The sequence below is a fragment of the Brassica napus genome, chromosome C9, assembly GCF_020379485.1.
Source record: "Brassica napus cultivar Da-Ae chromosome C9, Da-Ae, whole genome shotgun sequence".
NCBI classification, from domain to species: domain Eukaryota; kingdom Viridiplantae; phylum Streptophyta; class Magnoliopsida; order Brassicales; family Brassicaceae; genus Brassica; species Brassica napus.
This window is the reverse complement of record NC_063452.1, coordinates 21489663-21561751: the sequence shown is the minus strand read 5'-3', so window position 1 is coordinate 21561751 and position 72089 is coordinate 21489663. Positions and strand designations below refer to the sequence as shown.

Sequence of the window (72089 nt, the reverse complement as noted above, 5' to 3'; positions counted from 1 at the left end):
AACTGATTTATTATTAATATCTTTATTGATTATTATGATTTGTTATCAATGTTATATATTTATAGAAAATAATCAAATGTGTCATATAAGTAATCAGTCAAATGGTTCTACTATGAAGTGTCAATAGTAAATAAAAATAATAACTATATTTTAATAGAGTAGGTATTCTAATCAATAGTTAGTTTTTATTTATTTCTTAGGAATCATTTGGTTTTTCTATTTTATAATACTACTATAATTTAGTCCGCGTACGCAGATATTTTTGATTGATATATACACTTTTATACTTCGACTGAACTTTGTTATGATTTGAAATTTTCGTTCATTTTTTAATTTTATAAAACCATTTACATTCATCTTAACATCAAAATAGATAAATATGTAAAAGATATCACATCATGAAATGATGAGGCTTTAGATCAGGAACTTATAATTAGAAACATTCTGAATAGGAAACCTCATTTAACTAGTTTCCATTTTTATAAAAACTAGTCAGTTTAATCTTATTATTATTGAACATACTAATTACATCGATTAGTATATCATTTTAATATGAGAAATTTTAAATTTTAAATAATAGAAATTTTATATTTTGTACTAATAGGTCATATGTAGCTTACTCTTACAAAATATAAAATATTATAAAATGAGCTTAAATGAAAAGATTGGTCTATCTTAGTATTCACAAATATGTAATTTTGTGATATTTGAGTTTTATTAAATAAATGGCGAAATGTTTTTGTTGATCATGTATTAACTGAACTAGGTACAAACTAAGGATGTATAAGGCAAATGTGAATAATGATGAAAAATTTAGGGAATTTGCACTCCCTACCCAGACATTATATCATATTTAGGTGTATACCCTTTTTTCTTTTGCACCCTTTAAAGAATTGATTTGTATAAATATATCATCTAAATGTAACTATCTTTTCGGTTCCTTGTGTAGAAAGAATTCTAGAGTTACGTATATCTGAACAATTTAAATATAGAAGAGAAATTGGAAAGTAACAACCTTCATTATAGCATATATCTGAAACAAGAAAGGTTACGTATATTTGTTGGATGGTTCTTGTTACTAAAAGATGTAGTTGGTAAAATAAAAGTTAACGTGCACGTTGGATTTCACTTACTGTCTTAATTTGTTCTCAATCTCACATGAGTACCTAACCTAAATAATAAGATTTGGAAGTATTAAAACACTTACCGAGTTTTTTTATGAACATAACACAACGAACTTGTCTCATTTTTCTTGGAATCTTGTAATTGCTTTTACTTATCATGGCATCTGCATTAGATTTTTAAAAAGAAGAATTAGAAAAGGATAGTATGATTATATCTTTATGAATTGAAATAGCTTATTTTATTTGTATAAATGACTAAACTAATCTCCACTAACAAATAGTGGTTTATATTATAATTTATATTTATAAATCATTAATAATTAATATGATATCATTAATAAGAGTTTAAAAAATATTTTTTAATGATTTATTAAATGATTTATAAGACCATTTATAAGGAATAACATATCATTTGTAGGAGTTTATGAAAATATTTGTGAAGATTAATATGATTTTAAATGATTTAAAATTTAAAATCGTCAATAAATATTTAGAAAACTACTTTAGTCATCCCGGACCAATTACATAATCTTATATTTTTATTGGTTGAATAAATTTTATTTAATATTTTACGTAATTAAGAAAAATGCATAAAATTTTCACCTTCTTAATATATAGACACCAACTTTAAACATTAGATAAAATGAAATAGAGAGAATAACGAAAAAACAAGCGCTATTTATTTATATTATGAATTACAAAAATGGCATCTTAGAATGTTAATATAGAATTATAACACAGTAATTATGAGTACATGCAAATAATTATTTTAAAATTTCCTAGAGTAAAAAACAAAGGTATTTCAATTCTATTTTCATTTAAATATGTATTAAAATCAAGAATCTTATCTAAAAATATTTACAAAGTGTAATGACATCAGCAATTATATATTTAGGTTAACATGCTTAAATTTATAGCATATTATTTATGTTTTGTATTTTTTGTAAAATATGTAGAGAAATGTCAGGATGATGTGTACAAACTGAAAATATGTTTGGTAATACTAAAATTGTTTTAATTCTAAAGAATAACTAGACTTATCAAAATTCTACTTTAGCTATTTTTCTAGAAATTAAAAATGTCAATATTGTATACCTTATAAACTGATTTACTTTGAAAAGGAAATGATACATATATAACTTATTTAATGGAATTTTAAATACATAATATTATCAAATATTTTAAAGTGTTCATAATGTTATCATGTTTTTAGCACAAACATATGATAAATAATATTCACATAATTTTTAATTTGATAAAAATAGAATCTAAAATTTTATAAAATATTTACATGTGTATCCATGAAATCGCAGGCAACATAGTATATCAGTTACAGTTACTGGCACTTAAGTTTGGATGCCCTCCTAAAAATAATATGCGGGTAACCGTGACTAACATTAAGTAATTTCACGAGAAGATCATGATTAGTAGATTCCATAATTTTATGGTAGCCTAACCGTGTATTTTTGCTGGTTCCAACTGACAAAGTTTTGTGAATTTGCATAGGCTTATCATGCAAAATTGTAGACTGTAGTAGAAGTGTATTTGATCCCCCCCCCCCCCCCCCCCCCCCTCAATGTGTTCTGAAATTAGTTGTGCACTAGGGTTGTACATAGGCCTGGGCATTTCAGATATCGGTTCGGGTATTTCGGGTTTTGGGTAGTTCAGATAGCGGCTAGAGGATCCATTTAGTACTTGACCTATTTTTGGTTCGGATAGTTTCGGGTTCGGTTCAGTTCGGATAGTAAATGCAGGAACCGGAAAATATCCGGAAAAAGTTCGGTTCTCATTTGGATCCGGTTTGGGTTTGGATAGTTCGGGTAGTTCGGATAATTTGGATAAAATATCGGTTATTTAGGGTAAAATATCAAATAATTAGGATGATTTAGATAAAAAAAATTAGATATTTCGGATTACTTTGGATATTTCGGATAAAACTATCCGGATAGTTTTGAATACTTTTGGGTAGTTTGGATACTTTATAATAATTTTGTTATCCTCAACTATTTTCATATACTTTTAATAAAATTTTAAATTAAAAATATTTATTTAGTGATGTTATATGTATATATAATTAATATTTTTATATATTCGGGTACCCGTTCGGTTCTCGGTTCGGTTCCGGTTCGGTTCGGTTATTTCGGATATAAAAATATAGGAACCGTTCGGGTATTTGAAGGTATTGGTCCGGTTTCGGTTTTGGGTATTTCGGTTCGGTTCCGGTACGGTTCTTCGGTTCCGGTTATTTTGCCCAGGCCTAGTTGTACATGTGTTGTATAACAAGAATAAAAATTAGATTTAACATGATTACCAAAAAAAAAAGATTTACAATCAAATTTATAAATACACAGAAGCGCAATCATATATGTATAAATGCCAAAATTTATCCTTTATGTTATAGACGTCTAGTGTGTCGCATAGTCTTGCGCGGAGAGGGAGTATATCGTCCGAACTGATCAAAACTGTTACATCCGTCACATAGATTTGTACATGACTATTTTCTTAAATTTTCTTAAAAAGGGTATACACCTAAATATGATATAAAGTTTGGGTAGGGAGTGCAAATTCCTTTCTTTTAAATATATTCATATACAGCACCATACCACCATGTACCAAAATTGGAATATTATATTAATTAACACTACAGTTCACAAAAAAAATGATAAAAAAAATTCTGTTGTTTTTTTTTTTCAAAAAGGGCTAAATATTTTATAGTCCAGGGGAAATGTTTGATTAGCATTTCTTTTCTTTTTTTTTTTGCCAAAATGAAATGATAATAAAAATTCCCCCTGAACTATTGAAAATTTTCGTCAATATAGTTTTGTGAATTGTAGTGTTAACTAATATCTAATATGATTTTGGTATAATGCTGTTGGTCCAAAGTGTTACGGACAGGTTGGACTCCAGATTCCACTGATCTATAACATTTGTTAGATTGGTTTCGTAGGTCTCATGTGATTTTATCTAACCTTCAATTATAGTACAAATTAAAAGTAATTAAACACAATTGAGCTGTCTCATTAACTTGTAATCAAACACAATCGAATCTGTCTCACATTAAGTTGGAATATTGCTATTTGGCCAAATATACTTTCCATCACGGATAATATCACTGTACATAATAACTTAAGAAAAGTTGTTTGACTCGGATTATGTCTTGTTGCTTCCTAGCTTGTGTTTTACCGATCATAGGAATAGCACGTAAGTGATATCGGTCTTGTATGATTTTAAAATTTAGTTTCTTTAATTTTGAGTATATATCTTTTGGCTTTTTAAAAATCATTTTCATGCATGTTGTGTCTTTTTATTATTTTACGCATTTTTATAGTTTTAAGTCTATTTCGAATATTATTGGACGTACGAAAAAAGTGAAAATTTTATATGGAAAAGTGACAAGAGCAAAAGAATCAAATTTTATATTGAGAAAATTTATATCGTTTGATTGGCTAATCTGACCTGGATGAATGCCTTAATGACCATCTATAAAACTCATATTTCAACACAACATATAACATGAGTTTTTTTTAAAGGAAAGTGGCATCAAATCATTTAGTTTACAGTTATTGTTTTTGATAACTGCATTTTAATTTAGAGTTGGATTCCAAAGTTATGATTGATTTACTAAGTGCATTTCAATTAACCTTAGAAAGTAATTTTTATATTTGTAATTTATATTTTGTACTCAAAATGTTATATATTATAAATTTATACTTCAAATAATATATGAAATATATAGTTTTATAGTTAAAATGATTATTTTGCTGTCATTGATTTTTCTCCTTATTTGGTGCAGTAAATTTCTACTTTGTACAATATACATATATATATCAATAAACTCAAAACTGATTTACTTATTGTTAAGAAATCAAAATAATATACGAAGTTATATACTTTTACAGTAGAAGTCTTGTTAGAAAATAAATATATATGAAATATCTTATATATTAAAACAGAAGTCACAACCTTCATGTGTGTTTTTTTTTTTAAAAATGAACCTAATGGATCTATTCCTAGAAAGTCATATTACATTTAATATATAATCTTATCATTTAAATTTTGGGTCTACCAGAAATTTTTATTGGGCTATCAATAATTGGATTTAAACAATAGATGATATATTGGATTTATAGATAGTATAAATTAAATAGATATAATTTAATGTTGTAATACTATAACTCCACATGTTAATTATTTATATATTTGTCGATGTTAACTTTTAAAATTATAAAGATTTTACAAAAACTATATGTTTAATTATTTATTCGATAATATAAATCTATGAAGCAAAAATTTTAATTTTTTAAGAACTTTCTAAATTTGTGAAATATTACAATATTTTTGAATATGACAATAAAATAATATTTTACTAATCTTTATATATATAGTTACGATTTTAATAATAAAATAATAATCCAAAAAAAAATATATATAAATAGATACAAATACATGTGAAAGTTTGAAATAATATATTCAATGAAAAAAATATACCATAAACTTATTATGTTTTAAAAATTGATAGACACATATATATTATAATATATACCAATTTAGAATTAAAAACAAAATATTAATATAAAAATAAAATGAAAACAAAAATTCATGCGGTTGCGCGGATCGAGATCTAGTTATTTTTAAGTAAACAATATATGTGACTCTTGAATAAATATCCATTCTTTTTTTTTCTAGTAAATGCCTTCTATTTTTCATAAAATATGAATAAAATAAAAAGCACGAGGATATTGCATTTTTGTAAAAAAAAGTACAATACACTTTTTCTTTATTATGCATCATAAATTTACAAATATGCCTAAGCTACAAGAAAATGATTTATACATATCAACAAAATAAATAAAACTACAACAGCCTAATAATATATATGTAAAATAGATCAAACATTAAATAATAATAACATTGGATTTATTAGCGGATATTTAAATTTTTCCATTCAAGTTTCAAATATTATATTTTGGTAAATAATGGGATGGGTGATTTTTTACATTTGAATTGGAGAAAATAAATGGCTGGTACAAAAAGTCTTAAAATTTGTTAGGGAGAAAACATATATATACTAGTATTTAAAGGGACGAAATCATCTTCCACGTATTAGTTGAGAAGAAAAAATTCAAACCAACATTATACATTATACGGACAGTTACATTATATATGTCATTTACATCTTTTATATATTAAAACAGAAGTCAAAACTTTGATTCATGTGTGATTTTTTAAAAAATGGACTTAACGGCATATTCCTAGAAAGTCATGTTACATTTAATCTCTAATATTATTATTTAAATTTTGGACATAACAAATTTTTTTACTGGGCTATCAATAATTGGATTTAAACAATAGATGATCCATTAGATTTATAAATAGTATAAATTAAATAGATATAATTTAATGTAGTAATACTATACCTCCATATATTAATTATTTAAATATTTGTCGATGTTAACTTTTAAAATTATAAAGATTTTTTTTAATAACAAAAATCATATTATCTAACAATGATTAATATTTACTACCTTAAACCAATGAAAACAAATTTTAAACTATATAGTTTATTTTAAAAATTAAACAAAAACTAAATGTTTAATTATTTACTCGATAATATAAATCTATGAAGCGAAAAGTTTAATTTTTTAAAAACTTTCTAATTTTATGAAATGTTACAATATCTCTGAATATGACGACAAAACAATATTTTACTAATATTTATATATATAGTTACGATTTTAATAATGAAATAATAATCCGAAAATATATATATATAGAAAAGGATACAAATACATGTGAAAGTTTGAAACAATCTATTCAATGAAAAAATATATCGTAAACTTATTATGTTTTAAAAATTGATAGACACATATATATTATAATATATACCAATTTAGAATTGAAAACAAAATATTTATATGAAAATAAATGAAAATAAAAACGGGTCGAGATCTAGTTTATCTATTATGGTAATTAGTCCTATTTTTATCTAGTCAACAAGAGTTTATGTTGGACCAATTCTAGATTATTAATATGTCTTACTTGATATTTTACTTTAAACAATCAAAAATCTAATCTAGTATATAAAACATGATATTCTGAAATATATTATCCTAAATCTACTCTTCAAAATTCAAAATTGTCAAAAAGTAAACAAAATATTATTGTTTAGCTATTAAAACCCTATAAATATGGTTTGTACTTTATTTTCTTATAGATATCCAAAAGCGTTTAAAAAAATGAAAAATAGTTAAAATATATTGGTTTATTCTGCGTAACAAACTATTGAGTATAACGTGTCACGATAAAAACAAATTATTATATTAAACTAAAATTATTAACATAACAGATATTTGTCAAAAATAAATGTGGAGCTGAAACCCAAATTATCAACATACAAACTCTAATATTTGCAATATAATTTTTTCTCAATTTTGAAAATTAAAAACATATTTCGCTATTTAACGCGGGTAGTATCCTGGTCACTAATTAAATTCTGCTATTGTTTTATTACTTTAAATATGTCTCATAAATGTTGGTTAGATATCAGTATGGTAATCTTGACAACAAATTAAGACAGTAAGTAAATTCCTACTTGTTTTAGTAACAAGAACAATCAAACAAATTTTGCAAGAATATGAAACATGGTCTTCTTGTGTTTTTTCAGTCAAGTTACTAGCATTTGGTGTTTGTTATTTTGTCGGTGAGTAGAAATTCTAAGTGTTTTGCCAACTGGCCCTAAAGAATAATGTAATGTGCTAAAGGTTATATATCTAAGGGCTCACAGTTTTTAAAATAACAAGAACAATTTTGATTCCCATGTCAAAGTGGGTTTAAGTATAATGTAGTTGGTAAAAAGTTGAAAGGAGAAGTTGGACTAGATCTGAAATTCTATCCGGATCCGAAAAGCTAAACTGGAACCGATTTGAATATACATGTTGGGTTCGGGTCCGAGTCTATGCTAAAATATTTATTGGGTATTTTGAACACATGTCAGGTACGGTTCAGGTCTATGTCCTACCCGAAATCCGATCATGTACCTGAAATAACCAATTTTTGTATATTTTAGATATATTTGGTTATTTTGAATGTATTTGTGGTATTACAGATACATTTTAAGATTCAAGTTTGGGTTTTCAGATATCGTTTAAGGTTTCTCCAAAATACCCAGTAATCGGATCCATAATTCTTCCAGGAACTAGCAGTTTTGTCTCCAACAAATCTATACGTTGATCTGATCATCGAGCATATGTTACCTCAGATGTTGGGTAAGGTCTTTCACATTTTACTTGGGCTCCAGATTTACGACCCGGTGACAAATATCCTGTGTTCCGTGTAATGAAACTAAACATGTGATGAAATATCTTATCGAAGTTTGGAAGTCTCAAGCACAAAGGATAGCATAATTTTCAAAATCTCATAAACCAAAAACAGTTATTAAAATAATCAAAATATGAAATTTAGTCATAAATAACCATAATTAACCAATAATACCAAATTATTTTTTAGAAAATATCATATTAAGACATGTAACTCAATAACTTATAAATAACAGCCTTAATTAAAATAGCATAAAACAGAAATTTAAACCAAAAATAATATTGACAAAAACAAATATTATTAAATAAAATACGTTTTTCTATAAATAAACATATCTGTGCATGGACACATGTGAGCCGTCTAGTAAATAAACAATTAGTGATAATCTTATGAAAAAGATTAAAAATATGTTTTAGCCTAAGTAAAGCCTTAATTCAATTGAAATCATGAGTATATAACACTTTGTAAAAATAAATATATTAGACTTTTTATCATTTGGGTAATTTAAGAAAATAGTTTTTATATATCAACTAAATAAAAAAATATAGCAGCCAAATGATACATATGAAAAATATATTAATCATTAGGATAATCATAAAACTGGATTTATTAATGGACATCTAAATTTTTATTCGAGGTATAACGTTCAGTTATTTCCGGGTAAAGTAATGGGCTGCCGACGAGTTTTACATTTGAGTTGGTATAAATGGAATGGTGCCAAACTTTTAAATTGGTTAAGGAGAACTAACATCTCAATGGAAGAAATTGAATCTTCTACATATTAATTGACAAGTAAAAATAAAACCAGCATTCATTTTCAAACAATTACATTCTATGTATTACTGGCATTTACAACTAATTAAATTCAGTAAGTGTTTTACTACTTTTAATTTGAATTATAAAGGTTGGTTAGATACCTATGCAGTAATCTTGACAACAAATTAAGGGGCTGTTATTGGTTTGTGATTTAAAAAATAGTTTTGATGATTTTAATAAGACAGTGAAGAGTAAAATCCTACGTGCATATTAACATTTTTTCTTACCTACTACATGTTCTGGTAACAAGAACAATCAGACAAATTTGGCAGGAATATGTAACATGGTCCTCTCGCATACGGTCACCTTTACTATGTTGTTACATTAATAGCTTTTTGTGTTTGTTATCCTCAGTCAGTAAAATATTATAAGCGTTTTGGTTGGCAACTGGCCGCACAGAAGAACGCAAATCTTATCTCTTATGCATAAAAAAAAAAAAAATCTCTTATGTATCTAAGAAACAGGAAACTTTCATTTGCATACTTCTACTAGTATGGGGTTTTTGAAGCTTATTTATAATAGAAAAATAGAGTATGTATTCATCATTCAGAATTTTACATAATATTATCCCTTAGAATATATTTTCCTCTATTCAATACAGTACCTAATTTTATTGGAACGTATTATTACAACACTTATTAACAGATTGCCGAGTTTTTTTTTTTTGTTAAACACCGAGAACAATTTTGATTCTTAGGCAGAGAAGGTTTAATTAACTGTTTTAGAATACTGTCATTGGTAAAAAGTTTCAAGGACAGGTTGAACAACAGACCCTCTACTGATTTGAGACATTAATTTAATTAGTTTCATTGGTCTCATGTGTTTATCTAATGCGGGAAGTTTTCTAGTTATAATACAAATTCAATTTGCGTATTACCAACAAATGGTAATAGATTATAAAAGTTAGTTCTATCCCTTGATTCAAAATTGTTTTCTCTATTACCCCCTTCGTCTCAGATTAGTTATCGTTCTAGAGTTTAAAATCTGTTTCATAAATATATAATTAACATAGTCAAACAAAACAATATATCAATTAGAGATAAAACATGAAATTTAATGAATTTTTTTTAATTTGTGTGTAAAAATCTAGAATGACAATTAATCTGAAATGTAAGGAATATTAGTTAGAAAAATATTTGCAAGATGCTATTATTCGTCAGCATATTTAGCTAATATTGTATGACTATGTGTTATCCTGCACCATGTGCAGAAATAAAGTTTTAAAATTATATTCATAAATAATTTTTTGTTAATTTTTTGGTTTTATTATTTGCGTACAATATTTTAATTTTATGTAAAAATTAAGATAAAATAAAATTTTTATTTACATTTATATTTAATAATATATATATATACATATCTTGGAAATATTTTTATTTATTTGTTTTGGTTAGTATATATTAAATAAAATTAAGGGAAAGTTTTGTTATGTATAATTAACAAGACATAAAATTAAATAATATTTCTAAAATTTGTAAATATTAAAAAGAAATAATCTTAATATAATTAGAATTTTTTTTTTGAAAATACATAAATTTTTAAGATTTGTTTTAGTAATAAAAATTATAAAATTATTTAAATAAATTAAATAATATTTTCGAAAATTATTATATATAACTATATTTCTAACTTTATTATTTATTGTTATATTAATGATGATTTATGAGTTATGACCTTATTCTAAGAACTTATCAAAATTATAAAACAACATTAAATGTAAATGTTTATGTTACAATTAGTTAAAACCATGTCATCTATATTAGTATGTCATGTTATCATTTTGCTTTTAAAATTAACGTGGCGATGACATGTGTCAAAATCACTTTGTAAATAATGTATAGGGGATTACTAAATATTTATTTAATTAATGTGATCAATATAATATACAATACTTATTACATTATAATTATTAAAATGACTTGCTAGCAATAAATGGTTGTTAAACAAAACAAAATATATCTGGTTAAACCGCTTGTAACACTGCCGGAACCGGACTTGAGATTTGAGAACCCTATCCCAAAACAAATATTTATAGATTGGTCAATATTTTTCAAAACTTTTATAACGAGAATTCTTATTTCTCAAATCTTATTTTTTTTGCAATAAAATATTTATTGATATCCAAATGATAATAATATGATATCTACGCAATATTCCATCAACATTTCCATAAACAAAACGTCTTATCAGTTTTCTATTTTACATATCAAATATATTAGAACATGTCTATGTATATAATTTGCATGAGAACCCCATAGAAAAAATTATATGATAAACTATTTTGTGTTATTTAACAATATTGCTTTATTTTTTCTTAAAGAAAATCAACAAAGAGTTAATTTAAGATGGTTAAACCTGGCTTGAAAATAAACATAAATTTATTCACTAAGCAGTATGTACACAAAATTTTGTCTGGAAGTAAAATATACAAAATGCTTTACTAGTATAAAAATAACGTTTGTCAAAAAAAACATAATTAAATTGCTGTCTCTGACATTATTTTAAATTTTCTGATTAAATATATTTTTTTAATAAAAAAAATCCAAAATATAAGAGAATCAACCATTTTACACTACAACTAAACCACCACACTACCGATTAGTCAATATAATAGCTATAAAATGGGATTTGATTAAATGGTTATGTAATGTGTTTATACATTTTAGTTTTGAAATTATGATTTTAATTAAAATGATAGTGAGCTTCTCACGATATTCTACTCTAGACTTGGTCAAAATAACAAAAAAAAAGCTTGGTGCAAAACTTTATATCGTTTGACAAATAAAAGTTAACAACATTTGATTTTCAAGCAATTATTCCATGTAACGAAAATTTATTTTCAAATCATTGTGCATATCTCATAAATGTCCTTTTTATGCTATTTCAGTTAATAATATTCATATGTAGGTTGGAACCCAAGTTTGGACACCACGACCATATGAACACAAAAAAACGCTAGAGTACACTAAATATGATATATTTATAAAAACACTACGGTAAACAAATATAATATAAAAACTAGATATTGATCCGCATTTAAAAAACTCGGGCTTATGATGAATATTTTTCATTAACAACATTACAAATGATTTATTAATTTGTAAGAAGTTAGTCTATTTAAAATATTTTTGTATATAAATTAGTGTTTTTAAACCCGACCTGAAACTGCAATCGAACCGGTGATCTGATATGTAATACAGTAAGGATTTTAAGAAATATCTATTATTTTAAAACCTGAAAAAAACAGCAAAAAATGCTAAACCTTAAAGCAGACCGGTTGAAGACAGATAACCGATATGTAATCTAATTTGATTTAAATTGTTAATTTTAAATTTAAAAGTTAATTTTAATTTTAGCATTATATATTTAAATACTTCAAAACATATGATACAAAGGTATGGGGCCTACTTTTTATGTAAATTGTTTAGGCCTATTTTTCATTGTCATTACTTATTAATTATATCAATTTGTTATGTGTATATTGTCGATAAGAGAAGAAAGGGCTGGGAGTTATTAAATACGAGTGGTTTAAAAGGAAAAAATTATGACGACAACAAAAAAGGAAAATAGCTGATTAAGAATATATTAGTTTCTAGGTTAAATATTTTTTTCTTCACAAACATTCGATTTCTTCACTGCTTCATCAGGTACCAAAGTCTCAAATTTTGATTTTAGTTCTAACTTTGTTCTTAATTTCTTGTCATCAACATCACAGATGAAAAGTCACAATAGTTTTGTTTAGTTAATGTGTTTCTATGTTTTCCAGTTTTAGAACAATGAAGTCAAAATATGAAAGTGGAGCTAAGAAGCGGGAGAAATAAAAAAAATAGAAGAATTGACAAAATCTCAATCAGGTGCAATGTTGAGGTATTTTAAAAAACCAAAATCTTCTAGTACTGATCAGGATAGTGGAATTGATAAAGATGTTAGAATAGAAGATGAACACCGTGAGACTTCTAAAAAGGAGAAGACTTTGAGAAATTATATTTGAAGATATCAAGAAGAGTCCTGAGGTACTAAATTTTTTGAGAAGGTACAAGAAGGGTTATCCAAATATATGGATTGCCTACTTAGTAATGTTTACTATCCCGGTTTCACTTGACTTAGCCGAAAGAAGCTTTTCGAATCTGAAGTTGATAAAGTCTTATTTACGGTCAACTATATCACAAGAAAAATTAAATGGTTAGGCTATGTTGTCGATTGAAAAGGATATGATCAAGAACCTTGATTACGAAAGTTTGATGGATGATTTTGCAGGAAAAAATGCAAGAAGATCTATATTTAAGAACTGATAATTTTTATTAGTTTTGAGGATATTGTAATTTTCTTATCATAAACTTGAGTTTTTTATCGACAGGTTTTTAATATATTATCTAAGGGCCTCAATTTTGTATTTCGTATTGGACCATGAATATCTCAGGACCGACACTGATTATACTTTAATTATGTCATAATTCTAACATATTACACAAATTTGTTTAAAATATTCCTTTTTATATTTTCTATATGATATGGAAAAATAAAGAAACTATATTTTAAAATTTACTATATTTTTCTAAATATGATTTTTTCTTGTATTTCAATTTAGATATATAATTATATAGTAAAATTAAAAATAACAAAATGTTCCGGTGATACGTTCGTGCTTTGCAGGAATTATTGTTTTTTTTTTGTTATTTGTGGTTTTATACAAAAAATGATGGAGAAAAGTGAATCTTCACTTGATTATTAATTTTTTGGAAGAATAGCTTACATCTTTTGTCTCCTTTCATTTTTATCCTATGTATGGAAGCGCTCGGTAGTCTTCTTAATCATGCAGAGAACCAAGAGAAGATAACAGGGATGCGCGTCACACGCGCGTGTCCATCGGTATCCCACCTTCTTTTTGCTGATGATAGTCTTTTCTTCTGTAAGGCGGAGCCCCATGAATGTGAAGAAGTAATGAAAGTAGTCAGGAAATATGGCAAAGCGTCTGGACAATGTATTAATTTTGATAAATCATCCTTGCTCTTTGGTAAGCGGATTAGTGCGATTACTAGACAAGAGCTTAAAGATGTGCTTGGAATACAAAACGAAGGAGGAATGGGAACTTATCTTGGTATCACAGAAGACATAAGTGGGTCCAAGTGCAAACTCTTTGCATTTCTGAAAGATAAGTTAATGCACAGAGTGAATGGATGGACAGGAAGATGGCTCTCAAAAGGTGGGAAGGAAGTGTTGATTAAATCTATTCTGCTCGCTCTACCGACATACGTTATGTCTACTTTTCTGCTCCCTTTGGAGATTTGTGAAAACCTTGCCAGTGCCATTGCACAGTTCTGGTGGAGTTCAAATCCACCTAAAAGAGGTATACACTGGGCGAAGTGGGAAAAAGTTTGTTTACCAAGAGAGGAGGGTGGGATCGGTTTTCGTATGATCCATGAATTCAATCTGGCCCTATTGGGGAAACAACTATGGAGGCTACTTCAATTCCCTGATTCTCTGGTTGCACGGGTCTTGAAGGGAAGATACAATAGATTGAGTTCTCCACTAAGAGTGAATAATGCTACCAGCCCATCCTATGTGTGGACAAGCATTACTTCCGCAAGGAAGTTGCTATTACTAGGGATCATACAAAAGATACATTCAGGGTACGAAGTCAAGGTGTGGGAAGACCCGTGGATTCCAACGACCCATGCGAGACCAGCTATCCACATAGCGCCAACTATGCACCCTAATATGAGAGTCAGCGATCTCGCTGATCAGGTATCGAAGGAGTGGGATGTTGGTTTATTGGAGAATTATGTCACTCTTGAGGAGATACCTCTCATAAGGAGTTTAGCCATAAGTTCAACTCATCGTCGGGATTCTTTCTGCTGCAGCTACACAAGGAATGACCAATACACGGTTAAATCTGGATATTGGGTGGCACAAAATGTATTAAAACCAGCGGTAAAGAAGGAAGTAGTAGAGCCAAGCATGACAAAGCTCCAAGCCTTTGCTTAGAAGGTACAGGCGCCGAAGAAGATATGTCATCTTATATGGCAACTGTTAACTGGTCATGTGGCAGTAACGAGGAACTTAACAAGACGTAATATGAGGTGTGACAATTACTGTCCAAGATGAGGGGAATTAGAGGAAACTGTGACCCATGCATTTTTTGAATGTCCGCCAGCTCTTCACGTCTGGTCATTATCATCGACTCCAACAAGTCCAGATATATTTCCGGTATCACAAATATGGATTATTTGTTTTTGAGGAAGAAGAGTATCATCGAGCCGGAACAAGACAGAGATCCTTATCCCTGGATATTATGGTATATTTGGAAGGCTATGAATGACAAACTCTTCAGAGGTATAGATAGAGATCCCTTGGAGCTAGTTCAACATGCAGAGAGTGAATGTCGGGCCTGGTTTGATGCTAACGACGTGGTACAACCTGTGGTACAAGATAATATTCCTGAGGTATCCCAAGTCATAAGCTTGGGTAATATTTGCTTGTTAGATGGATCTTGGACATTTCCTGCCCACTTTAGTGGATGCGGCTAGGTATGGATGGACAGTGCTGGGAACATTCAACTTATGGGAACAAAGAATTTCACTCGACTCGAATCAGCCTTGCATTCGGAAGTAGAAGCACTGCGGTGGGCAATAGAGAATATGCTGCAACACTCAACATGTCAGAGCTTCGGGACAGACTGCAAGGAGCTGATTGCAATGATAAAGGACCCACAGGCGTGGCCAAGCTTTGCGACAGAATTGGAGAGGATAGAGACGTTACAGATATGCTTCCCGGACTTCAACATCATTCATGTTTCACGGGCGCGCAATAAGATTTCAGATTTTTTAGCTAATACTGCAAGATCCTTCCATAAGGAGTTATTTTTTATTGGTTGTTCTATTCCGGTTTGATTACCCAAACCACCTCAAGTTTGAGTAATAGAATGGCCTTTCGACGTAAAAAAAAAAAAAAACTGCTTAAAGGCAATATAAATACAATTCACTATCGTGTACTTAGTTACCCACTAGCCCTTCAGAAGAGACAGAAGCAATTGTCATTGCTTACTTTTTTCTATTTTGTGTCTCCAACATCTATCCTCTAAGCCATCCACCCACCAACCACCCTAGACATCCACTAAATATATACGCCAGATGGCAACGTCGACTTCGTCAAACCCAGTACACCAGCCGCCACAACACAAAGTGTTTTTAAATTTCCGGGGAGCTGATCTACGCCTTAATTTCATAAGCCATCTAGTAGGTGCCCTTCAAATGGAAGGAATCAACTATTTCATAGACGAAGATGAGATGAGGGGAGAAAAGCTAGAGAAACTCTTCAAGACGATTGAGGAGTCGAGCATCGCGATTGTTGTTATTTCAAGTAAGTACACGGAGTCAGAATGGTGCTTGAACGAGCTGGCGAAGATTAAAGAGTGTGTGGAGGAAGAGAGAATGAGGGTATTCCCGGTGTTCTACAAAGTGACAGTCGCTAGCGTGAAGGACAAAAAAGGAAACTTTAGGGATTATTTGACAAAACTTAGTTCTGATAGAAAAGAAACATGGGAGAACGCTCTCGACTTTGTGACCTCGAGGTTAGGCCAGACAGTGGACGAAAAGAGGTATATACATAGTTTTCTTTGTTTTTCTATGCTTAATTCTGAAATGAAAATTGTACGCAGCAAAACGTTAAATTTTTTGTTAGACATAATAATCTAAAACTTAGCTTTGATTAAGCTAGTAAAAAGTTTATTTTGGAAATTTTGGCAGCGATTCGTTTCCAACATGATACTTAAAGTCACTGAAATAAACCCAAAATTTCCGGACAAAAGTTTAGGGAAAATTTCATAAAAATATTTAAACTAAATTAACTAAATTTCATTATAATTTTTAATACTTAAAACTTTTTTTATACTCCCTTTAATACATCAACAGATTATTTTATTTATTTAATACACCAATTTTTAAAATGTGCTCATTTTAATATTTAAATTATATTTATTTAATCAAAATATTAATAAGTTTAAAAAAAAAACTTAAAATCTACAAAATTCAAAAATAAATCTTACGATTTCTAATTTTATTTTAAGATTTTAGGAATAAATAAATTAAATTGTGGATAACCTTTACAAATTTTAATTTTAACATCCCATTATAAAGAAGATGATTTTATTTCCATCCCTTGAAAAAAATTAATATATCTTTGTACTATATTAATTTTTGTCAAATTTGTATCCATTTCAAATGTGTCGTTTAACACCACAATCATGGAATCTATATTTGTATTCCATGCTTCAATTTGTATTCCATGTTTTAATTTAATAAATATATGTTTATATTATATTTAAAATAAAATTTTCAACCAATCTTAGAAATATTTTTGATGATTTCATAAAAAATAAAAAAATTCAAAATTAAATCTAAAATAGGGAAACGAAAATCAGATTTTATTGTTAACAAAAATTATATTTCACTTTAAAAGAAAAAGTTAAAATATCATATTTATTTTACATAACAAATCCACCTTATATTAACAAAATAAATATATTTAGTCAATTTTGTAGAATACATATTTATAGAACTATTTTTTGAAAATCAATGAAAAATATGTTAAATGACGGACTATTCTATTTTGATTATCACATTTTATTGTTTTATATAAACTGGAGCTAAAAACATATATTTTGTTACAGATATAAAACACATTTTTATAAAATAAAATATATATATAATTTTTAAAAAATTCATTAAATACAATTTTGTTAACAAAAAAATACCTATCTTTTGAAATGCGGGTCAATACCAACACTATAAAAAACATTTTAAAAAATAACCGATCATAAAATTTGACAAATAAAAATAAAACGAAACTTGCACGGTTGCGCGGATCAAATTCTAGTTCTAACTTAAAAATTAAGTAAATTTAATATTTGATGAATCACTCAGTTTGAGAAATTATTCACACTTTTACCAAAGCAGTTTCCAACATATGAAAATTCAAAGGAAGTTCTCCAATGTAAATTTATTTTCTTACTACGAACCTGATGCAGCGGAAATTACAATAAATACAATGATTATTATTTAGTTTAAGAATACTCAATGATCAATGTTTTCCTCGATCTGTTGATTTTAAGAGTATCCGAAAACTAGAATTTGAAAATACTCTTATGAGTGTCTTAGAAACCTCTCTAATTTTTTTTTTATTAATCAAATCGTAAATTAAATACAAATTTAAGCCTAGGCGGCTGGCTATATATAAGAAAACTGTAAAATTATAAAATAAGAAAAATAATTATCTAAATAACTAATAAAATAATAAATAAATATTTGTAGACTTGGAGTTATGGACGCCTTCATGCACGACGATGTCTTGCAGTACTTTATATTTGATGAATGTGTGCATAGTCATCATCATAAGTATCGTAAACAGGATCTTCAATAATTTCTATGTAAATTTTTTCTTCACTTTCCATGATTATAGAATCGAATTTTGACTAGAAATTAAAACACTAGTTCTGATACCACTTGATGGAGCGGAATCTACTATAAATACAATGATCTTTATTTAGTCGAAGAATACCTAAAAATCAATGTTTTCCTGGATCCGTTGATCCTAAAAAATACCCGGAAACTAGAGTTTGAGAATACTCTTCTTAATGGTTTATAGACATCATTTTAGGAAAATTCATTTTATTAATCAAATCATAAATTGAATACAAACTTAAGCCTAAATAAAGAAAACAGTAAAACCCTAAAATAATAAAGATAATTATATAAATAAATAATAAATATTAGAAAATATCCCAAATTTTTATCTGCATCAGAACCCATTATAAAATTAATTTTACATTAAGAAAACCAGTTATTAAAAAATAGATTGACTATTTTAATGAATAAGAGATAATATTTGATTAAGTATATTCAGTTCAGGTTGTTGGAATTTCTGGGGTTTTTTTAGTAAAACTGAATATTTTACATTCGTCATCAGTTTTATATCAATTTGGTTATACACAATTTGTTTAGGTTATGTTCTCCAGTGATATTGTAGTTCGAGTTTGCACACAAAATTCTAACAAAAATGAAAATTAGTAAAATCTAAATATAGTTTAATACTATAATACATAGTTAACTAAAATTGTAAAAACATATTCTTGCCAATTAGTTAATCTATTCAATTTTAGAAAATGGAAGTTTGATTTGGGTTCGATTCTGGAAATTTGGTATAATTTTTTTTGGGGTTAACCTTCTCTTTCTTTTGGTGTCAATCATAATTTTTCTCAGTCCTAGACATATGTGAAATTTGAAAATTACATTAAGCACATTAAGGCTTTTACTCAAACATTGTTAACTGAAAACTGTATCGTTAACAATAAATATTAAAATGGAGAAATTCAATACTATTTTAAATAATTTAATTTATATTATCACAATTGAATAACATATGGAAATAATTAAGGCTGGTAAAATAACCAGAATCCAAAAAATTTTGACCTGAATCAAATCCGATAAAAAAGAATCTGAATCGATCTGAATCCGACGTAAATACCAAATGGATCATGTTTTAAGATATTTCGGATTATGGATTTATTTGAACCGAACCTGAACCCAAAAAAAAAAAAAAACCAAAATTTCAAAATCTCAAAAAGAACTTGTACTAAACCCTATCTCAATCCCAAATACATATCAAAAAAAAAAACAATTAATTATTACATGAATAATTAACTCAATATTTTTTCTAATATATAGTTTTTATTAGGTTAATATTAATGTTCTTATGTTTTAACAATTGCATTTAAAATTCAAATATGAAGAAGTTTGATTTTGAAATTTAACAACTTACACTTTTTTAATAAAACTGCTCAGAATATCTCTTTAAAAGGTTTTATTTATTATATATAATAATTAAAGTTTTAAACATAATTGTTAACATGTTAGTTAAACACTTAACTATAAACATTGTAATTATATAGTGATATATATATATATACATATAACGAAAGTTAAATATTAACATTAAAATACAAAACTAATACCAAAATTAAAAACACACAAAATTGTTTAAATAGTGTAATATAGTACTGTTTATATAAAATATTATTTTTATGGGGTTATGTAATTTGATGTAATAAATGTTTTATTTTAATAAAATTCAAGTTTAGTTTAAAAATTAAAATCAGTGAGGTAATTTTAAATCATTTCAAATAAAAAGAGTTATTAATAATATACAAGAAATTAAAAATTGAGTATAGTAAGAAGATAAATTGTTTTAAATACCACAAGTTAGCTACCAATTTTAAAGATACATTCAAAATACTCTAAAATTTTGGTTTAAGGTTTGTTGATTATTGTTTTGGGTTTAGTATTTAAGGGTAGGTTGAGTTTATAACCTTTTATAAATGTTATATAATGATTTAAAATGTTTATAAATAATTTAGAAGGGTTAGTTTAAGCTTCTTTTTTATCACAAACGTAATTATATATAAAAATGGTTGTTCTTTACGGATAGTTTTGAAAAGTGATATCAAATTTGGGATAAAATTGAAATTTTTCTCATTAAGAATTGGGATGTGGGGAATGAGGGAAACCACTAGAGATGATTTTAAACACAGACATAAACTTTCTGTTAAAAATTAGTGTGTGTGATATTTGAGTTTAGATTTAGTGATTTTTATGGTTTAGTATTTACGAGGTGAAGTTGGGTTTATAAACTTCTAAAAATATTCGTAAATATTTATAAATTATTTATAAGGATTAGTTTAGTCTTTTTTATCACAAACTTAAAGTATTATGAAAATGATTATTTTAAAGGTAAAAATGAAAAATGCTATCAAATTTGTAGTAAAATTGAAATTTTCCTTTTAAAGTATCCTAAAATTTCTTCTAATCAATAAAATTTACACAAAATGTCTTTAAATTCTCTTAATATTTTCTTACAACACTATCTTAATATCCAAATAAATTCAAATCATTGATCCAAATTGAAATGTTAACAACCTTTTCATATTCAAGAATTATTTTGCATCATATGTTTTTTCGGATTCCCTTTTTTGTGTCTTGTGTGGTAAGACTATAAAACTGCAGGAATAATATGTTTTTGTTTGTAACTTGTTTAGTTGCGAGGGAACTGCGATTAAAGCAATCGTAAAGGCAGTAATGAGACTGCTAGATGACATTTCAACAAAGCGAGCAGATGGTCGAGGAGGGACACAGAAGAAATTGCTGACAGAAAAAGGAGCAGAAGACAGGACTTGTTCAGACACATCTTCTTTGTATGGAATGGAGACACGCACAAAGCAATTGGAAGATAAGTTAGAACTTCAACCGAAAGTCACTCGCATTGTTGGTGTTGTTGGGATGCCAGGTATAGGTAAGACCACTCTTGCCAAGAAAGTTTTAGAGAAGCAGAGACAGAGATGCAAATTCATGTACACGGTGTATCTGGGTGAGATCTGCAAGAAATCAAAGTTGCTTCCCCTCAACAGACTGCATGAAGACCTCCTCCTTGAATTATATAATTGGAAAAACAATGGGAATGAGAAACAACAGATGAATTCCAATTTCTCACTAGACAAATTTAAGGCTGGCTTAAGCAAGAAAAAAATATTTGTTGTTCTTGACGATGTGAGTGACAAGAAGCAGTTAGATGCGATTCTTGAGAATAGGGAGTGGATATGCGAAGGAAGCAAAATTGTCATTATAACAAGGAGCGAATCCGCTGTAAAGGGAATAGTCAATGATACTTTTTTCGTCCCGGGGCTGAGCCACATTGATGCGTTAAAGCTCTTCAACTACCACGCATTTTCTAGTGCAGACTATTGCGGCGACCCAGGTCTTAGGAAGCTTGCAGAAGAGTTTGTGGATTACACACGAGGACATCCATTAGCTCTCAAGGTACTTGGGGGTGAGCTTCATCTGAAGGATAAGGCATACTGGGAATCAAAGCGAGCAATGTTGACTCAAGGCCTGAGCAACATAATTCAAGATGGCTTGAGAGTACCTTATGACGACCTTAGCGAGCACCACAAGAACGTGTTCCTCGACATCGCCTGTTTCTTTAGGTTCGGTGATGAGAATCATGTGAAGAGTTTGTTGGATTCTTCGCTACATGATGATGATATTAAAGTTCTCGCAGATAAGTTCTTGATCAACATTTGTGCTGGTCGACTGGAGATGAATGATATGTTTTATACTTTAGCGATGGGACTCCTTTCACAAGCATCCGCTGAAAACACAAAAAGCGGTTGTAGGCTCTTCAACCATGGGGATATTGTTGGTGTCCTAAATACCAAAGCGGTAAGATCTCATTTCTATATTATTTAAGCTGACACATTTCATGTATCATTCTTTGACCAATTCTAAATTTCTCATTCTATTTACCAGCAAGCAACCAAGGTCAGAGGAATATTCTTCGATGTGTCTCAAGTCACGAAGAACGTGATGTTAGATAGTGACACATTTGCAAGCATGGGTGATCTCAGATACTTGAAATTCTACAATTCTCGTTGCCCTAAAGTATGTGAATCTGAATGCACAGTCAACTTCCCTGACGGAGTTGAGTTCACATTGCAAGAGATTCGGTATCTCCACTGGCTGAAATTTCCATCCGAGAAGTTTCCACAAGAATTTGACCCCAGGAATCTTATAGACCTCAAGCTGCCATACAGCAAGATGGAGCAGATTTGGGACGGAGACAAGGTACGTTGAGCCTTTATTTTATTGGAGTCAAATGCCAAATTTTAACTAAATTTTTTAGTAGTTTTTGAAAAAAATACACTAAATTTTTTTTCCCCTAATTTACTGGGGTCAGTTGACTATGTACCTATATATATTATTTAATATCTAATAGTTCCTGAAAGATATATTTTTAGACTTTTTTTGTTCTATTTTTTTTTTTCCTGAAAGATGACAAAAAAAAAAGACTTTTTTTGTTCTATAAAAATAGATTTTTAGTATCTTTAAATACTTGCCTTAATTAATATTTCCTAAACTGTAGATGTTTGGATTGAATAGATGTTAATGGAAATAAAATAGCATAAAATACTCTAAATAATTTTTTTAAAATAGCATGTACTGATATTTAAAATAATTTTTTTTAAATACTTTTTTTTTTAAAATAAAATACTAATTATTTTTACTTTTATTATTATACACTAACTTTGAAAAATATACTGATTTTTACACCCAAACTATATTGATCTTAATCAAAAATATTTATAAGTTTCAAATTTTCTTAAGAAATCTTCAACTTAACAAAAAATCTTTAAAATTCTAGTTTTATTTTAAAGTTTAGGGCTGAAAGTACTGAAATTGTGAATAACATTTAATTTAAAAAAAAAATTTGGAATGAAAAAATTAAATTAGTTTCAAATAGCCAAAAAAAAACAAATTAATTTTAAAATTGAGACTAAAACTTTTAGTCTACAATTTAAGATTATCCACAGTATAATTAATTCACTCTTAAATTTTAAAACATAATTAGAATGTTTAAGAATTTTTCAAAATTTTAAAGATAATTAATTTTTGTTAAAAACTTATCTATATTTTGATTAAAATAAACATATTTTAATTATTGAAACCCCTTATATATTATTTAAGAAACATTACAACATTTGATCTGTGACACCTGTCACTACTATAATGATTTTAAGAATTCTTAGAAAAATAGGTTGATTCATCTAAATATATAATATGATTTTAATTAAACTAATCATGTAACTTATTATGAATGTATAAAAATATTCTTCCTTATATCCTTAAATAAAAGCCAGAGAATTATCTAATAATATTAAAATATATATGACAGTTAATGATTTTGAATAACAAAGGTTTGATAATAATATGTATATCCTCTTTCATTTCTATTTAATTTTACACTATTAAAATAAATTAAATAATCACATTAACTATATAATAAATTTTTTTCATATATGTTATATTTTCAGTTTTTTAAGACGGCTATAGATTAATAAAACCATTAAAAGTCTCATATTACAAAATTGTTATCAATGGTTTCTATTTTTTGTTAAAAAAATACAAATGATCATAAAATTATATGTGTAGAAAAATTCATTTAATAAATAGTCATGTTGAAAATATTATATATATATGTTAATATCAATTAAATTAAATTATATATCATGTAAACTATATAAAACTGATTTTTTAGATTTATTTGCCATAAAATTATTGTAGATAAATAACAATGATTTTTTTGATTTATATGTTTGCGCCAGTTTAATTATACATAATAGTTAAAGACTTATAATTTTTCAATATATATTTTATTATTTAATAATATGTAAAATGAAAAATAATAATAGTACATAAAATATATATATACATGTGTGTTAAAACTTTTAAAAGTTGATCTTTAAAAAAAGAAGGGTAGAAAATATTCTAAAATTTTATAAAACCAGTAAAATAATATTTTTGTTGCTGACAGTTTTCTTTACATTTTTTTGTCTGTAAAATTATTTATGAAATTCACATAACTGAGGTTTTCAACAATCATTGCGTCAATTGGTAACCAAACAACTTATTCAATCTTTTCTTGTAACATAGTAGATCACAAATAAATGTTATCAGATACAACCTACAGTTTCGAAAAGCTAGTCTCATTAATGGTGACTGATTAAACAATATACGATAAGTAGTTTTTTGTGCTTTGATAACAATAAAGCATTATTTTCAAAAATCATGCACTTCTTCATGCATTAACAAGACCTTGTTTTCGATCACAGGATGCATCAAAACTAAAGTGGTTGGATATGAATAACTCGTGTAAGCTGCGCACATTGACTGGTTTATCGCAGGCTCGAAACCTTCAAACTTTAAACCTTGAAGGCTGCACAGAACTGAAGGCGGTTCACGAAGAGGTTCAGAACATGGATAGTCTCGTATTCCTGAACCTGAGAGGATGCACGAGTCTCGAGTCTCTTCCAGAGATGAACTTAATCGCTCTGAAAACTCTTATCCTTAGCGGCTGCTCAAGGTTTGAGGAGTTCCATATTGTTGGAAAGAATCTGGAAGAACTCTACCTAGATGGTACAGTGATAAAAGGACTTCCTTCAACGATAGGGGACCTCCAAAGTCTAGTCTTGCTGAAACTGAATGACTGCGTACACCTTTCAAGCCTCCCCGATACAGTCGGAAACCTAAAAGCACTTGAAAAGCTGATACTTTCTGGTTGTTCAAAGCTTGAGACATTACCAAAGTTTCAAACAGCGTTGAAGACTTTACTATTCGACCGAACAGGCATATATTTCCCCCAGCAACTGCCATGTGGAAGCTTCTTGTTATCATCTGTGCGACATTTATGCCTGAGTAGAAACATTTTCAAAAGCTTGCCGAGCGAAATCAGTTTGCTATATCATCTCAAGTGGCTTAACTTGAAGTATTGCAAAGAACTTAGTTCTGTACCAGTGCTTCCACCAAATCTTGAATTGTTAGATGCACACGGCTGCATTTCACTTGAAAAGGTGGCGGACCCATCGCCTCTTTGGTTAGGGGAAACTAAGCATGTACATTCCACGTTTAACTTCAGTAACTGTAACAAACTTGATCAAGTTGCAGAGAATAGTATTGAAACCTACGTTCGGAGGAAAATTCAGTTGATGTCAAATGCAGTGGCCCTATACGACGAGGTAATATTCCCTTATTTTCTAGAATATGATGAATTCTAAATAGATAAGGAAAAATATGAATACAATAGTTAATTGATATGTTCTAGTGAATTTGTATGCACTGTTTTATTTGAGGAATTTATTTCTAGAGTCGTTACATATTTATGGTTCCCTGGTAATACCAACATTTTCAGGGCTTTTTTCTCGATGTTTCGATCAGAATCTGCTATCCTGGTTGGCAGTTACCTGTATGGTTCAGTCACCGAATGGTTGGGTCAGTTTTGAAGGCAGAGTTGCCAAGGCACTGGAGTGATGGTGGGATTACCGGTATAGCTCTTTGCGCTGTTGTCTCATTCGCAAACTCTCAAACTCAGAATAGCCGTCTTTCTGTAAGATGCACGGGAGAGTTCACGGAGAAAAACAGGTCTCGTATCCGCTTTAACTGCATTCTTGGAGGCTGCAATGAACACGACAGCGACAAGCCCATGGAAATCGTATCTAGTCATGTCTTTATTGGCTACATGAGTTGGTCTCACATAAACAAGTGTAATGGAGAAACTGACAATAGGAATGATTGTGTTGCTACGGAAGCTTCCGTTAAAGTCCAAGTGATAGACGGGACAAGGCAGGTTACAAACTGCGAGGTGCTCAAGTGTGGCTTTAGTCTGATCTATGCATCCACTGAAGCTGATCATGGCTTGTCACCGAAAAAATCATCTGGTGTAATTTCCGCTACAAATGACGTCATCCATGGTGATACTGGAAGCAACACCCAAAGTGAAGAAAGTTATGATGCAGCTTCATCAAGAAAGGACAGTGAGATCAGCGAGGAAAGAGGGTCTGAAACTGACTATGATGCAGTGAAATGGTTGTATCTGCAGTGAAATGGGACAGGAAGAGAGCTCAACCTCGAGGGTGATACCAATCTCAAGCGTAAATCAATTAGTGTTGGTGATTCGACAAGTGAACCATAATGTAGGAAACAGGGTCAACCACACAACATACCTTTCATCTCTAAATAGAATTTTTCATTTTATGCGTAGGCCTAGGGATAAACAAAGGCCATAAACCAAAGGTTTCTCTAAAGCTTCGTTCCGAGAATAAGATGGAAATTCCCATCCAGCTGTTAATTTATAGGGTCAGTTCGGATTTGGGTTGGTTTTTCTATTTTCTACCTTGGTTCAATTTGAATATTCTCAGCTTCCGTTTGGATTGAATTATAATAACCAGGGAATTTTCCGGGCTACGCCCGGGTTCTCATATAAGTTTTAATTTAATTAATTTTTTTCTTTTATATATGAATATAAATTGTGTAAACATATTGCAGTTGATTTTAAACTATCAAATTAGTTGAAAATGAAAAAAAATGTTTTGTATTTATTCATTATCTTGTGACTAATAAACTGAACATAATGCACTCACAATTTATTTTTTGTTTATTTTTGGAAATCATATATAGGGTGATAAGGAAGATGGATTAAAAGTTAATTAAACTTAATTATGATTTAAGGTTTGGCAGCAATAGTAAAATTTACAAACTGATTTAAACTTTGTTTTGACTTTAGAATGATTGAGTTCAAAAACCAATTAATTTAAATTGAATCAGAATCAATCAATACTTAAAACAGACTAACCAATTATTCTCTAAACCAGTTCATGAAAACATATTATAAATAAAACAGACTAAACTAAATTAAATAACAAACTTTTTAAGCAAACCATCACCAAAATTTAATATTTAAATCATACAAACCGACAATCACTATCCAAATTAAATTTTTTGCCATCGTCTCAAACATCTTACTCTTTTCTCTATGTTGGTTCACAGTTTTAATGATTCTTTGTAATAAAAATTCTAATGATTGAATTAATACGTCATTTTGGAGCTGAATGGGATTAATAGATCTGAGGACATTACAGACCAACAAAAAAAAACTGAGACATTACATGCTCTTAAGTTGTTTTCCAACTAAAAACCAAGTTGCCTGCAGCCTCATAGTAGAAAGAAAACCGTTTATTTGTTACAATCCCTAGATGAATGACGATGATTAGACAATGCAAACAAATATTCTCACACAATATAGAAGTTTTTAATAGGTTTTATTGAGTGAACAATCAAGAAGAAAACCCTCAAACAAAGAACAACATATAAAAGCAAATTAGGGAGATCATATGTAAAGTTTTAGCCAAGAAAACTAAATAATAAAAATGTAGATATGGGTAGCTGGGTGGATAAAGCACCATTTGGATTTGTCTATCAAGTCTAATTCATATTACGATTAGGTTCTTTTGTATTTCAAACCTGACATCACTCTTTTGTTTTTCTTAGCTCTCCATCTTTTCTGCAGTCTTTAGATTCTCTACCTTTGGAACATCATCAGCTATTTCCCTTTATCTGGGTTGAAACTTCACCCTCTTGCTGTACAAATGACAATACAACAGATCTGTATTAACTGACCAGATTCATGCTTTTCTTCCACATATACATGAATTTTAAGCAGGCATCCCTACGACATTGATGAAGCAGAACATGATAGCTAGGGCTACTCAAGATTCTTTCAAACTCGAACACCTGGATATGAGCTTCATGGTTACGGAACAATGAAAGGTAGCGTATCATCAAATCTGAAGTATCCATCATCTCGTGTCCATGAAAGAGATCTCGTAATGGCTCCAGTTCAATGGGTTTGGTATAATCCGAAGATACAAACTGAAAAACTTTTGTCCATTGCAAAAAATTAATTTCTCCGGGAGGACAAGGTGTCTCAGGTTGACCTGCTATACCGCCTGTGTATACACTGTGCCGTTCAGATATAAAACAAAGAAACCGTTAATGTCACAAAAACTTAACGCTTATGTATTTATGGTAAATGGCAAACCTGGCTCACTGTGCCATTTTGGTTCTTGCTCGTCATATTCTTCTTCATGATCACGATCGTGGTAATGACTATGACCATGTTTGGTAAGACTGTTCCTGATCTTCTAATCTTTTTCTCTCAATTTCTTGAACACTGTATTTGCTCCGGTCTATTGATCATCTTCTTCCTTGTTCCATAAATCTTATCCTGATTTCTGCATGAACTTAGCGTGATTCATATCCGATGTACATCTCGCATTTTTTTTTATCATATTGTCCAAACTCCAGTCCAATTCATGTTTTGTTTTCACTCTTTAAGTTAGAATATATATATATATATATTAGTTAAGAAATTACCTTATATCATCTTCTCGCTCCATTTCACTCTGAAAGTATCAAGATTCGTCTATCTTTGTTCTTGTTCTTTCTGCAACACCATAGTCCTTGTCTCCAAAACTATCATGACTTGAACCCTGATAAACAATTCCATTACCAATCAGATACTTAACTACTCTTTTTCTTAAACAAACATGAAAGCAATATCTATCAAGCAAATGGGTATACTATTCATGAGATGCGGTAGAACAATTTGATTGCTACGTGTGTGAATCAGGCTGTCAAAAATAGAAGAGGATGGAATTTAATTATTTTTTTTTCAGGAGAGAAAAATATGAGAAGAAAATCCTTTTAATTATAGAAACCATTTTGGTTCTACGTAACCTCATAAATGACAATGGCTTTCTCCTCTTTGAGCTGTAGCAATGCCTTCCTACATGATTCACATTCTCAAATATTGGTTAAACTGTAAAATCAAGGGCCTTGAGGCAAACAAAATCTTAGATATTAAGCATTATAGCATACCTTTCGTACTTTCTGCTCTTAGATAGTCTTTTTTTTCACCTGCTTATACAACCTAACGTTAAAATGGTGAGTTCACAAAACAAAGTATATAAAAATCAAAGTTAACTTACAACAGTTAATGCCTCTTCAAAGTTGTTTGGATGCCAATTGCTTCCTTAATCTGCATGATCTCTCAGTTTTTAAACTGTAAACACGTTCTAGGACACCCGGATTGCTCAGAATTCAGACAAACCTAATGGTAGATAACAAAGAAGAAGAAAAGGTATCAGTTTCGATCATGGTGTTCAACCCCAAAAGTCCCATTATAAAACAATTTTGATTGGTATTAAAACCTTTGAATTGTTTCTTTAGTGAACCAAGAGGCACTGTTACTATCTTCAGGCTTGAGAATAATCGAGTTACCTTTAGAAAGTTGATCTTCTGATGTCTTCAAGTGTGCAAGAAAAGGATCAAACAAACATGTAGCTATCTTCTCTGTCTTTCCATTAGTTGTTACCACAGATCACACCTAAAGCATTTTGTGACAAAAGTTAGTGCCTTTACACTTTCTAGCACAAAGCTTAACTAAACATTTTGGACACCATTCAAAAGGCTTTTGATCTTATCAGAGAACGAACCCATAAAAAATATTTAAGTGTGTAGACAATTTAGCTATACGGAGAAGATGGAATAACGGAATGGATAAACATACCATGATTCGAGCTGCCAGCGAGTCAGACCCGATGTCGGGATCTGAGAAAACACACCGATATGGATTAAACAGCCCCACGGATTAAAATCATCAAAACAATAAGAAATACGAACAGCTGGTCTTTGCAGATGCGAAGAGACATATTTTGGTTGAATGTAAAATTCTATGAAGGTGTTTAAATAGAAGGAGAAACGATGGGAGGTTGAAGGAGACATAAAGAAATGAGTAAAGAACACCATTGAGAATAATCAAGAGTGAAACTATAAGGAAAACGAAGAGTCGAGTGATTTTCGTCGTCGATCTTAGCTTTAAGAGATGGGCTTGATAGGGATGATGTGTCAAAAATTAAACTCTTGATTGGTTGATTTACAGCTTGAAAGTTGAGTATTATGCCTTTTTATTATTGTAAAATGTTTGAAACCACCTAAAAGTCTAGAAAAGATATCTCCGGTCTAGATACAGTTTGATAACGATATATAGCCACAACTCTATAATATAGATTGGTTATATTACGTGACATAACTTGTTCTGCCTTTTACACGCCTACAGGAAGAATACATTTCTCACCTACTATACGGTGTTCTGTTTAGGTAGTGTATATATTTTAGGCAAATCGTGAAAAAATGGAAACTTCCATATTCGGTTAAAAAGTTTCTTAAATCTAAACTAAATCTACCCTAAATCTCTCAAAATATATTTGAGAATATTTTCTCCATATTCTACAATGCAATGCGAAAGGTGATTGTTGTTGATAGAACTTTTCTAAAAAATAAATACAAAGGAGTTTTACTTGTTGCAACTGCAGTAGATGGTAACTCTAATTTGCATCCGATTGAATTTGAGGTTGTTGATTCGGAGAATGACGATTCATGGAGGTGGTTGATACCACTCAAATTACCCTAAGGAGTGTTACTCTCATCAAAAGAGGTTCAGATGTAGTACTTAGGGATCGAATCCACAAGGAGCTAGGAAACAATTAAATCTAGTGTTTATTAATTCTAAGAGTTGTAAATGTTTAAATGAAATAGCAATAGTAACAAGCGAAGTAAATAGTAAATGTAACTTGGTTGGAAATGATATTATACGCAGGGCCACTATTCAAGTGTTGGAGACTAGAATATCTATAGATGCCTATTTGTTGCATGCATGATATGTTAGAGCTCAACCGCTTAACTCAGTGATCAGCTGTCGCATGTTTCACTGGTTAACAAACTAGATCTCGTGTCTCAACGGTTAGTATGTTGACAACGAAAGAGTGTCGATCGATGGTCCTATAGGGACGTCGATGGTCCTAGATCTCGTGTCTCAACGGTTAGTATGAAGACATCGATCGACGGGTTCTAGCCAGGCCTATGCGCGAGTATGATATGCCCTATTAAGATACTAAATTGGCGGTTAGCACTCTCTAACAGTCCTAATATGATAGATAGATGTCAGGATGGGATAACAAGGGTGCTTGAGTATGCAATCCTATGATCATGTTCTAGTTAGCAAGGCTAAAACAAGCAATGAATACAAATCTATCATGAATATCACAACAAGGCAGATCTATAGTTTGGGGCTAATCCCACAAACCTATCTGAACCCTGGATCTAATAAATGAACTACTCAGACATAGCAAAGCAATTCATGACAATGAAGAAATGAGAATTCATAGTATAGATGAAAAGAAATGAAAACAAGGAGTTCCAATCACAAGTGATCTTCTCTCCAAAACTCTCTCTCTCTCTCTCTCTCAAAGTAAAACTGTAACAAAAAGCTCGCTCTGCCGTCAAAACACTTAGGCAGTATATAATCTACTAGGTTAAAAACCCGTCAGGGCATTTTCGTAATTTAGCTTGGACTTGGGCTTCAAGTCCGCTGGATCCAAAATGTCGCATGTCCAATGTCTCGACATCGATCGATGGTACTTGTGTACATCGATCGATATTAATCTTCATTTGTCGAGGCATCTCATGGTGTCGATCGACAGCACTGGATGTGCATCGATCGATTGTTCTTCCTCTCGTCGACCTCTACATGGTCAGCTTGGATGAAATGTCTTTTAAGCTCCAAAATGCTCCAAAGTCATAGCTTTACTCTGAAATGCACCTGAACCTGAAAACATACCTAGAAGAGTAGAAAACATAGATATATGTATAGTAAAACACCTATATACCATGGATGAAAACAAGTCAAATCCAAGTTATATCAACTCCCCCAGACTTACCCTTTTGCTTATCCTCAAGCAAAACATACAGACAGTCTCTCTAAAGCATAGAAATCTTTTCCTCAAAAATTTTGCAACCACATCTAAAAAATCCTTATCACAGAAGCACACTATGCAATATCCTAGCTTAGCAACCATTTTTAACCTAACACAACTCAGCAATTCACGTCTGACATCCCCTCTACTGACTTCATTTCTTAGCATAAATATAAAATGAATGTTACCTTGGGAGTATCGATCATAGGATGCAAGAATTTCATACAAGTATCTGAAACTGCAGGTAAAAGTTAGTTCCTAATTTCTCTCTCTCTAATTTTCTCTCTTGAGTCAAAGTCTGCTTCCATTGCAGGATCAGTGACCAAGATTGGACAGGCTTCCATGAATCAAAACTTAATGGTGGTAGCCACGAAGCTCTGTTCACTTCTTTTTGACCTATATCCAAGAATTCTTTGTGAAAGCGAGCCTTGAAGATTGCCGCCTCCAAGTCCCGTTTCGAACTCTTTTATTGGAGTCTTTATGAATCAAGCCTTAATGGTTTTAGCCACCAAGTCCTGTTCAGACTCATCCTAAGTAAGCAATAGATTTTTTTTTATTTGGATAGAACTGAAATATAAATCACTAACTATTCTAGGGTCAAAATTTAGAGAGAGAAAATGTGATAAATAATCTACACAAGGCGTTACCTTCCAGACCTGTCTGAAGAATCCGATCCCATGTATACCAAGCCCCAAGACAAGCGGTTATGTCAGTTTTAGTGTTGGAAATCAGCTTTGGTTAATTCATACGGTCAAGGCAAGTGTGTAGTTGATAGGTTGATCTGCTTTAGCATCTATAGTGCTATCTGCAATCAGTAAATCTAAAATGGTGCTAAAGATTGGTTAGATATTCAAGTTTAAATCAATATATGATCATAGTCCCATTTTCAATAGCTAAGCATAATTTATTAAAATTCCTTTTATATAAGAATAAAATAAATTATATCAGTAAATCTCCCCCCAGACTTAAATTACTCTATCCCAGTGTAACTCAGTCGGAGTTATGATGGAATAATTCATAAGTACGAAATGTAACAAGTAAGGAAGATACATCTGACCGTATTAGATATCGATCGATGTGGAAATGTTGCATCGATCGTCGTGTGTTTGTCTATGTCGAGCGATGTCGACGTCTCGTCGGCGGTCGATATTCAGGTCCTCCTACTTGGGTCTCCTAAATCTGAAAGAAATAAAATGAAAGTAAATAAATGCTAGCCAATAAAACCAAAATAAAATACCTAATAGTGGGTTGCCTCCCACTCGGCGCTTGGTTATAGTCATTTAGCTTGACTGTGGTAGTGATTGGCTATTTGGTGGATAAACAGCTGCTTGTTGGAAAACAAACATCCACGTCATCTCTGCACATTCTAGACCAAGATGCAATGAAACTTCTTGTGGCCTCATCATTTCTTGTCCATTTGTCATCCATCTTCTTAAGTACATTGGAGATGTTCTGTAGCCTATCTTGAACGTTGTCAATGCTGACCTGGTGCCAGCCTATGTTGTCATAGGCGTATGCTGAAAGTTCTGTCAGTTTCTCGTGCATTGACTCTATCGTTTTGTGTATCAGCTGCTCGCCGGCTGGTGTAGACTCGGCGTCGATCGAAGCGATTAAGTGTTCGTCGGTCGATCTCGGCGACTTACCATCGAGCGATTTCGCTCGCTTCCTGTCGATCGATGCTGATATCTGGTGTTGAGCTGCGAGTTGTCTCTGAATGGCTTTGACTTCTTTCTGTAGCCATTCTGTGTGGCTGTCTAGTCAACCAATTCTATTATCGAATGGAAAGTAGATGTCATCGCAGCGTTTGTCAAGTCGTTCCTCCATGGTGTCTATAGCAGTGTAGATCTTGGATGTGATCTTGTCAACCTCTTCTGCTGTGTAGGGAAGTAACTCCACAGGATTCTTGCCATCGATCCATGGCCCTCGTAGCCTGTCGATCGAAAATGAGTTTGCCTGCAAAAAATTTTGATTAGTAATTTTATCAATATCCCTTTGGCCATGAAGTATTTGACTAGACAATTTGTTTAAATATAGCATGACTGGTGATACGAAGCGGTCATGCATGTCCTCGTAAGTCTGCAGCCTATCATCCATGGCTGAGATCTTAGGGTCGAGCGATGTGATGGTACACAAGTCGATCGATGTGGCTGGTTGTTGGTCCTTCTTGCGAATGGTGTCCAGATCTTGCTGTAGTAGCTCGATTTTAGTGCTCAGCCAGTCCACGTTGTTGTTGAGAGGGTAGTACACGCTGTTTATCCTCGTGTTGATGTATGAGACTTCCCATTCATCCTTGTGTTCTGCTGAACATTGCGGTTCTGCAGGGATTTGGGCTGTCGGAAGACTGATGTCGATCAATGGTGCATGTGGTGCGTCGATCGATGCTGAGGTCGTGGCTTCCTTCTCAAGTTGCTGGCGTAAACTCTCAATTTCTGTCCTCATTTCTACCATACTTCTGAAAAGCTCATTGTAGCCTCCATTCAAAGGTTGATGTGTATCTTCTACCAATGATTTGAGCTCCTCTCCCAGTTTTTCCTGAGCTCCACAAATACCAGTCACCATCTCATTGATTTCATCTTTGGTGTAGAGTTCTGGTGCTAGTCTTGTGAGTGTGAAGGAAGTGGCTTGTTCTGGAAGACAGATGTGGCTCTCTTCAAAAAGAGGTGCTCTTTCCAGTAATTTCCCGATGTCGTCCTTTGTGACAGGTATCATCTCACCAGATACGCCTCGTGCGTGTCCACACTCATCTCTGTAGACTCCATACTCGTCCCTTCGTTCCCAAGTGAAATTTCTGGCTCCGTACATGTCAAAAGCGCGGTATCCAAATTCATAACGTCTGTCGATCGACGTCGGGTCATCCTTATCGGTCCACGTTGGTGTTATCTTGTCAGTCGGTGTCTGAGTTGTCCCGTCGATCGATGCTTGGCCTTTTGGTTGGCATGATAGATCTGGATTGATTTCTGCTGCGGCGACTCCCACGTGTTTGTTTGGATCGGTTTGAATGACGTCTGGAGTGCCATGTTGCTTTGAGAATAGGTTGTCAGGTCCATTGGCCACTTGAAGGATATCTGCTATGTCCTCTCTGGACACTTGTAAGATCCTTCCATCTATTGCACGTGCGTTGCCATCTGGGTCCCTGAAAATTCCAAATTCATCTGTTAGAAAACTTTAATCAATGTTTGCATTATCATTCAATTTAGAAATAGAAAGATTAGGTTTAAGAGTAGTATCGATCGATGTTGATACATATTCATCGATCGAGGGCAGAAAAATTTCTGCAGAACTTGTGTTCTTGAGATGATTGCTCTTCATGGATTTTCCTGTTGATGTAGACAGAAGAGTGTTCATCTTTTCTGCTTGTGTGTCTGCTCTGGTGTGTGGAGGTGGTTTCAGGGGTGAAAAATGTTTTAAATAGGTATCTATAAACCTAGTTGGAGAGGGAATGTTCTCCTGCTCCTGGATTTTCGCTGCGGCGCGAATATCGATCGATTTTCCTGTATGGATGTCGATCGATGTGAGCGGTTGTTTTGCTGGACGAGGGTGGGTATCGACCGATGTGGAGTGCACTTCGTCGAACGATGTTGGAAACGTGTTGGTGAACTTATGTGTTTCAAATCTTTCATCCTGCAAAGACATTTCTATTGCACGTTACTTCCAATAATCCTCATCGTATTCCTCTGTATGTTCCTCGTTAGGTGAAGTAATTACAGTGTCAACTGCAAAACTTTCATGGAAACCACTGTTTGCCCAACTGCCTATGGAATAATCATCACGTCCTCTCTTGCTTGGAGGTTGGAAGGCAAAGTGTGGGTAACAATGATTAGGTAGAGCGAAATGGTCAACCAGCTGATCAACGTCGAGCGATGTGTTGGTGCGGTTATCGGTCACCGTTAATAATTTTTCTCTTAGGTTGGATAGGGTCGTTGTGGATGTTGGGGTCTATCAGCGTCAGACACAATTTTTTTTTGTTCATGTCACATACAGCTCCTACTGTAGCTAGGAAAGATCTTCCAAGCAGAAGTGAAGAGTTCCAGTTAAGTTTGATGTCCAGGACATGAAAATCTACCGGGACAAGGGCATTACCAGTCTGTACCTCCAGATCTCTTATGATTCCTCCTGATCGTTTTTCTGAAAGATCCACGAAGGTGAAGGATTCTGTTGAAGGTTCGATGGTCAAACCAAGATGGTCTGCCATGATCCTAGGGAGGATACTGACTGATGCTCCTGTGTCACACATTGAATGGGGAAATTCAACACCCTTGACTACGCATGGTATTGCAAACTTCCCAGGATCACTCTTCTTCGACAATGTGATCATGTGTCTCATCTTCTCTCTGACTTGATGAAACATTCTCCTAATGTCTTCCTCAGTTACCTTTGTTTATCTGAAGAACATCCACAACCTGTGTGTGAAGTAAGCTTCATCAAAAGGTTTTTCGATTGGGATTCTGAGGATTCTTTTAGTGAAACCATCCATCTCCTTATCGTTAGCTTCCCTCTTAAGGTTCTTAGGAATTTTCTCCTTTCTTTTCCTTAACCTTCTCCCTTCAGTTTCCTGATCTTCTTGAACTGGTTCTGGTGAACTATTTAAAGGGTTGGGTTTTGGTTCGGGTGGGCTAGCTAATGGTTTTGGTGGTGGTTTGAGTGTGTTGATATAGTCATTATCGATTGAGGGTAACCGCACTCGGTATGTCAGAGGTGCCTGTCGATCGATGGGAGGTGTGTTGTGACGATCGACGTCGGACTCACTCTGTCGATCGATGGTTGGGTCAACCGATCGATCGATTTTATCATAGAAAGGGGAGGGTGGGTGAGGATGCTTAGCTGCGAATTCCTCATGAGTTAGAATTCGAACTGCATTGCATTCAGTCGATTTAGCGGACGACGTCGATCGATGACTGGAGTAATCCGTCCATCGATCTTCGTCATGGTCGGTCGATCGATGCGAGTTCATCGACATCGGTCGACACCATTGGGATCCGCCGAGACTCATGGAGCTTTCGATTTCAAAGTCTCCTTCCTCAAGCTTTTCATGTCTCTCCACTTGCCAGAAATCATCATCTATGATGGCATTTACGTGGTGTTTTCCTTTGTCAGCTCCATCCTCTCTAGCGAAAGCTTCTTGCCTCTTTATACTTTCGCCAGTCTGAATCACTTGCGTTTCAAGTTTCCTCACCTGAGTCCCTAAGGTCTCGATTTTGGTGTTCAGATTGTTGTAGGCGGAGTCAATTTTACCGTTGAAATCCACGGTGATTTGTTGTTGTCCCAACAGTACTCGATCAAGCATTTCTTCGATCTTGCTTTCCTGAGTCTGGGTGGTGGATTCTGGTAGTAGGAGTTCGAGTAGCTTTTGCTGTTGTTGAAGGGGTTTTGAAATTGTGAACTCTGGTTACTTCTTTGACCATTTCCAAAGAAGTTTCTGTTTCCGCCCTGGTTTCCAAATTTCTGGAATCCGGTACCTTCGATGTAGTTCACATTTTCTTCTCCTTCCGTATCTGCTACTTCTCCTTCAGCTAAACAGACTTGCTTCCTAAGAAGCTCGTGCACCACATCTAACTTAGCTCTTACTTCGTCCATCTGTTCCTTCCCGATAGAGGCTACAGACTTCTTCCGTTCACAGTCAGTGTTTATGGTGCTGCTGCTGTTAGCAAGGTTTTCGATAAGTCTCCCAGCTTCTAACGGATTCCGTGTAGTGAAGTTTCCTTCACTCGCCGTATCAAGAGCCATTTGATACTGTAAGGCGAGACCTCGGAAGAAAGTGCTTAGCAGCTGCACTTCGTTAAATCCGTGGTGTGGACAGTCTCGCTGGAAGAACCTAAATCTAATCCACACATCTTTGAAGGACTCTCCAGCCTCCTGCGAGAATGTGGAAATTTTGTTTCGAAGTTCTTCAGCATGCGCCTCATCGAAGAAGTTTCGTAAGAAAGCATTCTTGATGTCGGCCCTGGATGTTAAGGATCCTGTGGGTAGCTGCCTAAGCCAGTGCATCGCTTCTCCATTCAGTGTGTATCTGAAGAGCTTGCACAGCAGGTAATCTTCGGGGACTCCTTCCATCCGAATAGCAGCGATTAAATCCTCGAACCGTTCTAGATGGTCCATAGGATGCTCGTGCGGTAACCCAGAGTAGGGTATCTGCGACACGAGAGTGTAGTATTGAGGCTTCAGCTCAAATTCTGCTTCTGGATCTCCGAAAGTCGAATAGCTGATCTGTTGGAATAGTACTCATCTGGGCGATTGTAGTCGGCCAGTGGTTTCGATCGAGCGTCCTCATCTACAGGTTGAGCAGCTCCTAGTCAGCATCAGCATCAGGGATTACAGTCCCCTGAGCGTCTATTTTCTGACCTGTTGCATTACGCAGATGACCGTCCTGGTCATACAGGTTTTCGTTCTCGTCCTGTGTTAGAATAATAAAGTTTACCATTTTTGACGACACGGTATCGATCGACGTACGCGGTGTAATATCGATCGTTGTCGAACGATTAGGATCGATCGACGATGAAGGTCTGGTGTCGGTCGACGGTTGGTTGTGAGTATCGATCGACGACGAAGTTGTTGCGTCGAGCGATGAGAAACGTTGACCTCTACGGATGGTGCGTTCCAAGTGAGCAGGATCGTCTGAGAACAGCAAGTCTTTCTCCTTGTTGCTTCTGGTACCGCTGGGCATGCACCTGAAAAGACAAGAAAAAGATTATGTTAGAAAGGGGGTAGAGAAGAGAATAAGAATCAATAAAACTAAATCTAATGGCGATCAAAGCTCCCCGGCAACGGCGCCAAATTTGATACCACTCAAATTACCCTAAGGAGTGTTACTGTCATCAAAAGAGGTTCAGATGTAGTACTTAGGGATCGAATCCACAAGGAGCTAGGAAACAATTAAATCTAGTGTTTTTTAATTCTAAGAGTTGTAAATGTTTAAATGAAATAGCAATAGTAACAAGCGAAGTAAATAGTAAATGTAACTTGGTTGGAAATGATATTAGACGCAGTGCCACTATTCAGGTGTTGGAGATTATAATATCTATAGATGCCTATTTGTTGCATGCATGATATGTTAGAGCTCAACCGCTTAACTCAGTGATCAGCTGTCGCATGTTTCACTGGTTAACAAACTAGATCTCGTGTCTCAACGGTTAGTATGTTGACAACGAAAGAGTGTCGATCGATGGTCCTACAGGGACGTCGACCGATATACTTTTACCTACGTCGACCGATAGTCAGTTGAGGACATCGATCGACGGGTTCTAGCCAGGCCTATGCGCGAGTATGATATGCCCTATTAAGATACTAAATTGGCGGTTAGCCCTCTCTAGCAGTCCTAATATGATAGATAGATGTCAGGATGGGATAACAAGGGTGCTTGAGTATGCAATCCTATGATCATGTTCTAGTTAGCAAGGCTAAAACAAGCAATGAATACAAATCTATCATGAATATCACAACAAGGCAGATCTATAGTTTGGGGCTAATCCCACAAACCTATCTGAACCCTGGATCTAATAAATGAACTACTCAGACATAGCAAAGAAATTCATGACAATGAAGAAATGGGAATTCATAGTATAGATGAAAAGAAATGAAAACAAGGAGTTCCAATCACAAGTGATCTTCTCTCCAAAACTCTCTCTCTCTCTCTCTCTCAAAGTAAAACTGTAACAAAAAGCTCTCTCTGCCGTCAAAACACTTAGGCAGTATATAATCTACTAGGTTAAAAACTCGTCAGGGCATTTTCATAATTTAGCTTGGACTTGGGCTTCAAGTCCGCTGGATCCAAAATGTCGCATGTCCAATGTCTCGACATCGATCGATGGTACTTGTGTACATCGATCGATATTAATCTTCATTTGTCGAGGCATCTCATGGTGTCGATCGACAGCACTGGATGTGCATCGATCGATTGTTCTTCCTCTCGTCGACCTGTACATGGTCAGCTCGGATGAAATGTATTTTAAGCTCCAAAATGCTCCAAAGTCATAGCTTTACTCCAAAATGCACATGAACCTGAAAACATACCTAGAAGAGTAGAAAACATAGATATATATATATATAGTAAAACACCTATATACCATGGATGAAAACGGGTCAAATCCAAGGTATATCAGTGGTTCTTCAGACAGTTGAAAGTAGTTATTGCTGATTGTCAAGACCTAGGTTTTGGGTCAGATAGAAATGCGTCTATTTCTAAGGTGCTAAACTTTTTATGATGCTAGACCTATTGGGTGTTAAGGGCATCGCTTCTCTGTCTGCAGATCATAGTTCAAAAATATGATCTCAGTGAAAGGAGTCAATTTTTACTTGCTGATAGAACTACTATCTCACTTCCACCTACCACAAACCTACCTTGTACAGAAAGCAACACTTTTTTACTAAAGAGTTCATTAACCAGGTGGGCCATGTGATGAAGAAACATTCAAGCAGTGGACTTCTCGTAGACCTTACAAAGTAACATGAAACTGAGTGATGGTGACGATGAAGAGCTACATGAGACTGAAATGGCCATGTAGAAGTGGATGCACTCCAAAAAACAGTGCGCTTCTACCCTTCCACGTCAGCAACTAGCATCCTCTTTGTTGCGAGAATCAAGAAAATGGCACCAAAGAAAAAGGTGTTGTGATGCCACTAATTTCTATTAGTCTATTACAATCTCACTTTTAAAAATTTGATCTCAATTCAATGTTCTTGACTGAAGAATAGAAAGTAGTTTGCTTAGAACAATTAAGTTTTATAATTTGCCAAATCCCAATTCATGAACTGCAGCCGATTTGTGTCCACTAGAACTTACCACTTTTCAAATGTCAAATTCTTCTGTACTATGATATTGTTTGTAGCGAGATGCTGATATGTATTCCAATAAAAACATATTACAATATTGTTGCAAGAAAAAATGAAAGATGCATACAATGAATAATTGACAATGGCATCAGCTCCTTTATCTACAGAATACAATAGTAACAAAATCCATCACAAGCTTGCTTAGTAGACTTCAACATTCCTCTGCTCACTCCTCTTTAATTTCTTCTTGTACTCCAACCAATCGATCCCTGCAACCATGAGCAGCAGAGACTTGGTTGGTTCCCCCCCCCCCCCCCCCTTGAAACCACACATGTAAACAAAGGTGTTGTCTTTTTTTTCAGCAACTCCCACAACTCTTCTGCATACTCTGCCATTCTTGTCTGAATGTACATTTTCTCTCCCTTCTCGTTCGCTTGTTCTCTGCTCACCGCAAGCTTATTGTGACTAGGATCAAACTCCTGTCATTATTATCCACATAGGTCAACCCACCTCTTCGTACAAGAGGAGATTAGTTTACCGTGACTAAGATTACCTCCTTGTAGAGCAGTGAGATGTTTGTGGATACATCCAAGAAGAGCCATGCCAAACCGTTGAACTACATATATAGCCAGTCAATGTCAAATGGTGAGTGAGTCTAATGGTGACCGTCCAACGAAACCGTAGAAGAAGAACAAATCTCCAGTTCCCTGATTCGTGTCTGAGAAGGAAAAGGAGGAAGATGAAAACGAGATTAGAGAAAAAATCAAATCAACACATACCGTTTGTGAGAAATCGTAGGATTTGATGAAACTAATGAGGAAATGCAGAACTGAACCGACGACGACGAGCAAACGAGGACGACGAAACAGAGAACACAGAAGAAGAAACATAGAAGAAGAAATAGAGAAGAAGAAACATAGAACATAGACTAGACTATGGGTTTTAGCCGATGAAGGAGGTGAAATCGCCATTGAAGAGAGGAAAAGAGATTGGCGGAGAAAATGATATATGGTAATTAGGTTTACCGATGTGTATTTACCTTTTATCTATTTTACCTTTTTTTTACTTTATCAAACTATATTAAGAAATCTAATTAAAATATCTAAATATAATAAATAAAATTTAATTTAGATTAATTTGGGGGTATAAGTGTATTTACAAAAATTAAAGTTCTAATGAGACAAAAAATGTAGATAAAGTTTTAGAGAGACAAATCCAAGTTGAAAGTGTCTCTTTTTTCCAATTTTCCCTAGAAAGAACCAGCACAATCAGATAAATTATTCGAAATAACCAAACCAATGCGAATCTCAGTAGCTTGTCCTCCACGATATCAAAACAGAGTAGGATTGGTAATCCGAATCAACCAAAGGCAAACCAGCAATACGATATTCATCTACTCGTCCTGTCTTAGCATAGATAAAAGATTAAACAGCCTTTTCACTTAGTTGCCATAAACTGACATAATAGGTATCTCAGAAGCTCTCCGTGTTTTCCACAGGTTCCAGATTTACTAACGTGGAGAACACCATTGATTCAGATTTTGTTTCTCTCAATACACCTTCCAGATCCAGTCCTTTGATCTGCTCTATAATCTCTTCACGTTTGATTCTCGTGCAAGAAGAGATATTTAGAAGTTGAAGCTTCTTTAGCTGATCAACGCGTGGGGTGCGCTCCAAACTTGTGCAACCTTGTAGAACTATTTCCTTAAGACTAGTTGCTTTTGAGAGTTCATCAACTTCAACTAGTTTCTGAGAATGACTAAGATTTATTATCTTCAACTTCGCTAGACTCTAACAAACCAATAAATGTAAGAGCGAAAAAAATGTGAGGTTGTCGGAATCTGGCTATAAGGCATATTGATTTTATCGTTACCTTGGATCTACCCCAGAGATTCTGAAGCTGACTATAAGGCATATTGATTTCAACAAGGTGGCTTAGATCAAAATCATGAGGCAGTGATTGTAGGGGATAATGTGTAGAAGCCGGAAAACCGGACTGATATAAACGATAAAATAAAAGCGATGTTAAGGAAATAAACGAATGTAAAAAGCGAATACAAGAACGATAAGAAATAGTATTCGCGAAGAGACATGGAGTCGAGATATGATCTCTTTCCTTAACTCAAAATATTCGCTCCGTTAGTGAGACAGGACTGTACGAATATATAGTCCCAGGATACAACCATGGCAGACGAATCACGCCTCACCCGTGATCGCCCTATCGAACTATAAACTCTACGAAACACTCTCGTATTTAAGACTTACGCTAAGGGATTTTCGCTGTCGGTTTGATGTGTAAAACGTTAGGGAAATGAGAAGAGAGACGAGTTGTATTTAAAGAGATGGACGAGGAGCGACTTCCCGTAACTGTTGCATAACGTGCGCTCGTTAGTGGGGATTTGGCAAAGATCTCGGGAAGTTCAAATTACGAACTTATTCCCAAGACTCGCAATCTCTCTCTTTCTTATCTCGTTTAAATATCTCGAGAGGATAAACATCATGACGTTTTTATTTTCTAGACAAACTGCTTGTCGTTTCAAAATAAAATGCATGTTGTTTTTGAGATTTTAAATGGCAAGACCCAAGACCCAAGACCCAAGACCCAAGACCCAAGACCCAAGCCCCAAGCCGAGCCGGCCGGGCGGCGGCGGCGCGCGCGTGGGGAGCCTTCCTCTCTCTCCAAGTTGTTTAACACATGATATCAAGTGACCATATATAAACACCTCATTTTCTCTTGTTCCCATCGATGTGGGATGTTTCCCATTTCTCTTCACACAACCTTTTATTATTTTAGCCAATTGGGCTTTAGTAATTTAGGTCCAACATAATGTTCCCAGTGAAGTAGCTTGAGCTCATAAGGCAGAGAACTTAGTCCCTCGGGTAGATGGAGTTCTTGAGTAGGTTCAGAGCTTGAAGTGTAAACCTTCAACAGCCGAAGATTATACATATTCTCAAACGCCATAGGATTAACAACAACGTTTAAATTTGCTGTGTTAAGAAAAATCCCTTCAATAACTTCAGTGCCCTGGAAAAAATAAACACACAAAGATTATCTAATAAAGAGATTTTTATATACAAACTGGTTTAGTGTTACAAAAAAAAATACAAACTGGTTTAACACCACCGAACAATTTAAAGGCAAAAGGAATTTCCTAAGTTAGGTTCTTACACCTAGTCTAAGGAACTAGATGTCTCACTATGTAACTGACTAAGGTTACAAGCCTAACCTAATATTTAGCCACAGCAATTTGTTAATATGGTAAAATAGTACATGCTATGGTCTCAGGCCTTTGTAAATTACGGTTTTCGACCTTCAACCTCCTAGTAACTAAAAAATACGGAAAAACATCAAAATGTGACTAGTAGTACCTTTGGTTCAATTTCCTCAAGTAAAAGTCTAATGCTTGAAGGATCCCATAATCTGCGACGCCTCAATATTTGATAATTTTCTTCACTGACGATTTCCCGAGCAACATCCCTAGTCAAATTGTGTATCTCAACTTTTCTGTTCTTTGATATCATCAACAAAGATCTCTCGACCAGACGCTCTATTCCAACGTGTGGGAAGAAACCACACCCTTCAAATATTTGCATGATACGATCCAACTCTTCACCATTAAAGAAACAAGCAACGTCTAGGAATATGCTCCTCTCATTGTCACTTAGCACATCGTAGCTGCTCTTTAACATATCTATAATCTCCCGCTGAGGCCATTGCCGCTTGATCTTCTCGAAATCTGCCTCCATTTCTTCTTCTTTCGTCCTCCCCTCTAGCTCTCTGCCATATAAGCAAAGAGCTGTAGGATTCCCATTAGCATACTCAACAACCTTATTTGACGCTTCTACTAGTTTACTATCACTTGGTTTTTCTTCTGGGAACGCAAGCCCGTAGAATAACTGTAGAGCCTCCTTCTTGTTTAAGGACGGTACCTCCTAAACACCCTCAACCTGACACTGATTAAGGACTTGCTTGTCTCTGGATGTTATGATTATTAGACTTGCGACACCAAAACAATCAAATCCTCCAAGGAAAGATTCGGCTTCCATCGGGTTGCGCACATCATCAAGAACAACAAGAATTGTTTTCCCTATTAGTTTCTCGACCGAATGTTCTTCCCGCAGTATGTGTAGCCCCTTCTCATGAAACATTACATGGAAGTCGTGGAGGAAGCAAACAACTTCAAAGTCGTGAGACATTTGGTTAAAGACTGCTTGAGCGATGGTAGTCTTTCCTATGCCAGGCATACCCCAGATTCCTAGCCGGTATAATTTTTGAGATTGCTTGCACATCCGCAACAATCTTATCTACTAACTCTGAGTCACTGCAAGTTGTCAACACATGGTTATTTTCATTATTTGAACTTTAATATAGTAATCTTTCTTTTTTTTTTTTTCTTCAAAACAGCCGTCGACAAAATAAATAAATAATTAAAACATCTCTTCATTTGATATATCCACATTAAGAGATGTAAATAATAAGGTCACATTCGTTTTTGTATTTACAGAATACAACATCTGAATGTTATCTAATTATGTTCTTTTATATAGTTTATATTTGCGTCGTGATACAACATCTAGATGTTTAGTTGTTTGTTTTTGATTTTATAATAGAACTAAAATATCATTAGTTAAAAAGATGAATATATAATTAATAATTAATTAATTTTGTATTTGACAAAATATGTCTTAAATCGTATTTGTAACAAAATAATTATAATTAATTAATTTTTTGAAAACCAGATTTTAAGGTTTTGACAGAAATCAGATTTTACAATTTTGGCTGGAAATCCGATTTTTCGACAAAACATGAATTTATGATTTTTGGTGAAATATTATTTTTTGGTTCGGGGGATGTGATTTTGCAGTTTTAGTGAAAAAAATAAACTTATAGTAATTTCAATGAAAAAAGTGATTTTATGATTCTGGCTTGAAACATGATTTTAGGTTTAGAGAAACAAGATTTTGCAATTTTTGGCGGGATATTACAAATTTAAACATAAATACATTTTACTGAATTCTTTTCAGTATAACCTAAAATAACCTAAAATCCTGCCGCATAAAATCTGCAACCACGGCAAAAAATTCTACAGTTTTATTTCTTTCCAAAATAACTGTTTTTTTTAGTTTCTACTAAATGGATTACTAAATAAATTTTCTGTCATTCATTTGAAAATATGTATCTTAACGAAGAGTAGTAAATAAAAAAACTAACTAATACAAACTTACTCTGGTTGTTCATTTGATTCATAGCCTTGTAACTTGGCCGCTTCAATCAGACCGTTCGCCATCTTTCCACTCTGTCGTCTTTGGAGAACAAGCTTCGGTGCTCTGAAAAGCCACTCCGAACCTCTCCAACTGTTGCTCAACCACGGACGGAGCGACGTCACCGTAAAAGACTGGAATCACTACAGGGCCGTTTTCACGTCGCTGGAGATCCAAAAACTTCGTGAGCATTTCCAAGGACATCGGCGAGAACGCATAGTTTTCAGAGAAAATCACCACAAAAACCTTAGCTCCTTCTATGGCCTGTTGAGTCGCCGCTTGAGAGAAATCTTCTCCGAGGAAGGTCAAGATGTTTCTCCGACGGAAAGCCGCCGAGAGATGGCTGACAAAGGAGTAGCGCGTATCCTTTGCGCTGAAATCGATGAATACATCATGTTGATTCATGCTCGAAATTTCCATTAAATTTGTTTTGGAGGTTCTTAAGGTTATTTTTAACATGACATATTTGATTATTTACATTAACAATAAACTAACTAATTTGATTTTTTTAATTATAACAAAATCTGTTGAAAAATAATCTAACCAAATCTTACTAAAAAATCTAAATATTTATAAATTAATATATTAATTTATTTCGAAATTCGTAATATAATATTATTATAAATCAATGCTAACTAATATTTTATTAAAAATAAGAAAATAAAATTTATATACAATTTTTTTTATAAATTTTATAATTATATTCTGTATTATCTAAAATAAAAGTGCCATATGAATTAAATATGAAAATATATTAAATAGGTAAATTAACAGATTTTTATTTTTTAAATTGTTTTCATTTAAATAAACTATCACTCATCATTAAAATGTGTTAAAATTCGAAAAACAATATAAACAACAAACTCACGTCGTCAAATCTTGCATTGATATAAGTTTGTAAACCGTAGGCGTGTAGCATATCGGTTTAAATTTGGGTTCGGTTTAAACTTGGTTTGGTTTGGTTCATTTGGGTCCAAAAAAGCTTTAACCAAAATCAATCGAAATTAGTTTAGTTTTGTTTGTGTTCGGTTTTAATTCGATGTGGCTTGTGTTCGGTTTGATTTTGTTTGGTTTTATCTGTGTTTTTCAGTTAAATGTAGCTAATTAATGTTTTAGTTTTGTTCTAATTTGGTTACAAAAATTTAATTTATAAAGACATAAACAAATCATCATTTAACTCTAAATCATTATTTTCATATTTAAATTTAGAGTAAAACATCACATTAAAATGTAAAAGATGTAATATAATAATTTTATATTATTATCTTTTAACCTAAAGTAAATATCATATGTATTTTTTTATGTAATGTATAAAATTCATATTCTTTTAATTTATTTTTATTTGTGTTTCTTCGATTCATATAGAAGTAAAAATGTATAAAATGTATTCATTTAGATTAAATAGTTAAATATCTTAATTTAATATTATTAGTATATTTATGTGACCTAATTAATTTTTTGTTCAGTTTAAACCAAATCAAATTATTTGGATTGATAAAATCTGTAACTAAATTGTTTAAATACTTTATTTTGATTTGGGTTTGGCTGGATTAGTTTAGTTTGATTTGGGTTTGGTCGGATCAGTTTAGTTTGGGTTGGTTTATTCGATTCGTTTTTTTTTACCCACCCGTATACTGTGGTTAGAAATCTTCGCCTGCAAGCAGAATCCATTAATTTCTATTTTCTAGATATCATTGACTATATAGACAAGCAAGGTCTTTGAAAATTCTATCTATATTAGTAGGGTCATTGGATATTAAATATCTTAGTACCGAGTAAATAGGGTCGTTGAGAAATAAATATCAGTAGATTGTCGTGGAAGAGCCGTGTTGCAAACGGGGAGGAGTAGAATTTGTTGACTTTAATATCATTATGGATTCCGCTGTTACTATGCATTTACAGTAATTTTACTTTTTGACTTCTATATAAACGATCAAAACGATCATTTCGATCGTTTGTAACACACTATCTCTTCTTCTTCAAATAACACATTCTCTCTTGTTATTAGTGTTATCTTCTTCCTACGGATATAAAATTTTGATTTATTTAAATTCCCGCGATACAATAAAATTTCAGTTCTTTTTATAACATATTATCAACACGATCGTTCTCAAATTTGGCAAAATTTATTTGTATCATTTATACTCTGCTATAATTGTCGGTATACCGCATCTACTATTATTTGTATCATGTTATAATGGCCGGAATACCGCCTATATTATTTATTAATAATTTAGTAAATTTATTGGTCGGCCGAGCCGCCTTATATTATGTTTATTGTTAATTGGTCGGCCGAACCGCCTTATATTCTGTTTATTGTTAATTGGTCGGCTGAGCCGCCTTATACTCTATTTATTGTTAATTGGTCGGCCGAGCCGCCGTATAATTTATTTATTACTTTGCGACTGGCTGAGCCGTCGCATGATTTGTTGTCATAACATAAATATTTCATTGCCATAATTTTTACTTTTATTAATTTTTATGAAATTTTATAGATTCGATTGACTATTTAATACGATATTTTCAGACTGATTTTTGGTGCACTAGATTTAACCCCAACGGTTACAAAGAAAAATTTTCAAAAATTTTCTTCTTTCTAGACGGCTATAAACAGTATTTTTCATCAATAAATACACTCATACTTCACTCATTTACTTCATCCAAAACATTTCATCTTCTCTCAAATATTTTCAAATCGCTCCATCCCAGTTTTTCATTGCAAGAAAGATGATTCGTATATTTTTGGTCCTATGTGCAATTTTTATTTTTGCTTCTATGTACGGTCTTTTTATTGGAGAATTTGCTCCTGGAGAATTTGCGCTTAATGTCGTTTTACTTTTCTATGAGGTTCTTCTCCTTGTAATTGCGCGTATTATCAATATAAATGGTTCATTTTAAAATTATGAAATTCTAATAAAATATATTATTTGATTTTAGAAATCCAATGGCAAACATGGAGAAGCTCCAATTCCCCGCTCTAGACATCACCGGTACCAACTACATTTCATGGGTTACAAATGTCGAACTTCATCTTGAATCTCTTGGTCTATCCGAGACCGTTAAAGAGAATAATACTTCAACGCCTCAAGAAAAGGCTAAATCGGTGATCTTCCTTAGAAGACACTTTGATGAAAGTATTATTTATGACTATGCCAACATGAGAGATCCTAAAGAGTTATGGAAGTCTCGGAAAGATCGTTTTGATCATCAGAAAGACATAACACTTCCACTTGCTCGGGATGAATGGCAGAGTCTGAGATTCCAAGATTTCAACAAAGTGATGAATTACAACTCGGCTGTGTTAGGAATTGTGGCCAAATTAAGATACTGTGGTGAAACGATCACCGAATCTCAAATGATTGAGAAGACATACACCACATTCCACCAGAGCCACATCACCCTACAACAACAGTACAGGTTGCGGGGATATACCAAATTTTCAGAATTGATTGTGGCGTTTCTCATAGCAGAAAAGAACAACGAGCTTCTGATCAAGAATCACATACTCGTCCAACTGGTTCTAAACCGTTTCCTGAAGCAAACGCATTAGATGCGAAGAAACCAGTCAAGGAAAATAAAGCCTTTCGGGGTCGTGGTCGTGGTCGTTAAAACTACCGTGGACGGGGACAAAAATACAATCCACAAGATAGGAAGTCATTCCAGTGGGTCCGCTCTGAGCAAACCCCTAAGGGAAAAGAACACCAAGGAAATACCTCCCAGAAGCGAGAAGAAGCTTGTTTCAGATGCGGTACTAAGGGACATTGGTCTCGTTTATGTCGTACCCCTGCACACCTTTGTGCTCTATACAAGGAGTCAGTCAAAAGGAAAAGAAAAGGAAGTAAACTTTACGAAACATTCTGAGGGTACAACGCACCTCGATGCGTCTGACTTTGTGAATGATTTCGAGGAGACCGCTATCATGGAAGCCTAAGTGCCCATCATGTGACTCTTGAAATTCCACAATTATACCATAAATAATTGTTGTTTGTGGAAGATTAATGTATAATTATTGTGTGTCTTTCACCTTCTTATGTATAATTATTGTGTGTTTAATGTTTGCTAATGATGTATAATATTTTATGAATAATATTATCTTATGTTAATTCCTTTTTGTTCGTCCCAGAAATGGACATTACAAATGGAACATCAACCAAGATCAATGCTAGAGATATTTGTATACCAGATAGTGGAACAACGCACACTATTCTGAAATACAAAAAATATTTTTCTGAATTAAAACCGACAAATATCACTGTTAATACAATATCGGGTCCTGCAGACTTGATTGAAGGGATTGGTAAAGCTCATTTCACGCTACCCAATGGGACAAAATTCTCGATAAATAATACACTCTTTTCTCCAAATTCTAAAAGAAATTTGTTGAGTTTTAAAGACATATATCTTCAAGGATTTGATACTCAGTCTGCAACTGAGGATGGAAAGAAGTATATGTATATTACTCTTGAGAAATCGGAAAAACAAAAGGTGTTGGAAAAATTACCAAAACTCCCTTCTGGTCTGCATCATACATATATAAGTGCCTTTGAATCACATTTGGTGATTAAGAAAAATTCTAGTGATTTTACACTATGGCATGATCGTCTTGGTCATCCAGGCACTACAATGATGCGAAAAATCATCGAGAGCTTACATGGTCATTCACTGAAATCCCAAGAAGTTTATCAGGGGAATAAAATGACATGTACTGCGTGTTCTCTTGGAAAGTTGATTATAAAACCATCGCCAACCAAAATAGATAAAGAGTTACCAAAGTTCCTTGAACGAATTCAATGCGATATTTGTGGACCTATACATCCACCTTGTGGACCATTCTATTATTTTATGGTAATGATCGACGCGTCGAGTAGATGGTCACATGTTTGTCTATTGTCCTCTCGGAATGTGGCATTTGCGAGATTTTTATCTCAGATAATCAAACTAAGAGCTCAGTTTCCTGATTATCCGATAAAGAGAGTTAGACTGGACAACACTGGTGAGTTTACCTCTTAAGCATTCAATGATTATTGTATGGTAACTGGAATTGATGTTGAACACCATGTCGCTCATGTTCATACACAAAATGGTTTGGCTGAATCATTAATTAAACGTCTGTAACTGATAGCGAGACCATTGATCATGAAAACTAAACTCCCAACTTCCGCGTGGGGACATGCTATTTTTCATGTAGAAGCACTGATTCGGGTGAGACCAAGTGCATATCCCAAATACTCCCCAATACAGTTGGCATTTGGACGAGAACCAAATATTTCTCATTTAAGAATTTTTTGTTGCGTTGTATATGTGCCAATTGCACCTCTCCAACGTACAAAGATGGGACCCCAAAGGAGGTTAGGGATATATGTTGGTTGTGACTCTCCAACAATTATACGATACCTAGAACCGCAAACTGGTGACGTATTTACGACACGTTTTGCTGATTGCCACTTTGATGAAAAAGTATTCCCATTTCTAGGGGGAGAAAATAAACAAGTAGTAAAGGATATCAAATGGTGTGTACCATCTTTACTACACCTTGATCCTCCTACAAAACAATTGGAATTAGAGGTCCGTCGAATTATTCATTTACAAAGCATCGCAAGTCAACTTCCCGATGCATTTATAGACACCAAATTAGTTACAAAACCACATATACCGGCTGCAAATGCTCCTGCTCGTGTAGAAATGCCACATAAACATGAAGTAGAAGATAATACACGAGAGTCTAAAATACGCTTGAAGCGTGGCAGACCTATTGGGTCTAAGGATAAGAATCCTAGAAAACGAAAGGAGGCAGAAAAACAAAATCCTTCCAATATAGCAGAAAGCTTGGAAGAGATGAACAATGAGGTCGATGACAATGTTGAACATCTTGATTCTGAAAAAATTCATGAGATTTCTATTAATTACATTCATAATAGAAAAATATGGAATAGAAACAAAATGAATGGTGTTGATGATTTTTTTCTCATACTTTGTTTCGAAGGAAATAAATGAAGAGAGTGATGACCCTGAACCAAAATCTATTTCAGAATGTCAAAAGAGACATGATTGGACAAAATGGAAAGATGCGATACAAGTTGAACTTGATTCGCTTAACAAACGAGAGGTATTTGGTCCTATTATAATCACACCTGAAGCTGTGAAACTAGTTGGGTACAAATGGGTTTCGTTCGGAAACGAAATGAGAAAAACGAGGTTATAAGATATAAGGCTCGTCTTGTAGCTCAAGGCTTTTCTCAAAGACCTGGGATCGATTATGAAGAAACATATTCTCTTGTTATGGATGCAATCACGTTTAGATTTTTGATGAGTCTTGCGGCTAATCAAAATCTAGAAATGCGTCTAATGGATGTTGTTACTGCATACTTATACGGATCTTTGGACACTGATATTTACATGAGAATCCCTGAAGGATTTAAAATGCCCGAAAGGATTTAAAATGCCCAAACCATTAAGTTCTAAACCTAAAGAGTTATGTGCAATAAAATTGCAAAGATCATTATACGGTTTAAAGCAATCTGGATGTATGTGGTATAATCGTCTCAGTGATCATTTAATAGAAGAAGGATATGTGAATGATCCTATATGCCCGTGTGTTTTCATCAAGAAAACAATATCCGGATTTGTAATAATCGCGGTATATGTTGATGATCTTAACATTATCGGAACTCAAAAGGAAATACAAAGGGCATCAGACTATCTCAAAGGAGAATTTGAGATGAAAGATCTTGGACAAACACAGTATTGTCTTGGCCTACAAGTAGAACATTCACAAAATGGTATATTTGTGCATCAATCCACATACACTAAAAGAGTGTTGAAACGATTTAACATGGATAAATCAACCCCTCTTAGCACTCCGATGGTCGTTAGGTCACTTAATATTGAAAGTGATCTATTTCGACCACCTGAGGAGAAAGAAGAGATACTTGGTCCGGAAGTACCATATCTAAGTGCAATTGGAGCGCTGATGTACCTTGCAAATTGTACACGACCTGATATATCATTTGCTGTGAATCTTTTGGCAAGATTCAACTCATCTCCAACTCGAAGACATTGGAATGAGATTAAACATGTTTTCCGTTACCTCCAAGGGACCATTGATTTAGGCTTGTTTTATCCTAAAAGTTCAAAAGGTCAAATGGTTGGTTTTGCAGATGCATGATATCTTTCAGATCCACACAAAGCTCGATCACAAACAGGATACGTTTTCACGATCGGAGGCACTTCTATATCTTGGCGTTCTCAAAAACAAACTCTCGTGACTACTTCTTCAAATCATGCTGAGATCATTGCACTCCATGAAGCAAGTAGAGAATGTGTATGGCTAAGATCAATAAGCCGACACATCTGTTCAAGCAGCGGGATTGACGAAAATATGGAGCCAACTATTCTATATGAAGATAATGCAACATGTGTTGCTCAAACAAAGGACAGATATATAAAAAGCGATAGAACGAATCATATTCATCCAAAGTTCTTCTCATACACTCAAGATCTCGTGAAGAAGAAAGAGATTGAAGTAAGATATGTCCAATCATGCGACAATGCAGCTGACCTCTTCACAAAATCACTTCCAACTTCGGTATTCAGAAAACATGTCCATAACATTGGAATGCGTCATCAGAAGAATCTATGACTGTTTATTCGAGGGGGAGCTTACCTAGTTGTACTCTTTTTACCTTACTATGGATTTTTCCATTGTGTTTTCCTGAAAAGGTTTTTAACGAGGCAACATAGACTCTAAGAAAGAGATAATAGCGACACCGGTCCCAAGGGGGAGTGTTGTGGAAGCGCCGTATTGCAAATGGGGGAGGCGCAGAATTTGTTAACTTTAATATCATTATGGGTCTCGCTGTCACTATGCATGCACAGTAACTTTACTTTTTCACTTCTATATAAACGATCATTTCGATCGTTTGTAACAGACCATCTCTTCTTCTTCTAATAACACATTCTCTCTTGTTATCGGTGTTATCTTCTTCCTATAGGTATAAAATTTTGTTTTATTTAAATTCCCGCGATACAATAAAATTCCAGTTCTTTTTATAACATAGATGAATTATTTTCTAAACTATAAATTATAAAATTCTTTTAAAAACAGTAGAATAAATTATTTGTGAAAAGCTAGAAAATTGAATGAAAAGTCTCCCTGACCTAGTTAGATGTATGAATGACACTGGAGTAGATGATTAAAGACTGTTTAATTATCTCCACTTGCGAAGATTAGATTATAATATAACTTTGGGTTTTTTAACACAAAATTAACTGAAAATAAAGAAATTACTTCAAATATTTTATATAGTAGAAAAGAATATTTTATTTTGGAAATATTAGCTTTTATTGCTTTGTGCTCTTCAAAACAACTTTAAAACCTTAAATTTTAAGGTTTTGTACGCTGAAATTTCAAATATAAAATTTCAGTATATAAAACCTTTTATTTAAGGCTTTTTATTTATATAGTCTTTTTACTTCTGTAACTTTCAAATAATGTTAATAATTTTCTTGTTTAATCATTTTAGTCATTTTATACAAAATATTTAATTAACAATACAATAAATATTATATAAAGATTAAATAATGTTATTATATGATATAATAACAGTGTGCATTATTATGTATAGCATGATTATTGAAAATCAACGTGATATCAATGCACCGAAGAGATGAAAAATTGGCGTTAGTATTACAAGTTGAAAATGAAAATAAACAAGAATGTTCGTTTTCAAAAACCTTTTTACCTCTTAACCTACAAATAAATAAAAACTCATTTATCACTTCAAAATGCTTTAATCAATCATATATAAAATCATTATGGAGGTAATTATAACGAATATCACGACAAGATTCCAATCACTTCTTTTGAGTTTGTTCGAAGAATGAGACATTTGATCATTCGTCTAATATTTTTTCTCCCGAATAAACCATCTAGCTATTATAATTGTAAGAATGAAAGAATTGAACTATTTATTATAAGTTTTCTAGTTTATCATTTAATAAATCAAATAATTCTTAGTTTATAAATAATTTACATATACTAGAATGGAAAAGTATTATATATATTTTCATCTGTATATTCTTAAGTAACTAAACCTCAAAATCGTAGACTAATAAAATAAGTAATTTGTTTTGTTGTTTTAGAATTAAATTTTTTTTAGACTGAACTGGTGAATATATACTAAACATATATTTATATTTCGAGTCTACACTTATATTCTGTAACAGCTTGATATATTTGATTTGAACACTAACATTTTAATATAGTTTGCCAGTGATTTTCTTCAAAATTTTGATTCTTAGATATGTATCTGGAGTGGAACTAATTTTTACACATGTCCATCTTTTTTAATTGACACTTATGTAATTCACCGAATTTATAGAAAAAGTTAAAAAAAAAAACTAAATTCATATTAATGAAACAAAGACGAAAGCGAAAGCATAATTTTATAGAAGTAAAAAATGAAATCACTTATGGATATACTTATTTGGTTTTGGTGATTTGTGTAAGCCGCGAAACTTAATTTCTTTTGTGCATATGAAGTCTTAAAAAAAAATTAAAATGAGATGTAATATGTTAACTCTTCAACGACGATGATACATTTAAGAGACAAATATTTGTATTCGTCATTTTATTATCGATAAAGATTGTACTGTTGCAAAATGTTAAAATCATTAATCCGTGCATGCGCGCGTATTATCATCTAAGTATCAAGTAATCCCCAGGTGTTCAATGTAGGTGAGGCTTAAATCACCCATTATTTAGATTCAGAGGGTTTTCAGAATCCATGAGCTTTTGTGGTCTGTGATGATTTCTCTTCTTTGTCTAATGTTGTTATTCTTATTTGTGAACTCCAGCTTTTAAAAAACTTGGGGTTGACCGTGCAAATTGGCCTGAACCAGTGCATTCAGACATGTTGAGCTATAAAATCTAAATTTGTACCAGTCTAGGACTTTTGTTTTCTGGTTTGTTTCGGCTTTATTAGATACTAAGCTGATGAACTGGTTTTGCGTCCACTTAACCTTCGATTGTCCTCAATATGAGTAGAAGATTAGATTGAGTTCATTTTAAGCTAATGTTGCTTGTATTTTCAGAAAAGGTGCTGCTGATGAAGAGAAAAATGTTGCTTTTGTATTTCAACCAGGTAAGTTAATCAAACTTTTGCGTAAGCATCATTTGCGTGATGCGACTAGGTACATGTTATCCAACTCTTGTTTATCTACCTCTTTTGTCAAAAGTGTATTGCGAGAAAATGTTTGCACGCGTACTCTGAACATGATGTTATTTTCAGCTAGCTACATTCTCTTCCAACTTCAACTTGTTTGTTGGCAGAAAAATGCAATAGATGAGTTTCTGATGTCAAAAAGCGTACCTCTGAGATCTGGACTCCAAGAGTGAGTCTCTTTAGATAATGCCGTCGACCATATCTGTTTAATTCTCGAAGTTGTAGTTGAATTTTTAGGCTTGATGATATTTATCTATCGCTACATGCTGTAACATATTGATTCTTTTTGGTTGGTTAGTTTCCAGACATCAACAAGCTTCTATTCAAACTGATGTCCAGTTTGATCTCAAAGCGCTGCACTTTTTTCTTGTATAAGGCTAAGGGTTCAAGTCAATAAGACAGAGCTCTACTGTTATGCTTCTCTTCTGGATTGTTTCCGTCGTGTCTTTACTCTTCTCTTTGTGCAATACAGCCACTGAATGTTGGATGTTAGTGTAAACATCCTCCAATTTTATTCCGTCTCCTTTTTGGATGTTTAGATGAATAAGAAATTAAGAATCATGTTTTGTTACTTTATTGTCATTCATCAAAACCTTTCGACTTTGGACAATATATACACAAGGAAACTTGATATTGGCGCACAAAAATAAATAGATGCAAACACACGCATAGTAAGTTTATGATATCTAATTACAAAAGAGATCCAAACCTCTTTCAAATACAAATATTTTTAGATTCCACAAGGTTTGAAATATCATTTGGATATACACTTTTGTTGTCAATGCAAGCAAAGCAAAGCGACAATGTCAAGATAAGAAGAAGAGAGATCTACTGTGACTAATCAAAGAGAGAGCTCTCTTAAGCACAACATGATGCGCTTGCTGCCGTAGCTCCTGGCCCGTTTGGGAGAACCATCCCTGTTGGGTTTTCTGCTGGCTGCACGCGCGGTAGCCTTTTTGCTGTAGCGGTTTGAGCAAGAAAAAGCAAAAGGAATTTAGTCGTAAAACATAAACATTTTGTTTGAAATTTGGTTTCTTGAGTGTAAGAATGACTTACCGATTTCGTAGAAGATGTCTTTGACATTTGTTGCAGTCTTCGCTGAGGTTTCCATGAAGAAAAGGCTGTTCTCTTGCGCATATGCCTCTGCCTCCTGCATATGACAAATAATAGTATATGACTATCAAGAGCTACTTAACAACACAACACAGAAAACAAATTGTTCTTTTTTACCTCTGGAGACACTTTCCTTGCATCCAATAAATCAGCTTTGTTTCCAGCAAGAGCCATCACCATATTAGGGTTACCTATTTGACACGACAACAACAAAACAAGAATACAGAATCAAATCCCTATTATAGTAAATAAGCCTCACCAACTATACTATAAACTAGCAATGTATATAAATCTAAACCATAGTCAGCGAGTTATGTACCTTGTGCCTGCAGTTCTTGAACCCATTTCTTCGCTCTCTCAAATGACGCCTGTGAGAATAGAAAAATAAGTTAACTGCCCACTGCTAATCAGCAAGTTAGCCACTAGATCACGGGACTGAGAAATTCGTACTTGATTAGTAATGTCAAAGACAATAATGGCAGCAGCTGCACCCCTGTAGTACATTGGAGCCAAGCTATGGTAACGTTCCTGACCAGCTGTATCCCATATCTCAAACTTGACAGTTGCATCATTCACAGCCAATGTTTGAGAGAAAAAAGCTGCACCTATGGTTGATTCCTGTATACCACAACAAGTATCCAAACCTCAAGAATCAGCCACGGAAACAAGATAAAAAGTAGACTATTGTGAGAATCTCCACAAACCTGGAACTCAACAAACTGATCTTTGACAAACCTAAGCACAAGACTTGATTTTCCAGCCCCAACATCTCCAAGCAATACCTGAGTAACTTAACCAATTTAAGCACCAAAACCAAAATAACACAAAATGAAACAGAAACAGTCTTCAAGCCTAGATTAAAATCAATTCTTGGATATTTGATAACTAATTAATCAATATAGACCCTTGTTGTATAGGTTTTAATACAACTCAATCATAACACTAATGCAGAAATTAAAAAAACACTCTTTAACATAGAAAGATAATATCGGAAACCTAATCAATAAAGTGAAACACTAAAACTCATTAAATAAAAACACCCTAACCTAACCATACCTAAATTACTCTAACAAGAGTCACATATCACTAACAAAAAGAGCCTACTGATATTAAAATAGTCACAACCATACTTCTTAGACACTACTATAACCACCATAAGCAAATCCTCTTAATGATCATAATCACAAGATTAAACAAACACATAGGGATACAAACGAAGTAGCTACACGCAATTCAAGAAAGATATAATTCCACAGTGATAAAGCATGCAATTTGAGATAGGAACAAGGGAATCTAATCCGATTTCGTAATTAGAAATTTGACTCAAATTCCCCCAAATTGGAAACAGAATTTACACCAGAGATCAACGATCCAATCAAAATTTCACGATTTGAGAAAGAGCCCAGAAAGAATCTAAAGCTAATTTAGAAAGCAGCGATAAATAATAAAAAAGGCAGACCAATTTGGCGTTGATGTTCTTGTTTCCAGCGGTGGCCATGATTGTTGATCTGAAGCTCCGAGAAATCACAGATGAGAAACGCGTTGACAATCTAAAGACGGAGAAAAGTTCCAAAGGAGAAGAGCGAAGAAGCTTCTTCGTCAAAACACACAACCAAATCTATCTATCTCTCTCTCTCTCTCTCTCTCTCTCTCTCGACGATGAAAGCAAAATAAAGCAGAGAAAAGTCAAAGAAACAAATATTATACGGCACGATACTTGTGAAGAACCCCAGCCAAGAGTATCCAAATTACCAGAGTCCCCTGTATTTATATATAATTCTATAAAGCACCCATAACAAATATTCAGATTTGATTGGTCAATTAACATATATAAAAGTGTAGTTTTCAAAAAAAAAAAAAACAAAATTGATATAGTTTTCAAATAAAAAGCTCATTTGAATACTTATTTTCCCCATTTTTTTCCTCAAAATTAAAGCAGGATTCAAAACAAATAAATATCTATACTATAAATATAAGCAAAAAACTATTTGAAGGTTATAGCTGTATTTCTGTTTTAAAATAATTATCTCATCGTTTCACAAATTTTTTTCATCAATTATTTAATTTTTCTCATCATTTTTATTACATCCTTAAATCATCTCAAAATATCCAATGAAGATATTGGTCTCCACACCATTATCACATTAACACATTTTCCACAAAAATCATTTACAGATTCATTTCTAACCTCTTTTAGTTTAATGGAAAAGACATCAGCAGTCTAATTTTCTTTCAAATGCTATTATAACTTTAGTAAATATAACAAATAGACCTATTCTTCAAAAAAATAAACATGCACTTCGAAAATACCCATCAAAATTTAGTTTCTTTCGTTATTTTATTATGCGTAATATTCCAAAAAGTTATTAGATATATATATATATATATATATAAGAGAAATTAAGAAATCTATCAAACTCAGCCAGCTCACACTTTAGGAGGTGTTATTGGTTGTATAACTTGAAATCAATTCTATTAGACTTAAATTAGATGAGATTTTAAAAGTTTTTATTCAGTTTATAGATTAAAACACATGATTTATATAAAATTTTGAATCCTTTTTAAACTATTTATAAAATCATTATGATATCACTTGATTTATGTGACAGAATTGATCTCTATTTTAAAAATATTCTAATTTAGAATTAGTTTCAATTTTTTTCTAAGAAAATATTATAAGAATATAAACTGAAATTAAAATACCTAAACACATATAAAACTATATCAACACAAAAATCACTAATATACAATGGAAGTATAATTCGGGGTCAAGGAGACCCTTTATCCCCTTACATATTCATCATGTGCACAAATGCTTTAATTGCGAATATTAAGAAGGCTGAGAGAGAGAAATGATTAACGGGAATGAAGGTAGCCAGAGCTTTTCTATCGATATCGCATCTGCTCTTTGCAGACAATAGTTTTTTATTTTGTAAGGCCTAAAAAGAAAAGTGTCAAACCATTCTCAGGATTTTAAAGGAGTACGAGTAGAGATGTCAAATGGACTGTTCATATCCAATGGGCATGTTCAAATGGACAAACTAGTTTATTGGACATTATTTTTTTTAAGCCCAAATTGGACCAAGTCCAAACTGTCCATACCAAATTGAACCATTCCAAATGGACATTCCTTGGGGCCCAATTAGAAAAACAGTGTTAACATACAAAAATTTATAATTAACATAACTGATATATGGTGTTTTTAATACCATTATATGTGTTTTTTAAGTTAATACTCAGTCTTAATTCGTGTTTATTTGATATCATTCCAGGTTTGGAGCAGGTGAAAGAGTAAAGAAGAGAGTGCTATGAAGGAAGAAGTCATTTTGGAATATCTAACGCAGAACAGCCAGTCGGATCAATCCGGAGGTTGTTCCCAAAGAGAGCAAGCGACTGACTGTTCCCGACTATTAAGGAAACCTCCAAGATTTCAGGGGTTTGCCCTAGATTTTCTCTCTTTTCTCTTTACCACTGGCGCCTCCATATAAAAAGCCTATGCTATCATTTCTAATTTCTTACGCTAGTTTTACAAGAGACCTAGAACTATTTTGGATTGAGCAACTTGTAAGGGAGAAGGCTTCATCTCTCATTTTAACGAGAAGATCATCTTGAACCCTTGTCTTTCTACTTTATTTTATATGCAGTATTATTCAGAAATCATGTCTGTGTCATCTTGCTTTGTGATTGAGTAGTCGGCTAAGCTTGCTTAGGGTTTTAGGGTGTCAATCGCATGAGCTAAACGCAAATAAGTGATTTTAATTGTTCTTCATTCATATTGTTCTTACTGCTTGCATTGATTGATCACTTAATGTTTGATCTCTAGTTTAATCACCTAGCTAACCGCTTAGGAGATAAATTGACGTATATTGAATGAGCTTCATATCCCTAATCAGCGAGAGTAGATATTAGGGTATTAAGTGAACTAATCGGACCTGATCTCTAAGGCTTGTTATCGCGTCTTGTTCCAAGTGAGAGCTTAGGACTCAAGACCGACCAACAAAGGGAACAAGTCCACGATAGTGGATTGTTCTAGCCGAGTGATCCGAGTTCTAGACTGCTCCTCATTGCACTTGAATAGTTGTTTGGTTCCGCATTGACACCCGATGAACAACCCTAAGCCAGCTTTCATTTAAATCGAGTTTGAATCTCTAGGTATTCTAGTTACTTGCATGACCATTGATTTTAAAATCCCACTTGTTTCCCAGCTTAAAATTGAACTCATAAGAGTAAAGAGTAAACTTATCCTTTGGATTGAATTTCAAATATCACAATTACCACTGTTAACTTGACAGTAGCAAGGATTCATTTTTAGTGTATCAAGTTTTGGCGCCGTTGCGACGGGGACCAGGCTTTTACCTTTATTTTTCGGTTTAATATTTAGTCTGAGATATCTAACTTGCTTTTAATTCTTTGTTGGAACAGATGATCCAAGTGCATAACCAGTAGACATACTCGGAGCAACGCACAAGGACCACTACATCAACTGACCAACGACGAACTCGCAAGATTAGAAAGACAGAACCGTCAACAGCCGCGAACAACCGACACCAACATGGGTGATCACGACAATCAGGATGACCTCACTGCTGCATTGGCAATCATTCAACAACAAATGCAGACTCAGCAACAACAGATGTTGCAGATGCATCAGACCATCCAAAATCAGCAACAAGCTGCTCAAGAAGCAGCTGAGAACGCCGCGCGAGAAGAGCGTGGTGCTCCTATTGGGGAGCGGAACCTTTCGCGGAACTTTGCTACTAACTGCTCCCTCATCAAACCTCCTCCTTGCACTCGGCAAGACTATGAGATCAAACCTGCACTGATAAGTCTGGTATAGAAGAGCACGTTCAGCGGTCTCACTACTAACATCCCGATGGACCACATCGAAGCCTTTGAGAGAATCTGCAATTTCTCTCGCTCTAACGGAGTGCCACCAGATTATGTCAAATGCACGCTGTTCTCATTCTCTCTTGAAGGGAAAGCTTCTCGCTGGCTCCAATCTCTGCCGACCGGTTCTCTTACCTCATGGGACCAGGTCCGATCAGCGTTCCTGAGCCACTTCTACACGAAGTCTAAAACCGCGGCTCTATGACACATGATCTCCAATTTCAAGCAGAAGTCTGATGAACCTTTTCATGAAGCTTGGGAGAGGTACAAGGAGTACCAGAGAGAGTTTCTGCACCATGGGTTTGACGATGACTATATATTGGAGGTGTTCTATGATGGAGTGAGCTATGAGTTTCGAAACACCCTTGATTCTTCGAGTAATAGAGACTTCATGACTCAAACCACACCTGGTGCGTTCGAGCTGATTGAGAACATGGCTTCAAGTTCACTAAATAAGAACAAGGAGCGTGACCGCTCGAAGAGTGTGAACAGCATAGATGATCTCGCTGCAAAGGTGGACCAACTGCTTAAGTGAAACCAAAGCTAAGTGTTCATAATGGAAGAAGCAGCTTCTGAGAAGAGTGCCGGTGACCTGGCGTTTGATGCTGAAATATCAGGAGACAATCAGCAAGAGGTGAGCTACGTGAATGGGCAAGGATGGCAGCTCAAAAACTACCACCCAAACCCTAACGTGAGGAACAACCCACAACTTTTCTGGCCTAAGCAAGACAAACCAGCTGATCCTGCACAGAGTAACCAAGGTCAGTATGTCGGGTATCAAAAGAACTACCAACCCCAGACCTATGTTCTAAGCCAACCGCAGAACAATCCACCTCAGATACAAAAACACCAGAACACTCAGCCAGCTACCTCCGCTCCTATCGCTGTTCCACAAGATGAGACAAAAGCTATGTTGCAGCTGCTGCTCCAAGGACAACATCTCCAAGGGAAGGCTCTAAACCAGGTTACTACCGAGATCAATACCAGAATGAACCATATGTTCAGAGATTTGAGCACCAAATACGACAATGTCGCGAGTCATATGAGACAGATGGACATTCAGATTGCTCAGACTGCTGAGAGCGTCAAGAGGCAACAAGGTATTCTACCCGGGAAAACCGACAAAAACCCTAAGGAGTGCAATGCGGTTGAGTTGAGAAGTGGAAAGCAACTGTCTGAGCCGGTAAAGAAGAGGTTCACTGTGGCTGAGAAGGGGAAGAAGAAAGAGTCGGAACAACCACCAGCCGATACCCCGGCAGCTGAGAAAGAGGGGGAACCAATAGTTGGAACCAATTCGCCAGGACCAGAACAACCAGCTGAGGCTGTCCGCCCGATCCCAGAGCTTGTTCCTGCTCGCGAATACACTCCTAAAGTCCCTTACCCTGTTCCAGCAAAGGCTACTCGTAAGGACCGAGAGGAGATGAAGTGCAGAAAGATGCTGGAGGACCTAACCGTCCGACTCCCATTGATGGATGCGATCCAAATGATGCCCTCCATGCGCAGCTTTATGAAGGGATTGATCTCAGGAAAAATATCAGAGGAGAGCGAATTCATGACTGTCTCTAAGGAGTGGAGCACCGTGCTTCAGAACAGGCAGATAAAGAAGCGAGGAGACCCTGGCAAGTTCGTCCTCTCTATCCAGATTGGGAAGACAGTTTTCTCATGCTCCTTGGTTGCTCTGGGATCCAGCGGAAACCTCATGCCCTACTTTGTAGCATGACATTTGGGATACACGCATTTCAAACCAACTAAGATGTCCTTGTTGTTCGCGGATAGATCAGTTAAGTCCCCGGTTGGTATTCTAGAGGATCTCCAAGTAAAAGTCAGGAACACCTCTGTTCCAGCAGACTTCGTAGTTCTAGAGCTGGAAGAGGAATTCAAAGATCCGCTTATCTTAGGAAGACCGTTCCTATGTACTGTTGGAGCCATCATTGATGTGCGGCAAGGGAAGATTGATCTCAATCTGGGGGACATAGTCATGCAGTTTGAGATGGATGAGCTGCTGAAGAAGCCGATGCTGGATGGACAGACCTTCGAGGTGGACGAAGGGATTGATCCGCTGCAACCTCGCGACGGGATGATCGAGGAGATTCTTACAGAAGATCCACTTGAACTTGCACTAGTAAGAGCTGAGGCCGAGCACAGTGTCGAGAACATTGATGCAGACGGGTATGCTAAGATGCTTGACTCTGCAAGGAGTATGGGAAGAATGGTGGCGAGTCTAAGTCTGGGGGAAGAAAGCAACAAGGACGAGAACACTCCAACTGGAGCGACCCCTTTACCGAACTCGCCTGTTCCGCCGAACCTACCTGATGATCCCTGGAGCGAGTTGAAGGCTCCCAAGGTTGAGCTAAAACCCCTTCCCAAGGGGCTGAAGTATGCTTTCTTAGGTCAGAATTCCACTTACCCAGTCATTGTAAACGCTGAACTCAATAATGTGGAAACTGCATTGCTTTTGTGTGAGCTTAGGAAGTATCGTAAGGCATTAGGATATTCACTACCTGACATACCTGGTATCTCACCTGATTTATGCATGCATAGAATACACCAAGAAGAAGAATCAATGACTTCTGTTGAACATCAGAGGAGGTTAAACCCGAATCTAAAAGATATTGTTAAGAAAGAGATAATGAAACTTCTTGAAGCGGGTGTGATCTATGTCATATCTAATAGTAAGTGGGTTAGCCATGTTCATGCAGTACCTAAGAAAGGTGGGATCACTGATATCACAAATGAAAAGAATGAATTGATCCCTATTAGAATAGTGACTGGACATCGCATGTGCATTGATTTCAGAAAATTAAATGCAGCCACTAGAAAGGATCACTTTCCACTTCCCTTCATTGATCAAATGCTTGAGAGATTAGCTAACCATCCATATTACTGTTTTTAGATGGTTATTCAGGTTTCTTTCAGATCCCTATCCATCCGGACGATCAGGAGAAGACGACGTTCACATGCCCATACGGAACGTACGCGTACAAGAGAATGCCATTCGGCCTGTGCAATGCGCCAGCAACATTTCAGCGCTGCATGATGTCGATCTTTACTAACCTGATTGAAGATATTATGGAGGTTTTCATGGACGATTTCAGTGTCTATGGAAGCTCCTTTAGTGTCTATTTGTCAAACTTGTGCAGGGTACTCAGAAGGTGTGAGGAGAAACATCTGGTGCTCAATGGGGAGAAGTGTCACTTCATGGTCAGAGATGGGATTGTTCAGGGCATAAGATCTCCGAGAAACGCATTGAGGTAGATAAGGCAAAGGTCGAGGTGATGATGAGCTTGCCGCCACCAACAACTGTGAAAGCTATAGAAGATTCTTGGGTCATGTAGGGTTTTACAGGAGGTTCATCCAGGATTTCTCAAAAATAGCGAGACCACTCACCAGACTGCTCTGCAAGGAGATCAAGTTTGATTTCAACAGCGAGTGCTTAGCTGCGTTCCATACGATCAAATGAGCTCTAGTCAACGCACCTGTTGTACAACCGCCAGACTGGGATCTCCCTTTGAGATCATGACTGATGCTAGCAATTTTTCAGTTGGAGCAGTCCTTGGGCAGCGCAAGGATAAGAAACTTCATGTGATCTATTACGCAAGCAAAACCATGGATGAAGCTCAATGCAGATACACTACGACTGAGAAGGAACTCCTGGCTATTGTTTTTACATTCGAGAAGTTCAGATCCTACCTGGTGGGATCAACGGTGATTGTGCACACAGACCATGTTGCTCTTAAGTACTTGCTCACAAAGAAGGATGCAAAACCGAGGTTGTTGAGGTGGATTCTTCTTCTCCAAGAATTTGATCTCGAGATAAAAGACAAAAATGGAGTCGAGAATGGGGTTGCAGACCACTTTTCCAGAATGAAGATTGAGGACGACACAGCTTTGATGAAGAACACACAGTGGAACACGTCAACGCGATTGGTTTGCGCTTCGCGGAAAAACCCTGAGCATAACATTGATTGTTCTCGCGTACCGAAACAACCAGTAGCCGCAATCCAAAAGCAGTACTCTCACCTCCCCTGGTTTGCTGAGATTGCAAACTTCCTAGCTGCTGAAAAGGAACCACTTAAGTTCACTGGAAACGAGAAGAAGAAATTCTTAAGAGAGGCGAGACAGTATGTTTGGGATGAACCGTACTTGTACAAACATTGCAAGGATGGCATATTCAGAAGGTGTGTTCCAGAAGCAGATATTCCAGGGATTCTACATCATTGCCATGGTTCCTCTTATGCAGGGCACTTCGCCACATTCAAAACGGTTTCCAAAATATTCCACGCAGGTTTCTAGTGGCCAACTATGTTCAGAGATGCTCACGCCTACATAGCTCGATGCGATGCATGCCAGCGACTTGGGAACATCAGCAAAAGGAATGAAATGCCTCAGAATTACATTTTAGAAGTTGAGGTGTTCGACTGCTGGGAAGTCGACTTCATGGGACCATTTCCTCCGTCCTTCAAGAACGAGTACATCCTAGTTGCCGTTGACTATGTCTCCAAGTGGGTAGAAGCAGTGGCGAGTCCCACTAATGATGCAAAAGTGGTGACTAAGATGTTCAGCTCCATCATCTTTCTGAGATTTGGGGTGCCTAGAGTGGTCATTAGCAATGGCGGAACACACTTCATCAACAAGGCATTTCAGGGCCTGTTGAAGAAGAATGGGGTGAAACACAAGGTGGCTACCGCTTATCACCCCTAGACGAGTGGACAGGTTGAAGTTTCCAACAAGGAAGTCAAGAAAATTCTACAGAAAACTGTCAATACCTAGCGCAAGGACTGGTCGTTTAAACTGGACGATGCTCTCTGGGCCTACAGAACAGCCTACAAAACGCCACTAGGGACCACCCCCTATCACCTGGTCTACGGTAAGGCTTGTCATCTTCCTATCGAGCTCGAATACAAGGCTGCATGGACGGTCAAGTTACTGAATTTCGACATCAAGCCAGCAACTGAGAGGCGCATGATCCAAGTCCATGAGCTGGAAGAGATAAGGCACCTCGCCTATGAGAGTTCCAAAATTTATAAGGAGAAGACCAAAGCCTACCATGACAAGCGAATCATTGCCAGACGATTCGTACCAAACGATAAGGTCTTGCTCTTCAACTCCAGACTTAGGCTGTTCCCAGGCAAGCTGAAATCTAGATGGTCTGGACTTTCACCGTTAAGGAAGTCCGCCCTTACGGAGCTGTTGTGTTGCTGGACAGAAAGGGAGACGAGTTCGTCGTCAATGGTCAGCGCATCAAGCATTACCTTGTTGACTCCACTATCGCAGAGGGTGAAAAAATTCCCCTAAGCGATCCGATCCCCCATCAGCCTGATCGGCTGAGCCAAGTCAAGCTAATGACTTTAACTAAGCGTTTGGTGGGAGGCAACCCACTGGTGAGTGTATATATTGTTTTCTATAGTCTATTTTATTTCTTTCAGATTTAGTTTGCAGGTCAAAACAAGAAAAACCGAACACTTCAGTCAGAACAACCGAAGGACTGTTCTTCTGGTGGAACAACCCATCGCCTGTTCCAGGTAATTGTTCCGGACCCAAAAACAATAAAAATAAAAAAATAATAATAAAAAAAGGAGAGAGAGAGATAATGGAGAGCGGTTAGGGTTTCGCCTATTCAAGGCCCCACCCTTCCACTTTCTCTTTTCACTCAGCCGTACACTCCTCCCTCTCTTGCGATTTTGAAGCCATCACCAAAACTTAAATTCTCACTCTTTTTAAGTGATTCTTGCTTCTAATCCAATTGGATTTTCGAGTTCTCTCTGTTTTTGCAGTTCATTTGCTCCGATTATCACGGTAAGAGGCTCGGCAATCAAAATACAATCGCAATTTCGGTTTGAAAAGCTCACCCTTCTAAACCGCTTTGATAGTTTGATTCTTGTCAGAAATAGCTTGATCCGAAATTCCCTTTTGCTGTTAGGGTTGATTTTAGAAGTTGAACTTTTGTCTCTTAGCCCTAGAGAATCGCGGTTTTCATTTCCCCTTTGTTTGAGCAAGTTCTGATTTAGACAACATGTTGCATCTTGATATACATTGCTCATATGAATTGTGATTGTGATGTGAAAAGCTGAAATGGTCTGATTTGGCGAGTTGAAGTTCATGTTTGTTGAAGGCGGGTTGCTTAGAAGGAAAAAGGAATAGTTCCTAAAAGAGGATTAGTTTGATTCCGTTTCTTCTATGCAACGAGGATGGAACTAATGAAAAACTTTCGTTGCCTTGCAGATGCCTCCACGCACTAAGCAATCGGCCAATAGAACAAGGAAGACGAACAACACGCCCCCACAGCGAGCAGAACAACCAACCTCCGCCTCTTACCCATGGCCGCGAGAATAGGAGGGCGAGCCAATCAATCTCGATGACCCTATGCTTTTAGATTTCAATTGCGAAGGGTGGGACTAGGAGACAGCTAGTCGGTACACAACACTCTCCTCAAGGCCGAGATACTACCTACCCGTTTTTGCACACCCGAGACTCTCGTTGAGCTCGGTATCAACGAGGATGTGTTCAAGACGCTACAAAGCGATGGGGATCGCTCCCCCTTTGTTATGCTACGCACGAGCTCTACCCTGACCTTATCCACCAAGTGCTCGCCACTGCCACCATCAGCTATGAAGACTTCTATGCTCCTTCCTACGCCAACTGCTCCTTCTCATTATGGATGATGGAGAGTATTGCTCACTGTCCCTCGACAAACTCAACGAAATCTATGAGATCGCGAATGAACCGAGAGGGGTAGCAGTGGCGAAAAAGTTCGCCCCATCAAACACCTTCTGGGACTTCATCGCGAATGGGAACTTCACACCTGGCAAAGCCTACCAGTCGCAGATCAGGAACCCAACACTTAGAGTCATTGCAAAGATCATTTCAAACCTCCTGTTCGCCAAGGATCAGACTTCCAAAGTGACAAACGGGGAGCTGAAAACCCTGTATGCAAGTATTGAGGATGAAATCCGCGCTTCAGGGTCTGGCATTCCAATTCAGATGGTCAAGACGAACCCAGGCTTTCATTTCATCACCATGTTTGCGAGAGGAGGCTCTGTCTGATGCACGACACGAACAAGAAGGATATAGCGGTAGCTTGCTCACGCGCGCTCTTCAAGCATTTTGGCATTGATCTCAGCAAATACAAGGTGAACACGGAGATTCAGTACCTCGACATCAAGTACCTTATGGCGTGCCACATCATGCGAAATGAGGATACCTACAACTTCTTCGACAAGGAGGGTACCCAGCTGTTCACCAAGCTGCCTCACCCCGAGATCACCAGGCTCAGCGTGTTCGACAACGTACGCTTCCTCCCACCACCCGAGCTCCTATGCACTGATCCTCGTGCTGCTGCTGCCCCTGACGCGGATATGGAGGATGTCGAGGACATTACCCCAGAAGCTGACCCATCATACGACCTCGGAGAGCTGGCGGATGTGACAGATGATCAGGCTTACCGACACTGGATGGTCGACTCGCAGCGCGGAAGAACAACAGTCTCATGTGGAGGATCCTCCATCTCGTTACCGGCGGCTGCATTGGCGGAAGTAACCAGCGACAGTCACCAGCAGAGCAGACTCCACGATCGCACCGTCCAGGAAAGGCGCTTATGGGAACAGGCACTTCAACTGAGGAGGTTCATCGCTCGCACAACAGACGTTCGTTTGATCCGGCCGAGAGCGGCGAGTCCGACTGAGTCCGCAAGGACTATTCTCTATCCATTGTTCTATCCATCTGAACTCTTTATTTTATGCTTTGTGTTGTTATTTGGTTGACCTCGATTTGGTTGCACACCAGGGATGGTGTAAATTAAGTCTGGGAGAAGCACTTGTTGTGTACTGATACTCTATGTCTTTATTTCTGAGTCAGTCCCTATGTTATTTGGATGTTTATTGAGTCAGTTTAGGATCGAGTCAGCTAAAACTCTTGTGGGAATTAGGACCTTGTGTTTGTAATAAATTTTTAACCACCTCGTGCTCTAACTTTCTTATCCAGTGACCTTAGGAGTGATGAAAAACCCACACTTGGACCTGGAACACCCCTGACTTATCTCATTTGATTCTCTAAAAGCTCTCAACCGATCAGGTTACACTGGGTAGACTCAACTCCACCTAACTTGAACCTAATCTTGACTGAAATTCTTCTTGTTATGGGCACTAGATCAGGGAAACGAGACTTACACTCAGGACTTCTTACTCCTTTTACCAATCTTGCTGATCCTGAGTGGCTAGCTCATCTTTAGCTAGTTCCCACCTTGCGCCTAAGCCTTTATTTTTACCCTCATGCACTCTGTTTTTCAGTGTCATATGTGCAGATATGTGCAAAAGGGTCGGAGAGGAAAGGATCGACGCAGTCTCTCGTTGTTAATGCCATACATTCAGAGAAGAGAGATCAAGCATGAAGAAACAGTCGATGAGACCATGCTCTAACAAGAGAACAGTCTATGAGTGCATGTTCTAACCAGAGGAACAATGGCGACCAGTGAGATACTGAGTATGGAGAGATGATTTGAACAGCAATCGTTGGTGTTCTGGTAAGGGTGTGTGGTCTGAGTCTACAGCTTGTATGGTTCAGAGATGTGTGGTAAGAGTATGGTTATTGAGGTCAAGCAGCGAGTTTCCACTCTTTCAAACCTTTCTCCCCGTTCTTGAGGCTTGGCCTTGTTCAAGGACAAACAAGGATCTAAGTCTGGGGAATTGATATATGGTGTTCCTAATACCATTATATGTGTTCTTTGAGTTAATACTCAGTCTTAATTCGTGCTTATTTGATATCATTCCAGGTTTGGAATATCATTTTGGAATATCTAACGCAGAACAGCCAGTCGGATCAATCCGAAGGTTGTTCCCAAAGAGAGCAAGCGACTGACTGTTCCCGACTAATAAGGAAACCTCCAATATTTCAGGGGTTTGCCCTAGATTTTCTCTATTTTCTCTTTACCACTGGCGCCTCCATATAAAAAGCCTATGCTATCATTTATAATTTCTTACGCTAGTTTTACATGAGACCTAGAACTATTTTAGATTGAGGAACTTGTAAGGGAGAAGGCTTCATCTCTCATTTTCACGAGAAGATCATCATGAACCCTTGTCTTTATATGCAGTATTATTCAGAAATCATGTATGTGTCATCTTGCTATGATGATTGAGTAGTCGGCTAAGCTTGCTTAGGGTTTTAGGGTGTCAATCGCATGAGCTAAACGCAAATAAGTGATTTTAACTGTTCTTCATTCATATTGTTCTTACTGCTTGCATTGAATTGATCACTTAATGTTCGATCCTATAGTTTAATCACCTAGCTAACCGCTTAGGAGATAAATTGACTTATATTGAATGAGCTTCATATC

General features: G+C 34.8%; 3 protein-coding genes, 2 long non-coding RNA genes, 2 other non-coding genes and 1 pseudogene across 14 annotated transcripts; 4 read left to right on the top strand and 4 right to left on the bottom strand.

Moving 5' to 3' along the window:
- Positions 1 to 15783: 15783 nt before the first annotated feature.
- LOC106416799 (disease resistance protein RPS4) lies at positions 15784 to 27055 on the top strand. The gene is made up of 5 exons (XM_022709984.2): positions 15784 to 16854; positions 21346 to 22525; positions 22613 to 22927; positions 24973 to 25875; positions 26049 to 27055. The coding sequence occupies exons 1-5, from the start codon at positions 16388 to 16390 to the stop codon at positions 26736 to 26738; spliced, it is 3555 nt and encodes a 1184-aa protein (XP_022565705.2). The 5' UTR covers positions 15784 to 16387; the 3' UTR covers positions 26739 to 27055.
- Positions 27056 to 27933: 878 nt separating this feature from the next.
- Positions 27934 to 30621, bottom strand: LOC106417636. Of its 7 annotated transcripts, none has more exons than XR_007328427.1 (9): positions 30264 to 30617; positions 29975 to 30080; positions 29683 to 29804; positions 29573 to 29611; positions 29432 to 29476; positions 29276 to 29325; positions 29069 to 29184; positions 28734 to 28926; positions 27934 to 28652 (listed from the first exon to the last, which is right to left on the bottom strand). It is a non-coding gene; the product is annotated as an uncharacterized LOC106417636 (long non-coding RNA). The 7 variants fall into 7 exon arrangements; XR_001283367.3 differs by having other exon boundaries at positions 29432 to 29480; positions 30264 to 30614; XR_007328425.1 differs by lacking the exon at positions 29276 to 29325 and having other exon boundaries at positions 29432 to 29480; positions 29905 to 30080; positions 30264 to 30621.
- Positions 30622 to 38287: 7666 nt separating this feature from the next.
- Positions 38288 to 38394, top strand: LOC125593701. The gene has a single exon (XR_007329599.1). It is a non-coding gene; the product is annotated as a small nucleolar RNA R71 (small nucleolar RNA).
- Positions 38395 to 41654: 3260 nt separating this feature from the next.
- Positions 41655 to 46940, bottom strand: LOC106416930 (annotated as a pseudogene).
- A 2539-nt stretch (positions 46941 to 49479) lies between these two features.
- LOC106416931 lies at positions 49480 to 50085 on the top strand. Its single transcript, XM_013857805.2, has one exon. The coding sequence runs from the start codon at positions 49480 to 49482 to the stop codon at positions 50083 to 50085; it is 606 nt and encodes a 201-aa protein (XP_013713259.2).
- A 6158-nt stretch (positions 50086 to 56243) lies between these two features.
- LOC106418572 lies at positions 56244 to 57105 on the top strand. Of its 2 annotated transcripts, none has more exons than XR_001283703.2 (2): positions 56244 to 56271; positions 56628 to 57105. It is a non-coding gene; the product is annotated as an uncharacterized LOC106418572 (long non-coding RNA). The 2 variants fall into 2 exon arrangements; XR_001283702.3 differs by having other exon boundaries at positions 56244 to 56333.
- Positions 57106 to 57427: 322 nt separating this feature from the next.
- LOC106418571 (ras-related protein RABF2a) lies at positions 57428 to 59628 on the bottom strand. Its single transcript, XM_013859297.3, has 7 exons — positions 59331 to 59628; positions 58576 to 58653; positions 58322 to 58489; positions 58191 to 58239; positions 57989 to 58062; positions 57815 to 57908; positions 57428 to 57717 (listed from the first exon to the last, which is right to left on the bottom strand). Exons 1-7 carry the CDS (start codon positions 59367 to 59369, stop codon positions 57617 to 57619), a joined length of 603 nt encoding a protein of 200 aa, XP_013714751.1. The 5' UTR covers positions 59370 to 59628; the 3' UTR covers positions 57428 to 57616.
- Positions 59629 to 62954: 3326 nt separating this feature from the next.
- On the bottom strand, positions 62955 to 63061 carry LOC125593685. Its single transcript, XR_007329585.1, has one exon. It is a non-coding gene; the product is annotated as a small nucleolar RNA R71 (small nucleolar RNA).
- Positions 63062 to 72089: the final 9028 nt, after the last annotated feature.

What these genes read in the sequence shown, in the direction of transcription:
- LOC106416799 (XM_022709984.2), top strand. Translation starts at nt 16,388, where the DNA reads ATGGCAACGTCGACTTCGTCAAACCCAGTACACCAGCCGCCACAACAC. An exon ending in AGATTTGGGACGGAGACAAG is followed by an intron (nt 22,928 to 24,972) that starts GTACGTTGAGCC and finishes TTTCGATCACAG; the next exon opens with GATGCATCAAAACTAAAGTG. An exon ending in CAGTGGCCCTATACGACGAG is followed by an intron (nt 25,876 to 26,048) that starts GTAATATTCCCT and finishes CAACATTTTCAG; the next exon opens with GGCTTTTTTCTCGATGTTTC.
- LOC106418571 (XM_013859297.3), bottom strand. Translation starts at nt 59,369, where the DNA reads ATGGCCACCGCTGGAAACAAGAACATCAACGCCAAATTG. An exon ending in CAAGGAAAGTGTCTCCAGAG is followed by an intron (nt 57,909 to 57,988) that starts GTAAAAAAGAAC and finishes TGTCATATGCAG; the next exon opens with GAGGCAGAGGCATATGCGCA. An exon ending in AGACATCTTCTACGAAATCG is followed by an intron (nt 57,718 to 57,814) that starts GTAAGTCATTCT and finishes AAACCGCTACAG; the next exon opens with CAAAAAGGCTACCGCGCGTG.
- LOC106416931 (XM_013857805.2), top strand. Translation starts at nt 49,480, where the DNA reads ATGGCAAACATGGAGAAGCTCCAATTCCCCGCTCTAGACATCACCGGT.